Consider the following 70,279-nt stretch of genomic DNA (forward strand, 5'->3'; position numbering starts at 1 on the left):
TAAAGACCAAATCAACCACAGAAATAACCAAATCAATAAAAGTAAAAACCAAGTCAACCACAAAAATTAAGAAAGTAAACAAAAGTAAAGACCAAGTCAACCACAGAAATAATCAAGTAAATAAAAGTAAAGACCAAGTCAACCCCAAAAGTGACCAAGTGAACAAAAGTAAAGACCAAGTCAACAATAGAAGTGAGTAAGTCAATAAAGGTAAAGACCAAATCAACCACAAAAATGAACAAAGTCAACAAAAGTAAAGACCAAGTCAACAATAGAAGTGACCAACTCAATAAAAGTAAAGACCAAATCAACCACAGAAATAACCAAATCAATAAAAGTAAAAACCAAGTCAACCACAAAAATTAAGAAAGTAAACAAAAGTAAAGACCAAGTCAACCACATAAATAATCAAGTAAATAAAAGTAAAGACCAAGTCAACCCCAAAAGTGACCAAGTGAACAAAAGTAAAGACCAAGTCAACAATAGAAGTGAGTAAGTCAATAAAGGTAAAGACCAAATCAACCACAGAAATGACCAAGTCAATAAAAGTAAAGACCAAGTCAATAAAAGTAAAGACCAAGTCAACCACAAAAATGAACAAAGTCAAATAAAGTAAAGACCAAGTGAATAAAAGACAAGACCAAGTCAATAAAAGAAGTGACCAAGTCAACAAAAGTAAAGACCAAGTCACCCACAAAAAATAACAATGTAAAGACCAAGTCAACCACAAACATTAACAAAGTCAATAAAAGTAGTCCACACCAGGTCAGTGGCTCCTGTTTCCATGGAGACTTCTCCTTGTGTGAAAAAAACAGCAGAACAGACGACACGTCTCATCCGTCTTGAATCGTGTGCTCAGAAAATCCTCAAGTTCTAGTCCTCATCAGGAGGTCGTAGGAGCCTCCAGCCCGGGGGAGAAGATGTCGGCTTCAAAGCCGTCAGTCACGCTGCAGCGATCAATGGAAGTGGAGCACGAGTGGAGGAGACTCTGCAGGGAAATGCAGATTCTGGAATCTGCATTCAGTGCAGATAACTGGGAGAAGAGCGAGAAATGTGGGGCAGCAGCTCGGAGGAGGAAACACAGGAGGAGGCTGTGAAAGGGTTGTGTTGGAGAATGAATAGTAAGTAAGTAAGTAAGTAATATTTATTTATATAGCGCTTTTCGAGACCAGGGTCACAAAGCGCTTTAACAATCAAAACAATACTCAAAACAGTACATACTTCAAAGATCAAGACAACACCGAGAACAACACAGGAGTTCGAGAAATTCAAGGAAAAGCCTGAACAAATAGAAACGTCTTAAGATGTTTCTTAAAGGAGTCAGTAGACTCCATCAAGCGCAAAGAGAGAGGAAGATTGTTCCAAAGCTTAGGAGCAACAGCCTGAAAAGATTTCTCTCCTCTGGTCCTGAGCCGTGTGCGTGGAACCATAAGTAGATTCTGATCCACAGACCTCAGAGACCGAGCTGGGGTGTAAGGCTGGATCAGATCAGTGATGTAAGGAGGAGCCTGACCATGAATAGCTCTGAAAGTAAGAACCAGAATTTTAAAGTTGATCCTGAAAGAAACTGGAAGCCAGTGAAGAGTTTTAAGGATCGGAGAAATGTGAGTTCTTCTACTTGAATAACATCCGCTAAGAACGTGAAGACGCTTCACAATTTCAACATTTGTCTTTCTTCTAAACCCAACACCCAAAATAACAGGCTTCAAGATCGCTTCTTCTAAGTTCAAAGGTCATACACTACAGCATCCTGACCGTCACCTTTGACCTAACCTCTACACCAAAAATATCCCGGCTGTCACTTAAGGTTTTTTTTCTTTCTTTCTTGAAGAGTCCGTCCTTCCTTTTAATTTGTTCACCTTTTCCTTTTTGTTTTCATAGGTTTTTTCCTACACATTTTCCTGCGACTTTAATCTCGTAATAAAGTATTTTCCTATGACTTTAATCTTGTAATAAAGTATTTTGCTACGATTTTAATCTCGTAATAAAGTATTTTCCTACGACTTAAATCTTGTGTCAAGTATTTTTGTACTACTTTTTATCTTGTAATTAAGTATTTTCGTGTGACTTTTTATCTTGTAAATAAGTATTTTCCTACGACTTTAATCTCGCAATAAAGCCTTTTGTACGAATTTGAGCATGTTATAAATGATTTACCAAAGACTTTAATCTTGTAGTATGATATATGTTTTTCGAGTGGCCCTAATACTCCAACATAGTTTTTTTAAAGGTTTTTTGAGATTGAGGTTTTGAGATTTTCCAATTTCCCACTAAAGTCTTTGTCAATTTTTTATTTTGTGTCACACTTCCAAAGATGTTTGACGTGTAAACAATGACAAGAAAAATAGTTTTAAATTTTAATAGTTCATAAACAATCACAAGTTTACATATATATAAAACCAGCAAGAGTCACAGTGTCGCACAACAATTTTCGTAATATTTCTTCCACGTGTTTGAGGTGAATCAAGATGTTGTGTACATGCTCCATCATGTTCAACATCAAACACATGTATCGGGCCAATGTGGACTGAAGGTTAACTGGTTTAGTAGCTGCAGGGCTCGTCCTCCGCTGACTTCCAAGTGGATTTTCATCTTTACAGCCGACATTTGATATCTCCTGAATCCAAAAAGACTCGAAGTAGAAGCACAAATATTTGTCTCCGACAACAAATCAAATCTTTTCCATATTGAAAGGCACCAACTGTGAAAATATCCCACAAACACTTGACTCACAAGATTTTTTTTTAAAAACAGGAAATATTTTAGATTTTTTTAGATATACGATATAAACAAAAGTTAACATTCAAAAGTGTGTTTAACGACAAGAATGACAAGTCGTTTCAACGAGAACTGGAGACGTCGCAACAGAAGCCGCGGCGTTACTTGAATACTTTGATAACTTCAAGGAAATGCTAGATGAGTAACTGCGATTCAAGATGTCTGTAGCACAGGAAATGAGTATATATTGTGAATTCGGATTCATGATCTAAGAATTTGCTACGCAACGTAACAAAGATAGCTCTGGGTAAACATGCTAAACCAAGTTAGCATGTAGCTTCGGCTAGCTACGCTCCCAACAATCTTATATGTAAACACACTTTCCTACTTGGTGTCAACCTTCCCTTCGTCAACATTCTTCTTTATTGGTTTAGTCTTGGTTCGCCGACATTCCTTCGCTGTGGTTTGTGACTTTTTACTCGCTTTTACTAAATAAGCGTGAATCCGACTTGTCATGGATGCAGCGAACATTCACACATTTCAACAGACGTTAGCGCGTAGCCCCCGATCGGCTAAGAACACACATGTTTTTGCATTTAATACTTGTTTAAACCTGTGATCGTTTCAGCTTCAGGCGGGTACTTGAACGATACGTGAACACGGGATTTACGCGAAGCTCCTCATTCTACGTCGAATTCTGTCGAGCTAATTAATACAATTCCTGCTTGTTTTCTTTGGTTTGCGCTCGAACCGTCGTATCGTACAGACATAAATGCACGAGCGACAGATCGCTCCGAGTGAAGAAGGTCTGCTGGTTCATGAGAGAAGGAATTGCAGCAGGCGCTGGTAGAAGATGCTACAATCTTGTCAGGAATAGAAACTCAAGACTGATATGACCTGAGCAGCCGTTCTATCTTCAACCATTTTTTTCCTGCTGCGAGACGAACACGACTGGTTTCAGCTCGACGACCGTAGTCTCGATCAAAAGGTTTACATCATGATTGCGTCGAGATCAGGGATGGATGACGTTCGTCCAGGACCCACTTGCTCCTCACATGCAAACTTCTGATTCTGGAGCCGATACATTAGGAAGTAAAAACGGTTATAATGTCGCTAACAAACAAGTCCAGACCGTTTCTCCTCAGCGTCAGGGGGGAAAATAATGGGATGATCCTCCTTGACGAAAACATCCATCGCGCGCGTGTGTGTAAATACCGTTATATTAGACAATAAATAATAAACTTTGTTGATATATTTCAGACAAATTCTGGCTCTGGAGCAGCAGTTTTTAGAAAAAAGGTGTCCGGGATTGTTGAAGAAGCAGAAAAAGTGCCGCGTCAGCTGGTCGTCCCCGGTAACAGGATACCTGGGACCCCCCCCCCCCCCCTCAGATGTTGACGTGGAACGAGTCCCAGCTGTCATCTTTGCTGGCGCCGTTTTTGGACGGGACGCCGCTCAGACCCTCCCCGGCGTCCGGCTGCTCTCCGGTGGGCGTGGCGCCCGGCTCCGGGTAGTACTCGTCGTCCTCGTCGAAGTAGCCGTTGTCCATCATGCTGAGGCTGGAGGCGGCGCTCAGGTCCTGGCAGCTGCCTTTGTACTCCTGGATGGACTCGTGGAGCGACCAGAGTTGACACAGCAGAGACATGTCCTGCTGCCGAAGGCCCACCTGAAGACCAGACCAGGACCAGTTAGTGAGTCCAACCACACTGTCCATACAATTCCACAGTGACCCCCCCACCCCTACTGCCATTACTCATCATTTAAATCAGTGCTCACCATCCTGGATTGGTTTGTGTTGTAATTGGGCCGTACAGGTATTTTATTTCTCTTTTTTTTAAATGAGTGAATTCAACAATTTGTCTATTGAACGGTTTCTTTCTTTTTTTTAATAATTAAGTTGAAATAATGGATTTTCATTGTACACATGGAGTGTGATATTTGTATTCTGGATGTTTTGTATCTGGATGTTCTGTTCTATGTTAGTCTTTGTATCCTTTGTCTTTGTTGTTTTTCTTTGATCTATGTTCTTTGTAAGTAAGTAAGTAAGTAATATATAGTCTTTATCTTTAGACTTAGATTGTGTCATCCTGTTCTTTCTCTTTATGTTCTTGTTCTTATTTTATTTTGATTTATGTTTTATGAAAATTGCTGTATTTTCTGTGGCTATTGGAAAAAAACAATTTCAATAAAGTTTTACCTTACCTTACCTTATTCGGATAATAATTAAATAAATCGAAATTCAATATTTTTGAAAGAATAATGGTTCCACCATGATTGGCTGAGAGTTTGATCAATTAGCTCCGTACTCTCTTTTTTATATTGAATTAAAAATGCTATTAATGATAAATTAATGAATTAAGAACATTCATTTTTGAATTATTGGAATGAAAATATCAAACTCTATGTGTAAAAAAAACCCCAAAAAACTTCCTTTATAAGAAAGATTTCGATTTTTTTTTTTAATTCAATAATTAAAATACAACAATTCAATCTTTAACTATTCAAATTATTGAAGTCAATTTAACAATAAAAATAATGTATTCAAAAAATAATAATTCAGTGCTTGAAAAACATTTCAATTAAAATATTAAAAAATGTTAAAATGTAAATTCAATATTCTGATGCAACGTGTAAATACTTCCATATCGATCGATTGTATTTCTTAGAGGCAAGACATGATGGTGAGTTTTATTTTTCCTGCGCTTACGCAGCTTCTTTTGTTTTTGCTACCTTTATCGGCTACATATGATCACAGGTCGGTCCATTAAAACTAGGCCTAAATAAAGCCTGTGTTGCAACAAAAAAAAAAGAAGGATTTAAATGGCAAAACAAACCAGCAGGAGGCAGAGGAGGAAAAAATGATTCCAGTTTCATACAAACATGATCACAACAGCTAGAACTGGAGATGAGGTCAACAAGAGGTGAAGAGAGATTTCCAAATCAGAATAAAAGTAAATATTCGGGCAGACTCACTGCGACCTCTACTGCGGTTTGACATTTTGATTTGAGATAGGAAAGTAATGTTACTTTTGTCAATGAAAAGAATAAAAAAAAAAAAAGGTTAATTTGAACCGTAATTATTGATCATGAGATATAAATTAAGACTTTACGCAAATTTTGTTGACGTATACAAATGAAACTGAATGTGTTTTATAGAAGGAACTCACACTTCAAAGTTCCAACAATTCAATGTTTTCATCTTGTTTAGTGGCGATGGTTATGTTGCATCAACTTCAGGACACACATGTGGTTCTGATGTAAAAACACCACAAATAAACTTTAACATTAACCTGATATCAGTGAGTGGCTTAATACCTGTTAATATCTGACCATTATTTGGTTATTCTTTCATTACTTTGTCTGGTTTTGTCAGTAATGTGTATTATTCATGTGTTTTTTTTTGACATAGAAAAATGACAATAAATATATATATTTAAAAAAAAAACACATTAACATGCTCAAACACAGCAGCACAGAGCTCAGTGAGGAACTGCAGAAAGAGTAAAATTGAAGATCTGAGTCTAGATTTCATCTGTCGCTGCAGGACTGATCCACACTCAAGCACACGCAGATCCAGACTCGCTGCAGTCAGATCTCAGGGAGATTCGGGCTCTCGAATGTAGGACACGAGAACCTGCGCGTGAGCGACCCGGTTCAAACGTAAACAAAAGATAAACCTCCGGCGGCAGCAGGAAGTGGGATTAGAGTCCAGCCGCCCGGAGGTCCAGCAGTTTCACCAGAGATTATTGGGACTAACTCAGAGACGTTCCCAGCTCTGATAGGAACGTTCGTTTCGTCGCCAAACGAGGAGTAGTTGTCGGAGTCGTGGTTCTGACCGACTGGCCATTGGAGCCGACCATCATTCTGCTCCTCATGGTCGACTCTCATTACTATTGGACGGCATCCATTCTCGACGCCGTACAAATCAACAAATGACTACAAACTGATTGTAAACTCTTTGTTAAAGCCACGTCTTGGAAACATGTTTACTTTAGGTGCTCTCGACCAATGAGAGTGAGCCTTACTGAAGCTAACTAAGGCGTTGACGATAGCTTGTGCTAAGATATTCTCATTTCATTTGTCTACATGAAGAATTTTGCGAGAGAATGTAGACAAACGTCTTTAGTGAAACCACTTAAGCTCAGAGTTCAGCAACAGGCGCATCGTTTTTGTTTTGTTTTGACAACATTAATGTAGAAGTTAGGTTTATAATTGTGTGAATGCTGGGAAGCATTCATTGTGTGAATGCTGGAAAGAATTCATACAATTGAGATCCTGTTTTCTTCTGACCTAATCTTTGTGCAGCTTCTCCTCCCACAAATTGTATCCGATTTTAACCGTTCCAACTTTTCCATTCATCTCCTTTCCAAAATGAGGGCTATATTCTAGCTTTCTTTTATCTCTTCCACTCCCTTTTATTCCTCTTTTTCTACCCCATTCATTTCAATGGGGAAATTCTTCAACTCATGTTTCAACTAATACTTATACTTTTACTACTATAATTCCACTACTACTTCCAATTTTACTACTACTTTTAATGTTCTGCTACTTTAACTACCAATTCCACTTCTTCTACTTTAACTACCAATTCCACTACTAGTTCTAGTTTTAATTTTCTGCTACTTCTACTTTTACTACTAATTCCACTTCTTCTACTTTAACTACTAATTACACTAATACTTCCACTACTACTTCTAATACTACTTCTAATTCTACTACTACTTTTACTTTTCTAATACTTCTATATTTAGTACTAATTCCACTTCTTCTACTTTTACTACTAAATACACTAATACTTCCACTACTACTACTACTTCTAATTCTACTACTACTTTTACTTTTCTACTACTTCTACTTTTAGTACTAATTCCACTAATACTTCTAGTTTTAATTTTCTGCTTCTTCTACTTTAACTACTAATTAAACTAATACTTCCACTACTACTTCTACTACTAATTCTACTACTACTTTTACTTTTCTACTACTTCTATTTTTACTACTAATTCCACTTCTTCTTTTACTACTAATTCCACAGCACAACAGGGTCAGCATTCACACTGCATTTTCTTCTGGAAATGCACTCTTTTTAGTTAGTATTGTGTAGTTGATATCGTCAGAGGTCAATGAAGTCCACTTGTAGTTGTCCAACAAACTTCACAACCTGGACACGGCTCCACAGATGCAGCTTTGTCTTCTCGTGAAATGTAAAGAAACGTGCATCCTCACAGGCTGACACCCTGTAACGACCACCATTTCCTTCCTTTTGGCGTGTTCAGTGACCTCTGCGAGTTATGTTGCGGGACGGGGCGGACGACAGGCGAATCCCACATTTGGAACGCTCGGCTGGCTCGACTCCAAGCGCGAGTGCACGCGTTGGTGTCGCTGGGTTTAATCCAGAGGAAGCCAAATGTTGCCGGGACGAAGGAGATTTAAGTGGTTTGAAGCCCGGCAGGAACCAACGACTGTGCCATCGCCTTTATCCACTTTGAGTTGTTTCCATGAAGAGTTAAGAGTAAACACTGAATAATTCACTTCAGTTAGAAGAAAATAAAATCATCTTAATTGTCATAGATTCACTAAACAGTTGAGACCCAAATACACACAAGACTTCTCATTCAACCAATAAAAAAACAGGGTTTTGATCACATAAATACGGTGTCAAATACATTTAAGACTTCTAGTTATAAGTCACAAAACTCAATTGTGATTTTTAGTTGTAGATGTTGATTTAAAACATTTATTTTTATTCATAAAAAAAAAGATTAATTCAAATAACGACACAATAATAAACGATTTAACAAATTTGGTTTTGTCAATAGAACGATAGTTATTTACAACTTATTTTGTAGTTTTCCTGCGCATGTTTGACGTCATCAACACAGAACTGGGTCGTTCAGGTATTTTTAATTCTAATTTGAAAAAATACATTTTTGTTTATTTATTATTGGTTTAAATGTCACCTAAACTCCAGTGTTGGTTCAAAGTATCATTTTTGAGAAGTTATTCATTCTTTCACATTTCGATTTTTTTTTTCCGAGTCACTTTTATGTATAAGCCGCAAGTTTTCGTCTGGAAGAAAAAAGCTTCACTCACTTCGTGTTTTCTCAACAGACTCTGACATTCGGTGGTTAGTGTTGCTGCCGAACTGACTACAAGAACTCGATTGTGTGCCAGAGGTTTCACGATTTCACGTCGAGCCCGTTTTAAAAGAGAGAGAAAGAAGCGACGCGAAAAGAGAGAGTTTTGCAGATGGGGTCTGGCAGGCAGGTCGAATTACACTTTCTCTAGTGAATAAAACATTACCATCTCTTTCCGCAGCAGAGCCAGAGCCGCGTCCAGGTTGGCCGGTTTGCTGGAAAGCAGGCTGTCGGTGTTGTTCCTGCCTCGGCTCAGGTCGTCCTGGATCATGGTCTTCTTCACGTACATCCGCTCCATCTCCCTCCACGAGCCGCCGCTCGAGTTCAACAAGCCGCTCAGGCTCTTGGGCAGCGGCGGGAGACCCTCGATGCACGCCATGCCTCCCGCCGAGCCGTTCGACGACTTCCCGTTCATGGTCACGGACTACCTGGGCTCGCGGGTTCTGATCTCGGCTCGTGAAGGTTTCAATCCGAAATCATACAAAGACAGGGAGACGAACGGACACAGTTCCTGAGAGGAGGACGCCGCCAGGACAACTAAAACACACTTCTAAATCCGATAGACCCTTCAAAGTAAAACAACCCACTAGTATTATAATAATAATAAAATACAAATAATGAATATATATATACTTTGCCTGAGTGTCTCGTGTTCATATGACCTTAAGCCCCCATATGCGACTTGGTGTCCGTTGAGTGGCAGATGAAACTCTTTTCAAATGCCCAAGCTGGGACTCTTATTTTGAAGGCAAGTGTCCGGCAAAGAAGCGCCTGTTTGCTGTTGGCATGGATTGAGGATCGTGGAGTGGAGTCGGCTTCCTGTCTGCAGGGCGGCTCCCGCAAACATTCCTTCTTCTCCTTCATTCCTAAAAACACAAAAATGAAAACACACCTGATTTTCCATTTGTTACTCATGTTCATTAACAATGTAAATGTCTCTGAAACTGAAGTTTTGCCGCTCGACCCCGTTAATGTGCCTGTTTCAGGGTTGGTTTTTTTAAACACTTTTAAGAGTTGAACACTAAAATGAAAACGCTTGTCGTAATCTTTTAACCTTTGACCTTTGCTACACATCTCTTGACATCTTTAAGATTCTTCAGATTAGAAAGACATGGGGTGATGAAGTACAGTTGTCTTCATAAAACAAGTAAAAGTAACCAATACTACTGAGTACTGTACAAAAGTGGATAAAACGATCAATACATGCAAAAATCAAATACATTAAAATGCGACAACATTTAAAACCACGAGATAATGATGGATAACAATAGCAGGAAGGTCATATGATCATCTGGTTTAAAGTTTCTCATTAATAGGATATTAACTTCACATGTGACATGTTTTTTTAATTAGTGAAAAACACAGCAAAACCTATTATGATCTTTGAAAACTTCTTTAATGTTACACTTTTTAAAATCCTTTTCGGTTTCTCATGTGTTTGATTGACAGGCTGAACCCCTCTTTCCTATGTCATATGTGTTCAGCCCTCTGACTGTTGGTTCAACTCCCTCCAAAGTAAAAATATAAGAACTGGGTGCGCGTCCTCTTTAGTGTTTGCGTGTGTGTTCTACCGTAAAACAAATGTGTGTGTGTGTGTGTGTGTGTGGAACAATGGACAGATGGTGGGCTTCACTGCCCAGCCCGCCTGGAGCCACGTCTCAACAATAACACAACAATAACAATGAGAGCACAAAAGAGTCGCACACACTTCATGACAAGCGATGGGTTGTACCACACACACACACACACACACACACACACACACACACACACACACACACACACTCACACACACTCATCTATCTTTCCCTCAAACATATAAACATTAAGGTTATGATGAAGATGATGATGATGATGAAGATTATAGTAAAAATGATGGTCATGAAAGTTATGATGAAGAGGATGGTGATGAAGGTTATGATGATGAAAGTTATGATGAAGATGATAATGACGACAGTACTGATAAAGGTTATTATGAAGATGATGACGATGAAGGTTACGATGAAGATGATGTTGTGAATGATAATACATTTGATAAATGATGAATGATGATGGTGATAAAGAAGGAGGTCATGATGAAAATGAAGAAGGTTATGATGAAGTCCATGATAAAGATGAGGCGGATGACAGTTATGATGAAGAAAATGAGGGTCATGAAAATTAATTTTATAATGATGATAGGAATGATAACGGTGATGAAGACGATTATGATGATGGTGGTGATGAGGGAGTAGGTGATGAGGAAGATGATAACAATGATGTTGGTGATGATTATGATCACGATGATTGTGGTGATGAAGATAATGAAAATGGTGATGATGATGACAATGATCGTGGTGATGAAGATGAAGGTGATGATGAAGATGAAGATTATAATGAAGATGATGACAATGATGCTGGTGATGATGAAGATGATGACAATGATGCTGGTGATGAAGATAATGATGCTGGTGATGATGAAGATGATGACAATGATGCTGGTGATGAAGATAATTATGGTGGTGATGAAGATAAGGTAAGGAAACGTAAGGTAAAACTTTATTGATCCCTCAGGAGGTCTCCTTCGGGAAATTGTTTTTTTTCCAATAGCCAATACATACAGCATTTTTTTTATAAAAAATAATAAATAAATCAAAATAAAATAAGAACAAGAACATAAAGAGAAAGAACAAGATGACACAATCTAAGTCTAAGATAAAGACAAAGAACATAGATCAAAGAAAAACAACAAAGACAAAGGATACAAAGACTAACATAGAACAGAACATCCAGATACTTTCACTCCACTCCTGCCCCCGAACTCAGAATTGTACAATTTAATAGCCCGAGGAATGAATGAGTCCTTGAGTCTATTTGTTTTGCGGTGGTGAAAATGAAGGTGATGATGAAGATGATCACGATGATGGTGGGGATGAAGATGATCACAATGACGGTGGTGATGAAGATAATGAAAATGGTGATGGTGATGACAATGATTGTGGTGATGAAGATGAAGGTGATGATGAAGGTGATCATGATGATGGTGGTGATGAAGATGAAGGTTTTGATGAAGGTGATGACAATGATGGTGGTGACAAAGATGATCATGATGATGGTGGTGATGAAGTTGAAGGTTATGATGAAGAGGATCAAAATGATTGTGGTGATGAAGGTGATGACAATGATGGTGGTGATGAAGGTGACGGTTATGATGAGGTAAGGTAAGGTAAAACTTTATTAAACTTTATAAAAAATGTTTTTTTCCAATAGCCACAGAAAACATAAACACAAATAAAAAATAAATCAAAATAAAATAAGAACAAGAACATAAAGAGAAAGTACAAGATGATACGATCTAAGTCTAAAGATAAAGACAAAGAACATAGATCAAAGAAAAATAACAAGACAAAGGATACAAAGACTAACATAGAACAGAACATCCAGATACTCTCACTCCACTCCTGCCCCCGAACTCAGAATTGTACAATTTAATAGCCCGAGGAATGAATGAGTCCTTGAGTCTATTTGTTTTGCACCTGGGAAGGAGCATTCGTGCTCCATCTGCTTCTCTGTTCACTGATGACAGTGCTGAGAGGATGACTGTCATCATCCATGATGGACAGTAGTTTGTTCAGTGATGTCCTCTCAGCAACTGTCACCAGTGAGTCCAGCTTCATGCCAACCACAGAGCCAGCCTTTCTTATCAACCTGTCCAACCTGTTGACACTCCTCTTGGACACATTCCCACCCTAACACACCACAGCATAGAACAGAACACTGGCCACCACAGACTGGTAGAACATGCAGAGGAGCTTCTTGCAGATGTTAAATGATCAGAGCCTCCTCAGTAAGTACAGTCTACTTTGAACTTTCTTATATACATGGTCTGTGTTGCAGGACCAGTCCAGTTTACTGTCCCGCCACACGCCGAGGTACTTATAGTTGTCTACTATCTCTACCTTGTCGCCTCTGATGGACACTGGACGTGGCTTTGTCCTGGACCTCTCGAAGTCCAAGACCAGCTCCTTGGTCTTTAGGTGTTCAGCTGCAAGTGGTTCCTCTCACTCCAGTCCACAAAGTCACGTATCAGACTCCTATACTCGTCTTCGCTGTTGTCCCTGATGCATCCAACAATGGCAGTGTCGTCAGCATACTTCTGGACGAGACTCAGCTCTGAGTTGTAGCAGAAGTCTGAAGTGTAGATGGTGAAGAGGAGAGGGGCCAGTACTGTCCCCTGAGGTGCTCCTGTACTGCACACCACAGTGTCAGACGTGATGTCCTTCAGCCTGACATACTGTGGTCGATCAGTAAGATAATCCGTAATCCAGGAGACCAGACCAGGGTCCACGTGCATCTTAGTTAGTTTGTCCTGCAGCAGAGTGGGCTGGATGGTGTTGAAGGCACTAGAAAAGTCCAGGAACAGGATCCTCACTGAACCGCTTCCTTTATCCAGGTGGGAGTAGGTCCGATGCAGGAGGTGAAGGATGTCATCTTCTACACCAACTGCTGGCCAGGAGTCAAACTGCAGGGGTCTTTCGCGTGCTGGACTTGTGGCCTGAGATTTTTGAGGACCTTCCTCTCCAGTGTCTTCTGGTGGTGATGAAGATGAAGGTTATGATGAAGACGATGACAATGATGGTGGTGACGAAGATGAAGGTGATGATGAAGATGAACATGATGGTGGTGGTGATGAAGATGAAGGTGATGATGAAGATAACCATGATGATGGTGGTGATGAAGATGAAGGTGATGATGAAGATGAACATGATGATGGTGGTGATGAAGATGATGAAAATGGTGATGAAGAAGATCACAACAATGATGATGACGCTCTGTCAGCTCACAGTCTGTATAATCAGAAGCAGAAGGCTGTGTGTGTAAGGGGGGGGGGGGTGAATGCCGGCGCCCCCTGCTGAGATGTAGGAGCTCAGCAGGCCGGCGTTAATCTGTTCTGATAGCTGACGGCGCTGCACTTAAACTGGCTAATGATGTCCGACTGATCCGCTCAGGTCTCTGCTCACTGCTGATAATAGCATCGTCGTCTTCATCTCTGGTTTATGTTTCATCCAAGAACTGCGGTCTAGCTGTCCAGGGTGTCCCTACATCTAACACCTGTGACCCCGGTACACTGGGACGAGCAGTATCCTAACAATAAACGTCCCATAAAATATTATACACAATTTCACAGAAAAACCCACATAAACTTGCAGATGAAGACCAGCATAGATTCAACATAAAGTTTTGTTCATAAAAATGTCAATTATGTCTCATTTAAAATTATTTGTTTTCTAAGTTTCTCTGTAAGCCTGGTTCAACTATATTTCAATGACGATTTTAAAAGAGTGTTTTATTGCACACGCACACAAATCTAAGTGTGTCTTTTAGGACACGTGACCGCATTGACAGACTGTGACGAATTTCAGTTGGAACTCGTCTGAAAAAGGGACAATAGAACTCAAGTGTGATCAAGTGGGATCAGAGCAGCTGCTACAAAGACACCAGTTTCCTCTTTCACACACGTTATTTCTACTAAAATAGGCATGACATTTATTTTTATTGTTTGACTTAGTAATTGGAAATGTAAAATTCGTGAAAAATGAGTGTAAACGTCTAAAACATGACATAAAAAATATAAACATTTATTTTCTTTGTCTATTTTTGGTTTCAGAAGATGAAGACTGACCCATCACCTCTCCCTCTGCACCAGAATGTTGACATGATTAAAAACCTGTAATTGCTGGGTTTGGACATCAAAACGATTTAAAAGTATCTTTAGAGGTCATATTTACATCTGATCCATTGAAGAAGAAATCATTCTCACTTTTTCATTAATACCATTTTTATTCAGTCTTAAAACATTAAAACAAACAAACAAACAACGGTTTTGTGACAATAAATAACTTTCCAGTCTGTACTGTGCATCTGTCCATCAGCAGAGGTCAGAGGTCAAGACCTTTTGACTCAAACTCTGAAAATGAGTTGACGATAGAAATAGAACGAGACTTTTCACACAGCGCCAGGACGACAAAATGCTTCTCTCGCCCCCTGGTGGCTGATCTTAGTAAAGGTCTGCTCAAAGAATAAAAAACTTTATTTTGCAACTGTGTAAACGTATGAACGCTTGCACCCGAGTCCATTTAAAACTTTGAATGATCTTAAAACTCGAAACATCAGTGACGTTAAACCCTCAAAAACCCGACTGACCTACTTCCTTTAACACAAGGAAGTTGCTGAGCTCGAGCGAAGAGGCATCGGTGGTCATAATCCAAACGCCATTTGTGGAAACAAGGCTTTAGTGATTTGAACGAGGTAAAACTTAAAGCTAAAACTAGTGAAAAACATTAAGACATCCCAGACAAACAAGAGTCCAGGTGCTGGTTGATGGTAGACTCCAGCATCATACGCTGACACACTGGACACATGACCTTGACTCCAGAGATGGTGTCGGCGACGGAGGAGGAGGAGGAGAAGGAAGAGGTCGGGGAGGGGTCAGCTCGTTGTGTTGAAGATGGAAAGGGTGAGGTGGAGGTAGAAGTCTTCTCCTTGCCCGCCATGGGCTTCTTTGGGTTTCCCGACGCAACAGAGTGACCAGTCATCCTCTTGTGGAAGAGGTCGAAGATCCCGGCTGATTCTCCGACGTCGCGCTGCCTCTTCCTGGACGTTTGATCTCCAGCCGTCGAAGTCCTGTCGCTTGTGGAACCGGTAAAGTACTTGGACTCTTGGGCGGAGCTCGCTGCAGGGTTCGAGGGTCGGGCAGAGGTCACGGGAGGAGCTGGAGCTGCCGCTGGTTTCTTGCCGAAAAGATCTACGATGGACTTCTGTCCGACTCCGTCCCCCGCCCGGCGGCTGCCCGGCTTGTGGATCCGCACCGGTGAGCCGTTGATGTTAACGAAAGCCCGGTGGTTTCCGACCGACCTCTTTTTGGGCGCCTCAGGTCCAATCGAGGTCAGGGGTTTGGAAGAGGTAGGAGGTCTTGGCGGCGATGTCAGCGGTGGGCGTGGCAAGGAGGCAGGAGGCACCTGAGACGTGGAGGACTTTCCCCCCAGAAGGAAACCTTTACCGCTGAAGGGGATGAGGTTTCGTATGTCCTGAGATCCAGAGCCTGAAGTGAAGAACGGAGGTCCATCAGTGACACATCTGAAGTGTCATTTAGCCATCACGCCATCTTACCTTTTGTCTCAGCAGCTGTCGAGCTGGAAGGTTTTTGACTTCCAGGCGTCTTCATCTTCTCCGTCTCTCCATCTTTCTTTGCACCTTTCTTTCCCTTCTTGCCGTAACCTTCTGGCTCTTTTACTTTGGTGTAAGTCCCCCCGCAGGTCCTCTGGTGGTCCCCCCACCATGGGTCCAGACGGGTGGGAGCTCTGTTCATCGCCCTCTTCACGTAGCCAAAATAGGGCTTCCTGGTCTGACAGGGGCCGTCGCACCTCCACCAGTGCTGCCGGTATGCGTCCACCTCGTCGTGGAAGTCGTGGTATACCTGAGGTGGACGAAGAGGAAGACCTGAGTGTCAGGATCAGCGGATCACTGACGAAGACACACGTACACTTATGTTAGTCCCGGTGGCCGAATTGATGCGGTTCATGTGCTTGCAGAACTCTGGGCCATGTCCGTCGCGGTCTCGGTTGTTCTGGGTCACAAACAGAAGCGCGTGGATCATCTCGTGGAGCAGCGTCTGAGAGGAAAACCCGGATCTGGTCAGAGACCCTCATGGATGTCGTCATCAAGACTCACCTCCACCAAGTCTTTTCTCGATCTGAGCTTCAGCAGAGGTTCACTGAGCCTGATGGAACACAGACCACCACGGCCCTCGTATGAACACACCCCGGCACACCTGGAACAGGTAAAGACACGAAGAGCTCGAGGTTTTAATGGCTCTAAAGTATACATTTATATGAACAATGGCATTGAAAACACAGGTCACTCCACACACGAGGACTCACAGTGTCATCCTCGCACTCCACTTCACTTCCACCCCGCACAGTTTGCCCCAGAAGAAGGTGTCGTTGAACTCCAGGAACATGGACCTGACATCAGGACTGGGGTCCAGGGTCTCCCACGACGCGTCCACGATCGACAGCGGCCTCTCGGGCAACGGCTTCCAAGAAGGCACAACATCGCTTCCGACACCGTCTACTTTACGCTTTTTAGGGTCGTTTCCGTGCGTGGAGGGGAAAGAAGTCGTGAACTCGCTGTCGAACTGTTCCTGGAGCTGGATGGCGAGGAGCAGATCGGCGTCCATGTCTGTGGATCACGAGCTCTTTAGGTCAACTGACGCGGACACGTTACTTCCACGATTGCAAATACATAACTTTTGCCTAAAACCTGTTATTAAAAAGCACCATCTATAGCCATAAAAGCTCGGTTCGTTCGAGCATTTTTCAATGGCTGTGTTTACAAAGCCCGGGTTCCTCGTTAACTGTTATACATCATGCATACTTCCGCTTTAATTTCAGAGTAAAACAAAACCAAAGTCTCCCATTTAAAACGGCGAACATAAATAAGTCTAAATTATTATTTTTGTTTTTAAAATATATATAATAACTGAGGACTTCTCTGTTTGAATAATGCGTTTTTTCCCCTCATATGTTTGAATACTAGGTTAATTTTTTTGTGGTTATCAACACGTATTTCCGGCTGTATAGTCCAACCAACAACCGGAAATAGACGAAACGTTACAAAAACTATATGTTAGGAAAAACTAAGAAGACACAAAAAATATATGTTTTTTTTAACTCTGTAGGATATGATATAAATAATTATTATATGACGGAAAAAAACAAAAATAAAAAAAATAAAAAAAGGTTAAGCTGTAGCTCGGCGGTCATGTGACATGCACGGGTGTTGACAACTTCCTGTTTGGGTTAAAAGCGGATGTGAAATGAGCCTGAACTGAGTTTTCTTCCAAAAAAGCGTTTTTTACACCTGGTTAGCTGGTCTCGTTTAGGTTAAAGCATCACAAGATGTCGGAAACCGGTAACAGACTACGCAAACTGCTCGAGTCTCCCAACTTCGACCCCCAGAACTACGTCAAGCAGCTCTCGCAGCAGTCCGATGGCGACAGGGACCTGCAGGAGCATCGGCAGAAGATCCAAAACCTGGCCGACGAAACGGCCCAGAACCTGAAGAAGAACGTCTACAAGAACTACAGGCAGTTCATCGAGACCGCCAAAGAGATTTCCTACCTGGAGAGCGAGATGTACCAGCTGAGCCACATCCTGACCGAGCAGAAGAGCATCATGGAGAGCATCACCCAGTCCCTGTTGTCCACCGACAAGGACGAGACTTCCAAGGAGATGCAGGCAGCGTTCCCCAAAGAGACCGAGGAGGTGAAGCAGAGGACTCTCACTTCATTGCTGGAGAAGGTAGAGGGCGCTAAGAATATTATGGACACTCCAGGGAGACACTTGATCTACAACGGTGACCTGGTGGAGTTTGACGTGGACAACATATCACACATCCGGAAGGTCCACGCCTTCCTCATGAATGACTGCCTGCTCATCGCCACCTGGCTGCCCAACCGCCGGGGCACGGTGAAGTACCAGTACAACGCTCTGTACGACCTGGAGAGCTTCGCTGTGGTCAACGTGAAGGACAACCCTCCCATGAAGGACATGTTCAAGATCCTCATGTTCCCTGACAGCCGTATCTTCCAAGCGGAGAACAGCAAAATCAAGAAAGAGTGGCTGGAGATCCTGGACGAGACCAAGAAGAGCAAGGTCACCAAAGACCGGCACAAGAAGGAAGAAGAAGTCCCCACCTCACCAGCAAGGCCCGAGGTGTCCACCAACCCTTTTGACATGGACGAAGAGGAGCAGCGGGAGGAGGTTGAAGAAGGCGTGGACCTCAGTCTGGACTGGATTCAGGAGTTGCCTGAGGATCTAGACGTGTGCATCGCTCAGAGATACTTTGAAGGAGCCGTGGATCTTCTAGACAAGCTGAATGAGCACCTGAAGGACCAGCCGGTCACACAGAAGGTCAAGGAGCTGCGGGTCAAGGTGGACGAGCGAGTGCGTCAGCTAACTGAAGTCCTGGTGTTTGAGTTGTCTCCTGACCGATCCTTGCGAGGCGGGCCCAAAGCCACTCGGAGAGCCGTGTCCCAGCTCATCAGACTAGGTTTGTTGCTGGTCCTCATGATCATCACACAAGACTCGCTAGTCCAGATTTCTTGTGTAACATTTTTTTTGTCTTTTTTGTGTTGCAGGTCAGTCCACGAAGGCCTGCGAGCTGTTCCTGAAGAACCGGGCCGTGGCGGTGCAGACGGCGATCCGTCAGTTGCGTATCGAGGGGGCAACGCTGCTCTACATCCACAAGCTCTGCAACATCTTCTTCACTAGCCTGCTGGAGACGGCCAAAGAGTTCGAGATGGACTTCGCTGGGAACACAGGCTGCTATTCTGCCTTCGTGGTCTGGTCCCGCTCCGCCATGAGGATGTTTGTGAATGCCTTCAGCAAGCAGGTGGGTCCCCTAGAGGTCTCTCGGGTCAGGGATTGGTTTTGGGGGGTTTGTTCTTTTTCATAACTGCTTTCATTTGTTTTTGAAACCAAAATGTGTCCAAACAGTCTGTCCTAGTTTTTATTAAGAGTGTTTTCGAGATTTTGTGTGTGAAGAGTTTTCGTTAATGTGTTTTTCGCTTTCCCTGCAGGTGTTTGATAGTAATGAGAGTCTGTCGACGGCCGCCGACTGTGTGAAGGTTGCCAAAGAGCACTGCCAGCAGTTGACAGAGATCGGCTTGGACTTGACCTTCACACTGCAGTCGCTGTTGGTCAAGGACGTGAAGGCGGCGCTGTTGAGCTACAAGGACGTCATCATCGAGGCCACCAAGCACCGCAACTCTGAGGAGATGTGGAGACGGATGAACCTGATGACGCCCGAGGCTCTCACTAAGCTTAAGGTCAGTATGTTGCTCTTGAACTGAGAAGAGTTGGTCTCTTGGCTCGATGTTATCAGTGATGAAACACCTGAGGTCTTGAATACGTTGGAAAATCTTCTATTAGCTTTTGTCCAAGGTTCAACTTCATAGCGATGCTTGCTGCTACCACATATGACTGAGACTAACATCGACCAGCAGGAAAACGATGAAATAAAATAACCGTCAATCATGAAAAAATAGTCAGTAGAATGTTCTTGTTCAGGGTTTTATATAAAGAAAGTCAGATCAGTCAAGTTATGCTAAAAATAATTAATTTACATTAATATGAAAAATTTGATGACCGAGAACCATCTGCTATAAAATAAAACCATCAAAAATTGGATTACATTTACTACAAAGTTGTCAAATCTGCTTTAAGTTATTTTCCACGTTCAGATTTTCTTTAGTTAACTTTTTACACATAATTTAAGTAGCATTTTGTAAACTTTCACATAGCAGAACATATTTTTTCCCCTTTTTCCTTGTTTCTTGCTCTTTCTAAATCAATATATATGGACAAAAAACAACAAAAAATAAGACCACAAATGCAGTAATGTTATGTTTTTTAATGTTAAAATAATGTATGTGATGTTAATAGAACCACCTGACCAACGTGTGTTCAGGAGGAGATGCGAAGCTGCGGCGTCAACACCTTTGACCAGTACACGGGCGACGACTGCTGGGTGAACCTGAGCTACACCGTTGTGGCCTTCAGCAAGCAGATGATGAACTTTCTGGAGGAAGGCCTGAAGCTCTACTTCCCCGAGCTGCACATGGTGCTGCTGGAGAGCCTGCGTGAGATCATCCTGGTGGCCGTGCAGCACGTCGACTACAGCCTGCGCTGCGAGCAGGATGCCGAGAAGAAATCCTTCATCCTGCAGAACGCCACCTTCCTGCATGACCTTGTTCTGCCGGTGATGGAGCGCAGGTTCGAGGAGGGCGTGGGGAAGCCCGCCAAGCAGCTGCAGGACTTGAGGAAGACCACCAGGCCGGTCCGGGTCAACCCTGAGAGTACCACGTCTCTGGTCTGACCGTCCAATCACAACAAAGCGAACACTGTTGTCTTTACACTTTTAATTTGAAAGTGAGTTTCACTCCATTGCAAAAATACAGTTAAGATGAAAAACGTCACTAATAAATAGTTAATCAGTTTTTCTTTTTGCAAAAATATATTTTTATGTTTCACTAATCATATGAGCTTTTTAATGTACCTCAGTATTTTTTGTTTTAATTTGTCAATAATACGCTTTCAAAATTGAATTATTTTGTGTCGCAAGAAAAAGTGTCTTTAAAATGAAAATGTTACGTTTCTATGTTCTAAATCATACCTTTTACAATATAACATCTGTCTGGAAGAAACTACTGAAGAGTTCGTTAACAGTTGTGTTATTAATAACCCTTCAATTAAACGTTTGAATCATTTTAAATACTATTTTCTCATGAAATTGACACTTTGACAAAATCGTTTCGAGATGTGGCCGAAGAGTTTTCTCCTGCAGAATTCTCTCTCTCTGATTCTGTCCCTCAAACTCAAGCCCCGCCTCCACGCGGCGCATGCGCACCGCTGCCGCCAGCGCTGTTCCCCCTCAGTCGGTCCTGAACCTTCCTCTCCGCCGCTCCCGTGTCTCGTAGCAGCGATGGAGGAAGAGCTCAAGTGTCCGGTGTGCGGGTCACTGTTCCGGGACCCCGTGCTGCTGCCCTGCTCCCACAACGTGTGCCTGGCCTGCGCACGGAACATCACCGTGCAGACCCCCGACGGGGAGACTCCGGTGCAGACGCGGGCTCCGGCCAGCTCGGACTACGACTACCTGGACATGGACAAGATGAGTCTCTACAGCGAGACGGACAGCGGGTACGGGTCCTACACGCCCTGCCAACTGAAGTCCCCCAACGGGATCCGGGTGTTCCCGCCGGTGGTCGGCCTGCGCCACTGCTCCCTCACCTGCCCGCTCTGCCACCGCAGCGTCTCCCTGGACGAGCGGGGACTGCGGGGCTTTCCGCGGAACCGGCTGCTGGAAGCCATCGTGGCCCGGTACAAACACACCCGCGCCGCGACCCAGAACTCCTCCGCGTCCACGCCAAAGTGCCAGCTGTGCGACCGCAGCCCCGTGGACGCGACGGTGATGTGCGAGCAGTGCGACGTGTTCTACTGCGACGCCTGCCAGCAGCGGTGCCACCCGTCCCGGGGTCCGCTGGCCAAACACCGCCTGGTGCCGCCGCCGAGCCAGGCGAGCGGAGGCGGCGGGCCGCGGCCGCCTGCCACCGCGCGGAAGCCGACGACGTGCGCAGAGCACGAGGCGGAGAACTTGAGCGTCTTCTGTTGCAGCTGCCGAGCTCCGGTGTGTGTGCGCTGTCTGGAGGAAGGGAAGCACGCCAAGCATGACGTCAGGCCGCTGCCCGTCATGTGGAAGCAGCACAAGGTGAGTGCACGCGCGCCCACGCGCTCTAATTTCCGAACTCTAATTGGCCTATTAAGTGTTATATTGAATAACGACAATAACGACACACAATCATTACACACACAATCCTATGAACAAACACCTTCACTTGATGATACACATGATCACAAACACACTCACTAAACATGCAACAACAATCTAACACTCAACTCCATTGTAAATATTACCCACATACTAACAATTATACACAGTTGTGTAGCTGTGTGATACACAAGTAGCTGCAGGATGAATTGAAGTTGAAAAAAAAAACAAGACACAATGTTCGTCCACTGCAGCAATATTTCATGTTTGTGTAGCAAAATCACTGCTAGTTTCATCATGTGTGCGCATGCAGAGTCCTCCAGGGGTTACACAAGCTGTGTGTGTGTGTGTGTGTGTGTTTCATCTGTGTGCGTCGTCTTGTTAGTCATCATCTGAATATGTCACTGTGCAGCTGCTGTTGTCACTGACCCACAATTGTGTTACTCCAGTACATCCATTATTTCATCTAACTGACAGATGGTCATAATGTTTTTTTTCTCTCTTAACTTCTGTGTTATCCTGTGCTTGTGTAGATGTTTTTGTATGAGTGTGTGCTTGTGTGTTTCGTTGCGTAAGCTTCCAAGTTGTTTTTTGTCGTACGTTGACGTTGGTCGTCTTCCTCTTCTTCCATCTCTGACATTCTTTCCTCAGCACTACATAGCAGAACCACAACGTCTATCCCAGTTTCTTCGGGGGAGAGGCGGGGGACACCCTGGACAGGACACCAGTCTGTCACAGGACACCCCCCCCCCCCCCCCACACACACACAACGATTGCCAAAAACAGTCGTTTTAACGACTACTTGTCCGGATATTATGCTCATATCAATCACTAAAGATATGTTTCAAGCATCTCGGATCTATGATCGTTATGCTCTTTTCAACAATAGAGAGTCGATGGAGGATTATAACCGCGACCGTTACCAACGTCCGGTGAATGTGTTTCCGGCTCCGCTTCTCATCGACTCGGACTCTGTGGAATATCGTTTGATCTCTCGGGTACCGGGCGATTTCCACAAGCGATCTAGTCGGTCTGGAGTTCAGGTCAGGATGAGACGCGCAGTCGCGATCGCTCGGAACAACTCTGACGTCATTGGACGTCATCAATGTTTGATCGACGTTCCTCTCGCTGAAGAGCTTGACGACACATCAGCGCTGCCGTCTGTCCAGACCTCAACGAAAGGTGGTAAGATTTTTTCATTTCCTCTCTTTAATTCGGCTTTTACTACGGAGTTGAACGTCAGTGACAGCTGGTACCCACGTGACCGCTGTTCGCTTCAGAGGATCCCGCTCTGCGCGCCTGTCAGTGACGCGGCGTCGTCAGTCATCGGTGCTGAATGTGGGACTTCTTAACGTTCGCTCCATTACTAATAAATCCTTTATTCTTAATGATCTTTTCACAAGAGTTAATTTGGATTTATTATGTCTTTCTGAGACTTGGCAGAGAGAGGAAGAGTTTATTCATCTGAACGAACTCTGTCCAGTTGGGAGCGCTGTCCTGGGGAAGCCTCGCCTCTCAAGGCGTGGAGGAGGTCTTGCTACTGTTTTTAGGGAGAGTTGTTCTTGCAAAGTGATTCAGACACAGGAATTCACTTCTTTTGAATCTCAGATGATCTTGGTTGGTTCTACAAGACCTTTCTATTGTGTGTCAATCTACCGTCCGCCTGGTCCTGCGGCGGTGTTCTTGAAAGACTTTAGTGACTTCTTATCTTCCATTATTCAAATGGAATCTGTTCTTATTCTTGGAGACTTAAATCTTCATGTTGATGACGTCACATCTTGTTCTGCTAAAGAACTTTTAACTTTAACAGAAGCCTTTAATTTTGAGCAACATGTTTCTGAACCCACTCATCAAAAAGGCCACATTTTAGACTTAGTTTTTACTCTTGGCCTGGACATTTCTAATGTATCTGTACATGATGTCCATCTGAGTGATCATTCTCTTGTCTTGTTTAACCTGGACTTCATCCCTGAACCTAAGCCTTTGAAAGTTAGGTCTCAGAGACGTGTCATCTCAGCCGATACTGCAGACAGTTTTTCTGCTATGTTTGACCGTCTTTCCTTTGATGACTGCCCAGACGTGGACAGTTTGATTCACTGTTTCACTGGTCATTGTGTTGAAATACTGGATCAAGTGGCACCTGTTAAATCGAACTTGAAAATTCAGAAAAAACGGTGCCCTTGGACAAATGAAGATCTCCTGAGTCTGAAGAGACTTTGTCGAAAGACTGAGCGTCTCTGGAAGTCCACTAAACTTGAGGTGCATAGACTTCACCTCAGGGATCTGATGACTTCTTACAATGAGATGGTAGAAACTGATAGATTTGATTACATCAGAAAACTGGTAGCAGCAAATAGGAAAAACCCCAAAGTTTTGTTTGACATGATTAATTCTCTCATGTCTCCTGCTCCTCAAATCACACCTGTCTTCTGTGAAGCTGACAGCAATGCATTGTTGAGATTTTTCATTGACAAAATTAAATTGATCAAAGAGAAAATCTCTCCCCCTTTGTTTGGAAACCCTACTGTCTCTGAGCCCCTCTCCTCCTCTTGGTCCTCCTTCACTGCTGTATCTTTGGGTGATATTTCGGCACTAGTGAACAAGATGAAACCCTCCTCTTGCTCAGATGACGTCCTTCCTTGTAGGCTTTTTATCAAAGTATTTGATGTAATTGGCCCCTGGGTTACCAATATGGTGAACCTCTCCCTTTCCACAGGGGTTTTTCCCAATGCATTTAAACATGCCATTGTGGAGCCTCTGCTCAAAAAACCAGGCTTAGACCCAACTGACCTCAGTAATTTCAGGCCTATTTCTAAGCTCCCTTTCTTGTCCAAGATCTTGGAGTAGGTGGTGTCTGAGCAGCTGTCTTTGTTCCTGGATCAGAGCGACATCCATGAGAAGTTTCAGTCTGGCTTCCGTAAACATCACTCTACGGAAACAGCTTTATTGAAAGTGTCCAGTGACATCATGATGTCGGCTGACTCTGGTAAATTCACTGTTCTGGTTCTCTTGGATCTGTCCTCAGCCTTTGACACAGTTGATCACCAGATCCTGCTGAGAAGACTGAGGAATGAAGTGGGACTGTCTGGGTCTGTGTTAGAATGGTTCTCATCTTACCTTTCTGTGCACAGTTTTAGTGTATCTGCCAATCAAATGAGGTCTGAATCGGCAGATCTGTTGTGTGGAGTCCCTCAAGGTTCTGTTCTGGGTCCTTTATTGTTTTTGCTGTACTTGATTCCCCTCGGTAAAATCATTCAGAGATTTCCAGATGTTTCTTATCACATTTTTGCTGATGACATCCAGCTCTACTGCTCTTTTGATCCAACTGAGCCCCAGAGGCTGAACAGCTTAGTCAATTGTTTGCTAGAAATCAAACAATGGCTGAGTGAAAACACTCTCCAGCTAAATGTGGACAAAACTGAAACACTGGTGATTGCTCCTGATGATAAGATTCCAGGGTTGAGTCAGTACTTGGGTGACTTAGGTCAGTCTGTCAAACTGAGCCTGAGAAACCTGGGTGTTGTATTTGATAAAGAAATGTCTCTTGTTCGACATTGCAGAAAACTGACCAGAAACTGTTTCCTTCAACTGAGAAAAATCTCTAAACTTAGGAAATGTTGTCGGAACATGATCTGGAGCTTGTAATCCATGCGTTTGTTTCTTCTCGTCTGGACTATTGTAACAGTTTGTTTTCATGTCTTAACAAGAAGGATCTGTCTCGTCTGCAGTTGATTCAGAACTCTGCAGCGAGAATTCTGACCGGCTCAAGTAGAAGAACTCACATTTCTCCGGTCCTTAAAACTCTTCACTGGCTTCCAGTTTCTTTCAGGATCAACTTTAAAATTCTGGTTCTTACTTTCAGAGCTATTCATGGTCAGGCTCCTCCTTACATCACTGATCTGATCCAGCCTTACACCCCAGCTCGGGCTCTGAGGTCTGTGGATCAGAATCTACTTATGGTTCCACGCACACGGCTCAGGACCAGAGGAGAGAAATCTTTTCAGGCTGTTGCTCCTAAGCTTTGGAACAATCTTCCTCTCTCTTTGCGCTTGATGGAGTCTACTGACTCCTTTAAGAAACATCTTAAGACGTTTCTATTTGTTCAGGCTTTTCCTTGAATTACTCGAACTCCTGTGTTGTTCTCAGTATTATCTTGATCTTTAAAGTATGTACTTTTTTGAGTATTGTTTTGATTGTTTAAGCGCTTTGTGACCCTGGTCTCGAAAAGCGCTATATGAATAAATATTACTTACTTACACACACACACACACACACACACACACACACACACACACACACACACACACACTCCTAACTATAGGATAATTTCCCCCAAGTTTCCAATCAACCTCTGTATGTCTTTGGACTGTGGGAGGAAACCAGAGTAAACCCACGCAACATGGGGAGAAACTACACACTGTGTGAAGTTGCGTTGAAGGAAAATTGATGCGACACGACCCATGGAGATGCTTCATGCCAACATTAGCATCAAACAGACTTTCTGGTAAAGTTATGTTAAGGTGTTGTTTCCTGTGATGTTTGAACGGGTCACATGACCCAGGAAAACGGCAGACGTGTACCGTGACTAGTGTAACCAGGACTGGATCGGATGTGTTCGCCCGCCCTCGTCCCGTCAGAACCTCCAGAACTCTGCAAGTGGGTCAGTGGGCGGCTGAGAGTTCCTCCGGTCGCACATTCATCCCGTGTTGTTCCGCTGCAGCGGCTTATCTCTTCGCCTTGTCTCACCTCCTTATCGCCCTCTCTCCCCTCCCTCTCTCCCCTCCCTCTCTCCCCTCCCCCTCTTCTGCTACCCCTTCAAATGAAGTGTGGTACGAGGTGGACACTGAGTCAGTGTGTGTGTGAGCAGTGTTTCAGGTGTCAATCCCAGAGGTCGATAACATGGACTCATTTTCCCTTCAAAACCACACAACACGGTCTGTTGTGAGTCTCTGTTCACAACACCGGGACGATGTCGGGTCACGAGCGACGTTGGCGCATTGTGTGCGACAGGAAGTGACCTCATCTGTGTTGTTTAGTGTTGGACAAGTGTCAGTCACCTGATGTTGAGGGGGCAGGAAAATCAAGCTGAGACATCAGAAAAAAAACACTCTCGCACACTCAAACACTCACACACTTGCACACTCGCATATCTATAAATAGATCCGGTCTCCACTGGTCAGAGGAAGCTGGATCCCTGTGTTTTCTCTCTCTTCGTCTTCATCTCTCACTGATGTGTGTGTGTGTGTGTTTGTGTAAACCTGTGGTAAAATCCAGTTCTGTTCTGCAGACCTGAGATCAGATGAATCTGTGAGCGCGATGATTCGAGCTGGAGACGGTTGCCTGGCAACAGTCCCGTCAGAACCTTCAGAACCAGCGTTTGTGTGGACTGAAGCGGCTCAGACCTTTTCGACGTGGATCGGAGAAACTTTTTATGAATCTTTTAGTTAAACTCGACACTCTGATTTCCTCCCAGAAACAGAAACTGGTCTGGAGTCTGGAGAGAGGTCCTCTCTCCTTTTTCCACCCGTGACCCAGAATCTGCTTACGTTCTGGTCTGGTCCGACACTGACTCACTTCAACAACCCGAGGACTAGCCTTCGGACTGGAGCGCTGGAATTAGGTTAATGCACCTTTTGTCTCCAGTGGTGTGTGAAATCTCCTCCGAAAACACCCAAATATAGCAAAGTGTGTGTATCTGTGTCATTGTGTGTGTTTGTGGTTCTGTGTGTGTCGTTGTGTCCGTATAGGAGTGTGTTCAGCACCACAGACGGTGAGTTATCGGTGGCTCCATTGGTTGAAATTAATGTGGTGGAAATGTTTGTCCTGTATTTTAAAATATATATATACTTATAAAAATGGAAAAACAAGTGAGGAATCAACCCGTCTACGGTTGCTAGACTCCCGCACGCGCGTCCTCACCAGAGACGGTTCACGCCTGAAGGTCGTGACCGGAGAAACCAAACCTCCCTCCTGACCCGATTAATGAGACGCGGCGTCGCTCCGGGAGGAACGTGCTGACGGGAGTGCGACGGTGACCGTGAACGACCGAAAAGGTCAGGAAGGATGAGGCGGCGTCGGAATCTCGGTCAGCGTTCCGAGATCCAAGACGTCCTGTGATTCTGGTCACATGACCGCAGATGAAGAGGAAGACAGGTGTTCAGATGTTTGACCAGATGAGGAGACCAGTTGGTTGAATGGAAGCAAATGACAGACCAGAGGAGTTAGAGCAGTCAGCCCCCTTGTTAGCATCTAGACGAACGCGCACACGCACACGCACACGCACACGCACACGCACACGCTCTCACACTCTCACACTCTCAGTGTCCAGATGGTCTTGTGAGAGTTCAGGCTGGATCTGTGAACCATGAACTCATCTTGCCTCTTGATTACGGACAGCAATGGTGGGACAGACGGATGACAACATTACGTGCGTGCGTGTGCGTGTGTGTGCGCGTGTGTGTGTGCGCGTGTGTGCGTGTGTGCGTGTGCGTGTGCGTGTGCGTGTGTGTGTGTGTGTTTGTGTGTGTGCATGAGGGGTTGCTGACCAGTCAGTGATGCTGTGTGAGACTGTCTAGTTAAAGAGGTGATTCTGGTCATAGGTCGGTGGTGTGAGGACCAGAGCTGGAGTATGTTGGTTGCGTGTTGTCGGTTTTTATCCGTGTGTGTGTGTGTGTGTGTGTGTGTGTGTGTGTGTGTGTGTGTGTGTGTGTGTGTGTGTGTGTGTGTGTGTGTGTGTGTGTGTGTGTGTGTGTGTGTGTGTGTGTGTGTGTGTGTGTGTGTGTGTGTGTGTGTGTGTGTGTGTGTGTGTGTGTGTGTGTGTGTGTGTGTGTGTGTGTGTGTGTGTGTGTGTGTGTGTGTGTGTGTGTGTGTGATTATTCATGTGTACCCATCAATCACTGGTAAATGGGGAAAGGTAGGAAAAAGAAGACACACACGCCAGACCGTTTTTCCTAAGCTTTGGAACAATCTTCCTCTCTCTTTGCGCTTGATGGAGTCTACTGACTCCTTTAAGAAACATCTTAAGACGTTTCTATTTGTGCAGGCTTTTCCTTGAATTTCTCGAACTCCTGTGTTGTTCTCGGTGTTGTCTTGATCTTTGAAGTATGTACTGTTTTGAGTATTGTTTTGATTGTTAAAGCGCTTTGTGACCCTGGTCTCGAAAAGCGCTATATAAATATATATTACTTACTTACTTACTTACTTACCGTGATGGATTTGACTCGCTCCGCCCCACACACATTAAACACCTGCTTCCTCTACCTACACACACTCACTCTCACACACACACTCACTCTCACACACATCACACACATGCAAACATGCAACATACATTCATACCGTCCCAAAAAAGATGGTAAAACCAACTTGTTAACCCAGATTTGTAAAGAAACACACATGCTTCTACACACACAGGCAAACTAACACACACGCACATGCACACGCACACTCACATGCACACAAAGATGTGAAGAAGTCCAAACATTGTGTTTCATTTTCAATGGTTCTGTACATGTTTCTTTTTTTCATGGTAATCGATGCTAATGCTAGCGCTGAATGTAAAATCACATTACAAGAATTGACACACTATCCATACACTCTTGGACACACACTGGTTTACACCCACTCACAGGCCTCGGGCCACCAAACTGGACCTTCCGACTTCAAGATTGAAGGATAGTTGGGAGCGTGGCTCAGGCCGTAATAACTAACACTTAACAAAGCTTAAGAAATGACAGTAATAGAAGATGCAACTCCACCACTAAAGCAATCCTTGCTCATCACAACTGACCTATATTTGTTCAAGATTTAAAAAACTTGTCTCCTCTCGACGATAATCCCCCACAAAAAAAAAAGTGGCCCCGGTGGCGACCGTCTCCGAGTTGAACTTCAGAGAAGTGAAGAAAGTCGCGTCGATTCGTTCCACGGACAAACGATCTGGAGCTCAAGCTCTTGATCTTCGTGTTAACGTCCGGAGACGATTTGACGCAGACGAGCTGGAGACGTTGGTTTAATTTAACGAGTGAAGGTGTCTGAGCGTATTCTAATCCAGATTATACGTTCAATCTGCTATTATCCCAACAATCTGGAGATTAAGCTGTGGAGAGTTCCCCTGATTGAATAACAGATTATTACTGAGCGTTGTGAATGAAAGAGGTGGAACGAGTTGTGAACATGTTTTATTTGGATTCAATAAAGAGTTTGTGTTGACTTTTTATTTTTTATTTTTTTTAAACTACTTCTGTGACCTTCAGGTGCAGCTCTCGCAGGCTCTCAACGGCGTCTCTGATAAAGCCAAAGACGCTAAAGAGTTCCTGGTCCAGCTCAAGAACATGCTGCAGCAGATCCAGGTACCAACACACACACACACACACACAGACACACACACATACATACACACACACACACGGTTGAATGTGCTTGGTGTGTGTGTGGCAGGAGAACGGCGTGGAGTTCGAAGCTTGTCTCGTGGCTCAGTGCGACTCCCTGATCGAAGCGCTGACCAGACAAAAGGCCAAGCTGATGACCAAGGTCACCAAGGAGAAGGAGTACAAGCTCAAGGTCAGACACACAACCGTAGAAATGTGTTGTTTTTTTTCTCCGGGAATCGGGGACGAGTTAGTCCCAGTGTGGACCTGAGCCAGGACTCCACCTGACCGACTCGGCGTCTAGTGGAGGATGATGAAAAGCGAGAGGTGGAGGAGGAGGAGGAGGGGGGACGCCAGATGTGCATCATCCTCAGATACTGTCAGAGGTCAAGAGAAGAGCTAATGAGGAAGACATGGAATCAAACTCACTTTGTTTCTGCGACTTGATTGTATCGCTTTTAAAATGTGGTTTGGTTTCTTTTTCATTATTTAATAGTTTATAATGTAGTTATTTAATAGTTTATAAAGTATTTTAAAGCACTGGTTTCCTACTTTTGCCACGTTAGACGTCGATGTTGCTCGATCAGAATCAATAATTTTTTTGCAAAAAACGCAACACAGGATTTATCTTGTGGCAAAATTGAAGAATTAAATAATACAAGTGAAATAAAATACAATAAATCAAAAATAATATAAGACACATTAACATGAGCTCCTCTCTGGGATGTGACTCGCAATGGAACCACCGAGGTAGCCATCTTGAATTCCATCTGATCGACTTGTTCCTAAATGTTATTGATATGGTTAGAATTTATTTGCTATCAGCACTTTATTTAATTTCCAAACGTTTTATAAAAAATATAATTTTCCTTTTTCCAATGTATATATTAAAAAAATTAAATTGTATTAATAGGTTTAAATCAGAGAGGTGCGGTCAGGGGAGGCAGGTGAAGCAGTGCCTCACCTCTCAATGAGCAATCCATTACAAACTGTGTTGATACATGCACATGACACTCGCTGGTTGCCTTATCTCTGAATGTCGACAATATAATGCTCACAAATACTTTATTTGCATTGATTTTCAACAGTCTCGCTGGTGTCTTTAACCATTACATTTTAATGTTTTTAAGGGTCTTATTTAGTTTCGCTGATCGGAAATACATCTCCATTGAGGCGGAGAGACTTTTAAATCTAAATGAAATAACGTGGACTTTTACAACAAAGTAAGGTTTGTGTGGCGAAGGAAAGACTCATGGACTTTATTTACAGATACAATTAAGACCAGAAACGGTTTTAATTTCAATCGTATAAAAAAAGAGATAAGACTAAAATAAATACAATATAATATTTAAGAAAAACTACATTTTGGCCTTAAATAAAATATTTTTTGTTTTTCTCACGCTTATATTTTCCCATTTAATATTCAATAATTATCTTTTCACCATAATACACATTGTTCCAGTTTTGCATAAATCTAGCCAATCACAGAAGGCCTGATGCAATATTAACCAATCAGAAGCAACAAAAGGCGGGTCTATCTGTCATCACGGCACAACTTGTCTGACGCCTTCGTTTGGGATTCTTCACACTTTTTTTTTTTTTGGAACCCTTATTAGTCCCATGAGGGGAAATTCGGTAGTGCTTTTGACAGCCATTCACACATACTGATGGGAGTAGGCTGCACACCTGCGCCAAGTCTACCATCAGGAGCAATCAGGGTAAAGTGTCTTGCTCAGGGACACGACACAAGCTTGTCTGGAGCTGGGATTGAACGTGCAACCTTTTGGACTGCAGGCAACCACTCTACCATCTGAGCTATACTTTAAAGTAAATTCCCCCCAAAAAAGGAGTCAGTGCCTCACCAACCGTGAGCCGCACCTAACTGGTTCAAATCACACACTTTGAAAACATTAATTAAGTTTATCGATTCGAGCGTTAGGTAACTCAGGAAGTTCCATGAATCCTCCTCAGGACACTCTGGTTTCCTCCCACATCGTCTGCAGGAGTGAGTTGGTTGCGCCCACTAACGGCCAGGAAGGCCTCAGACCCCGACCCCCCATCTCCAGCGCACACACAGTTCACCCTCGCACAAGCTGAAGAGAAACACAGCAGTTGTTGGAGTGAGTCAGAGATGCCAAAAATATTGCTGTGCAAATGTCGGTCGTGTAATCCTCCGACCTTTGTGCCCTCAAATCCTTTCAGAATATTGCTCTGCACTTAATCCCGCTGTGGAAGCTGGAAACACTCACCCACACACGAGTCAAGATCATCTTTGTTCAAACGCTGTCCACTGTAATCAAAAAATGACAGTCAGAGTTAGGAGGTCACGGCTCTCGTGACATCAAGCTTGGCCTCGTGGATATTTTCCAGAAGTTCTGCTCAATGTGGACTCACTTTCCAGTGAGATCTTTAAAACTCAACAAGTGTTGCAGATCAGTTTGTTAGTCAACACGAGTTCACACGAGCGTGTTCTTGTTCACCTCAGGTGGTGCGCGACCAGATCACCCACTGCACCATGAAGCTGCGTCAGACCACCGGAATGATGGAGTATTGTCTGGAGGTTCTGAAGGAGAACGACCCCACCGGTTTCCTCCAGGTACACGAGTGACGATATAAACACTAGAATTACAGTCAGATTTAGTTTCATCATTAAAGTTCACCTAAAGTGTGTATTTGTGTGTCTGTGTTAAAGTGATGTTGGACTCACTGGTGTGTCTGTTTGTACAAAGCTCTCTTTTCATCGAAATATTTGAAAATTAGAAAACTATCTTAAGACCCGCCAACTGAAAACACTTTCTGGAGATGAAATCTTGTTTACCGTAACCACACCCACTCTGCTGTGATTAGTCAAATGTCAAAGTTTGTCACCAAGCGTCATCAATCCCTGAAGTCTCCACCTCAAAGGGACTCATTATGTAAACAAAATGAGGCGTGATTACAGCTGCCTGGAGGAGTGAAGCCATTATTACATCATAATGGACTCCGCTCTCGTAACTTCTCGTTCGCCCAGATTTCAGGGCAACTTTATAAAATAATAAGTTCAAAACATGGTCATGATGAGAGACTTACTGCAGGAGAGGAAGACGTCAACAATTGCAACATGAGACTGAGTCAGAAGAATTGGGGGTTTTATTAGTTGCCCTTTAAAAATAATGTTATTTCACATTCATTAGTGCGTTTGGTTCTGTTCTGAGGTAGTTTCATTTCATGCTTAAAAAGCTAATACTATGTCTTTAATATGTAAGAATAAGATTTGGTAGAATATTTCAAGCAGCTGCAGGAGTTTTTCAGTTTTTGTTCCAAAACAATATTGTATTTTTATTTTATGACAAAATGATAATAACAATAATCATTAAAAGAAAATACATTAGCTTAACTTAAGGTTTGTCTATATTGTTTTGTGTTCTGATTGTAAGTTAGGGTTAAAATAACTATTTTTTGTACATTTTCTTTTATTAGTAAGTAAGTAAAAGCAGTGGAAGGAAATAAATACTGTATAGATTTAAAAAAAGAACATTTCAATAACTGTAATATTTCAAAATAAAAGTATATTCTGGTCTGTTATAAGTTAGTATTTGTAGAATAAATACACAGTATATTATAAAAACTAATTATTCATGTGAAGATGACATGAAGATAAAATACTAGATAAAAGACAACATTATAAATATCACCGTAAAATCAATTTTGAGGAACCATTTTATGAAATTGTTTCATTGATTGATTTAACTTTCTGCTGATAACAGACTCAGTTTGTCTGTGAGTGGTTTCAAGTCGACCTCGGGCGGTGACCTCTGGGCCCGGATTAGAGATGTCAAATGTGACTGACGGATGATGGACACACCTGACCTGCTTCACTAATGACGCTGCTAATCGTTTCTTAATTGATCGGTCGTGCTCAGGTCTCCACGTCTGATCTGTAAACATTGATCCGTCACTCAAAGAAGTCAAATTCTTCTGAAGTCTCCAGCTATGAAGGACTTTGTCTAAGAAAACGTTAAATATTATTTTCATACGGAACATACTGTATTTTGCTTTCATATCATATTTAATTTTTTTTGTCATTTTATGGTTTTTTAAACCTCCAACCGCTAGATGGCAGAAGTCTTCCCGCCCTCCGAAGAAACAATAACATCTTGCGAGATCCCAGCGATGACTGGGGACGAGAGGATACAGAGTGACTCCATCGGCCTTCAAAGCTTGTGTTTGGACATACTTTGGTTTTAAAAACAAATGAAAGCAGTCACGACTTCGTCAAGAGTCATGTGGTCTGTAGATTCTACGCTACATCGATCAGTGTGATGTGTTTAGCAAGCGGCTCAACAAGTCCAGCGATTACATATTCCGACTGTGACTGAGGAAATGAGCATCGGAGAGGAAGAGACCGGTTGAAATGAAAGTTACCCCCGAGGGTTCCTCCTCATCTGATCATCACTTCATCCAATATTCATCCAAGGAATCCTTCCTGCCTTCAGGTCTAAATGATGGAGTGCAGTCATGCACTAAAACACACTTCGTGTGATGAATGTGAGAGGATGTTTTATCGCAACTGTGTGAGTATGAGACTCAACATCAACTCCCAACCCTGTCCTTTAAGGTTTGGAATGAATGAGCCATAACATTATGACCACTAGCTGCAGCAGACACTACATATCTCAGGAAGGCTTTGTTTTGAAGAGAAGAAAACCATGGCTGTAGCAAACCTTTTTTAAAATTGTCCAAACTTTTCTTAGATCTCAGACGCTCTCATCAAGCGCGTGGCGTCGTCTCAGGACCAGTGGGTTAAAGGTGCCTTGGAGCCAAAGGTCGGTCCGGATTTCGACTTGACCCTGAACACGGACTCGCTCCTTCAGACCATCCTGATGCTGGACTTCAGTCAGGGCAAAGGTCAGTTCAAGCGCTCGCACGAGCGGCTCCGCGCGACGACACATTTCCTCCCAACGGCGCTCGCAGGGATTGAACCTCATCCATGAACTGGGTCGAGAGCTATTAATAAAACATCCCGACAAACACACAGGAATCCTTAATGCCGTGAGTCCCTGGAGGATGGAGTCGACAATGTTGTTGTCAGGAGACGAGCGCGTGTAAACATCTAATCAACTCATCACTAGCTCATGCTTCATATTAAATACACAAGTCCATGTACAAATGTACCGTCGCTGCACAGGAAATAAATAATCACATCAGATTAGATTAATTTTTCCATTGACTTGCCGACGTGGGGGTGGAAGTAACTGTGTGTGGATGAGATGCGTCTTATTTCAACTCTCTGTAAAAAGAAAAGAAAACAACATTTCTTTGCGTGTGTTTTTCAGACTGGTGCAAACTCTATCCACAAAATAAAAATTTAAACTTTTCCACATAATAAATTGATGAAATAACACGGAGAAAATGGAATTGAACTCACTTAAAATGTTAATTTTTTTATTCCACATTAGATATAGGTACATGCATGTTTCTCTGATGCATTTTGGTGTACATTTGTGACAGCTTCTCACATTTTATCTCATATCTCATCAGTTTATAAATCCAGCGGTAAAATATTCTTCCTTTATTTACATTTTTGTTTCTGAGATTAAGTGATTTTTTTGTGTTAATTATGTTATTTATTTGCCTTAAAGCAGAAATATGTAACATTTTAACGTCTTATTAAAAGAAACATTTATAATGACTTTTTTTTATCATGACTCTAGAACTCTAGAGGCCATATTTTCAGAGTTAGAAAAGTTCTTTACTTTTGACCCAGGCATAACTTGCCTGGGCGAGTGTCACATGACAACCGAACTGCATTATGGGTGTGGGTCAGAGACGGTGTTTTCATATAAGAAAGTCTTACAATTAAAAACTTTCGTACTATTGCTTTAATATTTCCCCCAACATATTGATTAATACTGACAATCATTTAATAATTAAAAACATATATTTTATGCTATATTATACAAGTCATTATTTTTAACGATATATGTTATCTTTTAATATTAACTAGTTATTAACCCTAAGTTATTCATTTTTAAATGCTACAATATATAGAGGAAAAACCTACTGGAAAAAGTTTCGATACCTCGTCCTATAACACGCATTCTTGTATGAAACGTATCTCCCCCTGGTGGTCTGACGCTGCGTTCATTCATCATCCTTCCGTCACTCATGCCTCGACACCTCCAGACGTGCAGGAGACGCCCGTAGTGAATCTAACGCTGGCAGCAGACAATAATGAGGCCAATGGGAAGCCCGAGAGTCTGGAAGGTATTTCAGTCCAACCCCTCTTTTCGTCACTTCCTGACATATCCCCGTCTCCTGGTCCCTGGGGTGTTCCCCTGCATGTCCACCAGTTGGTGCAACACTAACTGCTCAAAGTAGTTGTGTGTCACTTCATCAAGTGAGGGCACACACATCTTCTTTGACTATGAATAGTAAACCTTCTAAGTCCAGACCCGTGTATGTCTTGACCTGCTGTGTTGTTTGCTGCCCTCCCCTGAACAAAGAGGGTTTCAGACCCTGCAACACTACCTGGACACTCTCACCTGTATCATGACGTTTGTGTGTTTTTGTTTACTTTACACTGGTGTCTTGTTTATCTTTATATTTCTGCTCTTGTTGACATTTTTAATTTTTAGTTTTATTTTATGTAGAAATGTTCTGCTGTAGCCAAGTTTTTTTTATCCCCTTTTCATAGATAGGGTTAGGTTAGGGTTAAAGGCCAACTACTGTGAAAACCCAACTCTCCTCATCACGTCCATGTTTTGAAGTTATTACTTAAGGTTCGTCTGAAATCTGGGCGAACGAGAGGTTACGAGAGCAGAGTCCATTATGACGTAACAATGGCTTCACTCCTCTTCAAGTCAGCTGTTATCACGCCCGCTTTGTTTATGCAACGAGTTCCTTTGAGGTGGAGCCTTCCAGGATTGATGACGTGCCGTGACCAACCTCGATGCTCGACCAATCACAGCAGAACACGACACTTTTATTATTCAGTTTATTTGTGAGTTGAAAGCCGTCAAATGAAACTGTCGGCCAGAAGCAGAGTTGGTTTTTCTGTGACGGTTCGATCGGAATCTCAGCATCTCAACTCCCTCCGCAGTCGAGTCCGGACCCCTTGTACCAGCGGCTCCGCTGCTGCAGCTGGAGAAATGCTGCACCAGGGATAACAGTGCCACCCTGGCCTGGAGAGTGACGTCGTCGCCCGCCAGCGCCATAGAGGGCTACATCCTGGAGCTCGATGACGGCAACGGAGGACAGTACCGGGTCAGTGCGTCGCTTTCTTTACGACCGGAGTGGGTTAAGCGTAAATATTTGATTACCATCTGCTTGTGTTACTTTATGTCGTTGTTTTCTCTACGGGGTTGTTGCTACTCAGATCCAGGGGGGCTCACGTTCTTACATTGGTGTGTCTTCAGGAGGTCTATGTTGGGAAGGAGACGGTCTGCACGGTGGATGGACTCCACTTCAACAGCTCCTACAACGCCAGAGTGAAGGCCTACAATGCCATAGGGGTGGGTCCCTACAGCAAGACGGTGGTGCTCAAGACCTCGGATGGTAAGACTTGTGTCACACACACACACCCCTACATGCACACGCACTTTCACACATTCAGATTTAAACACATTTTGGATGAAGACATTTGTGCCTGTTCTCACACTGATAACTCTCCATCCCTGCTCTCTTTATGTCACTTCTCTTCTTCCCTAATCTCTTTATTCTTGTCTCCATCACTAAACCCGTCCTCCTCCTCCTCTACAAGAGGATCAGGTTGGGCTCACGCAGAGAAGAACGTGTGTGTGAAGTGAAGAAAGTGTAGTTGGATAGTGAAGAAAAACCCACACGAGGAACAGACTCTGAAATATTGAAGTGTGTGTGTGTGTGTGTGTGTGTGTGTGTGTGTGTGTGTGTGTGTGTGTGTGTGTGTGTGTGTGTGTGTGTGTGTGTGTGTGTGTGTGTGTGTGTGTGTGTGTGTGTGTGTGTGTGTGTGTGTGTGTGTGTGTGTGAGTGTGTCACCATGTTCGCACAGACACACTGTGGTTCTGTCTTTGGGCCCCCGGCGGCAAATGTTGTCCATTTGTTAGTGCCGGGAGTGTGAGTTTGTGCGACGCCCTAAAGCTCAACACTCAACAGACGAAAGCCGCGTCTCAGAGTTTTGCTGCACCTAAGACATCTTTATGAAGAGAATACGTGAAAATCAATATTTAATTAAATTAATTACTTCTAGTTTAAAACGAAATAGACAGTCATGGAAATATGTTTGTTCAAAAAAATGAAGAAAACAACAAGATTTTTGACAAATGTAAAATACAAAGAGAATTAGATGGTTCTGAATATCAAAAGCGTGGAGACAAATCAGCGCACATTGCATTTAAATAAAAAGAGCAGAAATAAATGTATGTTAGAGCCTCAGTGGAGACATTAAAGTTGCAGTTATACAGTATATAACATCAAATCAAAGAAAGAGCACCTTCCATCAAAAAGTACTTTTTTCTTGTGTGTATATCGCATTATGGAGAACCTAACGATGACAAAACTAAACGAAAACAATCAAAAATAAAATAATTGAAGGTCAATACAGATATTAGTTGAGATATTTTTTAACAATAATAGAAAGATATTAGTCAATTTTGTAATATAAAATGTAGTTGTATCAGAAAAAAACACACACAAAATCTATTTAATGTCATCTAATTAAAAAAAAATCTCACAATAATATTTGGAAAACATTTCAGTAGAGGAGATTCCAGTGGGTTCCTCTGCTCTCCTCAGATATTGGCTCTACTACGAATCTCTGATGGATGAAGCAACTTGTGTAACACCAGCACAGTAAAGCTGATAACTCTGTCCTCTAGTGGCCTGGTTCACCTTCGACCCCACCTCAGCTCACCGGGACATCGTCCTGACCAACGACAACCAGACGGTCTCTTGCAACAGCTACGACGACCGCGTGGTTCTGGGGACGGCGGCGTTCTCCAAGGTAGGACCGCAGTCCACGCGTCACGAGAGCGCTCTGACGGCGTCTGCTCTCAGGGCGTCCACTACTGGGAGGTCTGCATCGAGCGCTACGACAACCACCCGGACCCGGCCTTCGGCGTCGCCCGGATCAACGCGGTGAAGGACATGATGCTGGGGAAGGACGACAAGGCCTGGGCCATGTACGTGGACAACAACCGCTCCTGGTTCATGCACAACAACTCGCACACCAACAGGTACGGACACAGAAAAACTGTTCTGAGCTCCAGGGTGTCTAAGTTCCTCAAACGTGCAGGGCGGAGGGCGGCATCACGAGGGGCTCGACCGTCGGCGTCCTGCTGGATCTCACCAAGCACACGCTGACCTTCTTCATCAACAAGGTCCAGCATGGACCCATGGCTTTCGAGAACCTGGACGGGGTCTTCCTGCCTGCGGTCAGCATCAACAGAAACGTGCAGGTGAGTCACACGATGTCCTCGAGACTGTGGTGGGCAACCAGTTGACCTCTCTTCCTGTTGTCCTCCAGGTCACGCTGGTCACGGGTCTAGAGCTGCCCAAGAACCTCAAGCAGTAGACAACATGATTGTGAGCATCCACACCGAGTCTCAGACGGACCCCCTCAGCTGGAATCCAGGTGCCATCTTGCCCGAAGTCACCCGAGCACTAGTCCGTGTCCTGACTAAACATCGCATACACACACACTCGTCTACACACATCGTCGTTAATTTCTAACATGAGATTCATTCAGGTGACCTTTAACCCCCTGAGAGAGACTGGGAGGGAACAGATAATTTGACAGGAACATTTGACATGTCATTTTTTTGAGCTGTTGTTGTGATGGTCAACTTTTGAGTTGTTTTTAAATTTAAATCTTAATAGTTACAGAGGAGGGTGAGTGACAGCAAGTTTCTATAACTGACACGTAGGGTTCATATTTGAATTTCTCTAAACTCTTATTTTGAAAAAGTCGAGTTGATGGCTTGCAGCAGCAAAGTGTTTACAACAAAATTCAGAGTTGATTTTTATTCATGCATTGCGATGAAAATATTTCAAAGATATATCATTTATGTGTGTGTGTGTGTGTGCGCGCTTGAAAACTGTAAATATGATGGTGAAGTACACAACTTGAGTGCGGCATGGTTTGCTTACAAGTTTACAAGATGACGACAAACTGTGTTGTAAATAATATCGTGCTACTGAAACTGCGACAAGACTCATTATGCTTTGTGTTGTTTGTTCAAAATGTATTTATTGATGATTATCAGGAGAACAACAAAAGTAGAGACGAGAACAAACACACCTTATATATTTACGTGTTGAAAGGGAGATATTTCTATTTTTGAACTGCGTTATAAGTGATGTTATTTATTTAAAGTGGACTATTTAACCGTGACATATTTATTTACCAAGACTTTATATCAGCTCTTTATGAATAAACATGAGTTCAGTTTGACGCTGCATTCAAGTGACGTGGGAAATCTTGTGGGAAATAGGTTTCTTATATAATTGAAAATATACACGACTGCAGTTAGCATTGTTAGCTAGCATAGCATTCAGTTAAAAACTTTATTTTAACAGTTTCTGTCAATGAAATGCGGATGATTTAACAAGTATTACTTTCAAAAAAGTAAATAAATCATGTTTACTTGTCTCGTCTCTTCCCTGCTTGAGACCTTGACTCCTGCAGGACAGACATAAACCATGATTCACTTTTAAGAAATTATTCTCGGCTAGCTCAATAGCTAACCGTCTTTGACTCTCCCACCTGACTGGAGTGCGGTATCAAGTCTGAACTGACTCGTCGGTCAAGGGCTACGTTTACATCTCAAAGCTCCACCTCAACAACAGCGAGATGAAGAACCAGAACATCTTTCTTCTGGCACATGAATCCATGAATGTGACAAATGCTCCTGGAGAAACGCATGTATATACGCTTTGTTACTAATGTGAAAAAAATGATCAACTCTACATTATGACTTTATTTTGTAAATTTGTCCTCGTCATACGTACGTCCTTCATGTCGGCCTCATCCATCTCAACTGAAAACTATGTTTTGAGGATCTACGATGAGCCTCGAACTTTCATCATCTGTTGGACATGTTCAGAGAAATGAGTGTATTTGTTCGGAACCATCACTGCTACACAATCATTACATTGTGTCAAACATCACGTTTCTGGCGTGTGTTTGCCATTCTTTCCATTAACACTTTCAGGAGGAAATGCTGTCGTAGTGTTTCACCTAAACTACTTGTTTAACCTGAAAATATGTGTTGAACTGGTTTCCTAGCAGACTTTTGGACCCAATGTTTCCATACATCAACGCAGTTTTTGAGTTAAGAACATTTTAAAAACAGGTGTAAACAAGAGATCAAATCATCTTGGTTATTCTTAAAGCAAAACTGGCCCCAATTAAAAAGTGGATAACGGAAGATGGCGCTGAACAGTCGTTCATTTGTAATCAATGGTTGACATTGATGACTAATGTAATATATTGGAATATAACGGTCGACTTTCTTCACGTCGTATCATGATGCGTCGACGCCGCCTTGCTCAGTCGTTCACTGCCAGACTCTTGATCTGATATCAGTTGTACGTACAAGGTTCCTCTTCTTGAACCTGACATGAAAGTTATAGTCAGGTCTTTTCTCATCGCCATCCTGCCTGCTGCCATTTTGTTTTGTACGGCGCAACTGTTTGTAAATGAATGAAACTGAAAATGCACAACTGTCTTTGTATCGTTTGTTAAAGAAAAAATAAATTTCCTGCGACCAAACTAAACTGTTGTGGAAACTGTATTTATTGTTGTTCCCTCAAAACCTTCTAGCCACCTTCACACAGGACCGCATCCTTGGATAGTCTCTGTCCGTGGTCATAAATCTTCAGACCCACTTCTGCTGATCCTGGTCCTCCATGTTTATCATCCAGAATCACCTGCAAACACACAGAGTCAAAGATCTAGAGGAGAGTGTAGCAGCTGAGACGTGTCAAAGCAGACCACGAACCGTGGTGGAGTCACAGCGCCCCCGGGTGGTTATCATTCAAACTGCAGTTTTAATCCTAACCGTAACGGACAAACCTGCTTTGATGCTTGCCCTTCATCTTCTGGATATCCTGCGCGCTCAGGATCAACATGCCGTTCTTGAAGCGACCCATATGACCCGTGGGAGCGGATCCAGAACCAGACGACACCTTCCTGTCTCTGTTGACGGATAGACACTGGTCAAGGAGCTGCTGGTTTAAATCCAGCCTCTGCTCGTGACTGAACCTCACCTCGGGATCTTCTTCTTCTTCCGCTTCTTCCTCAGGTCCTGCAGAGAATTAAATTGTTACAGAGAGTTGATAAAATAAATCAGATTTTGAGCTGCAGTCGTACTGTGTCGACTTCTTCTCTGGACTTTTGCTTCTTCTCTTTGATCTGCTCCTGAAGAACCTTGTAGTTGGTGAACTGTTTCTTTGGAGGCTGAAAAATAAAGTCAGAAGGTGAATGGACAGTTAACTATAGTTTAAATGAAGCGAAAATCTTGTGAGAACAACAATAGACAATAATAAGAGAAGAAAAGTGTTTAGAAAAGATTTTCAGTTTTTCTTTAAAATTGTTGATGGTGTTTAGGTTCAATATTTTACATTTGTAATTGTGTTGTATTTTCTTTAACTTCACTATCTCTGCCTTCTATATTGATGTTTTTCTACTTGATAAAACACATTCTGTTAAAGTTAATAACATTTACCTACAGTTTTCCTTCTTCCAAAAATGTATTTTTCGAATTTTATTTTTTATGATTTTTTTGTTCATGCGTTCACACAAAATTAACATGCTTGAATATTGTGAACTAGCCTCTCTAACCATCTGAATTGTGAACTTTAAGAGAAATGTATATTCATTATGATTGTGAGATAGTTGTCATTGTTATCCTGGATCTGCAGGGTAACAATGCATTTACAGCACATGTATACTTATTATAACCACAACTCAACTGGCTAACTTTAAAAAACAGTATTACTCGAGCTCCGAGCATGATCGCCCGGTCCTGTTCGAACACTCGCTGCTGCTCCTTCTTGTAGCCTGTGATACCGAACCGATGGACCTCCAGTCGAGCCTGAACACACACATACACACGTTCAAAGACAGTTTTCTTGTCCCTTTCATATCGTTTCATATGTATAAGTCTTACCGTCTCTAAGGTGAGATCTTCATGCTGATCGCTCGTCGCTGCTGTAGCTTCTGTCGTCTGTATCTGCTGACAAGATGCCGACAAATTGCCGTCAACTCTAGCTGGTGTTGCTGAAGCTATCTAGACTAAAGGACTATCTTGAATCATCGGTGGAATAAAGTGCACTTTTAAGCGTCTAACTCAAGGGAGAACTCACCGGTGTTTGATCCGTTTCCTGCTGCTGTTTGGTCCTCTGTCTCTTAGTGGGGTCCTGGAAGGTTACAACCTCCACTTGGCGCTGCTGGACCGATGGAGCTGAACAAGACAAAGAACAGGAGGTTATGTACGATATTCACCGTCAGTTCTAAACTTTTACCTGTCGGTGCAGTTGTGTGTGTCTGTGTGGGTGTCTGTTCTCCATCAGTGACACCTTTGCTGAAGATGTCGTCAGCTGCAGGTAGAGCTTCATCCCTCTCTTCATCACATTGTTTACGTTTTCTTTTCTTTTGCTTCTTTTGAGATCCGTTTCCTGCCAAAACCGAATATAACAATATATATATATATATATATATACACAAAACAATATAATAATAATAGCAACATATAATATATTCACACATTTATATATTTACCAAATTAACACGCAATGCGTTTTTCTGCTTTGATTTCTAATCTGAATAGAAATCATTTTTGTTCTTATTAATGTGAACTCTCCTTGGAATACAATAGTCTTGGAAAATAAGATCTTAAATGATCGGTTCACTGGTTAACACTATGTTTGAACAGGACTGTTGGCATTAAAACACATTTGATATTAAATCAACACTTAAATTGCTGTGAAGATACGTTAAGAGAAACAAAACGAAAACAAACGCCAATACATGGTGCTAGCTCAGAAGCTAACTAGCATACAAGCAGCCAAACTCACCAAAGTCGTATAATTGATCCAGAACTCGCTCCAGAAACAGTCCATCTTCATCGACGCCTCCTACATTGTTCCCGTCCATCTTTTCTTGTTTGGGTCTTAAAGGATCGGCAAATATGAAATGGGGCTTCACGATGTCAACAAACACATGTGGAACCGGGACCGAGGCGCCGTTGAGCCTCTCGGCTGCCGTAGTTCCACCGGGTCAGCCGGTGAACACGGAAGTTGATAGCTCACGCCCATGTGAAAACTCCACGACCGCTGCTACTTGTTTGACAAGTGGAACACATTGAAACGTTTTATTGGATGCAGCGACAGTGAGTTTTTGTTTTAAAATGTCGTCGACATCTGTTTACTCGGTGAGTCCTCATCCTGGTCAGTAGCTTAGCAGCCGAGCTAACTGTGCAGATGTTGCTAATAAATGGATCAATAATAGTTAATTTATTCTTAATTGAAGCAAATGCATCGTCGAGTAGCAACATACGTGATAGTTCTTTGCTTGTAAACTTTGTTATTAAAACTTAAAATACAAATCAAGTTCCAGTAGTTCGAATGTTCAAACGTATTATATTGCTTTTACTATTATTTTTTATACCATTAACCTTGTCAACTATTCAACACTTTAGTTTCTTCTCTATACTCTGAGTCTGTGGACTGTTTACACGTTTTTTCCCCATAATTTGTCAGGAAAACTCATGGATTGTGTGCAAATACAACGAGTTCACAGGCGAAATGAGAAATTGCTCGTGTTGAATTTTGGTTGGCTCGTAGCTAAAACAGTTGAGGGTTCCAATCCCTGCTCAGGTTATGTTTGTTTCGTTGTGTTTCTGAGCAAGATACTGAAACCATTATTGCTCCTAATGGTGAGCCTGCACGCTGCGTCTCAGCCTACTCCCACCAGTGTGAGATGGTGTGCTTAAATGGATGATTTAGTGTACAGCACCTCGCGTGCTGAAAAAGCAGAGATAACCTTGTATAAGTAAGAACCATTATATATTTATTAGGGCTGTGTATGGGAAAGAATCTGGCGATGCAATACGATGTATTGCGACACAGAATTATTAAAGGTATATTTGAGTTTTGTCTGAGTATTTGACTCTGGTGTTGGAGAATTTACAGACCACATGACTCTTGACGAAGTCGTAACTGCTTTCCTTTGTTTTGAAACCAAAATATGTCCAAACATCAGCTTTTAAAGCTGCTGGAGTCACTGTATCTTCTCAGTCATCAGATCTTATGGGATTTCAATGTTCACTTAGCTGCGTAGGACCTAATGGGTGCTGCCACCTAGAGGCTGTACGTTTAATTTCAACAGAAAAACGAAAAAAGCAAAACTATGGTAATGGGTTAGAATATGATTTGCAAAAGAATACAAACATGTCTCTGTCGAATATCGATACAGTATCGGGGAAAAAAACATTGTGATATTTCGCAATATAATTTTTCTAACGCACGTACCGTTTATTAAGTCTTGGTAAAACCTGATAACCTGGTTCAGGTTCACATTGTACGTGTTGCTAGCGAGTTCACACCTTGACTCAACTTCGAATTTCTCTGCACGTCCAAACAGCATCCAGATCCCATGTTGAAGAAAAGAGACGACTTCGAGGACATGTTGGAGGAGCGGAGGAACTCCAGCGACCTTCGTTACGCCCTCAGGTGCTACACGCCAGTGCTTTATAAAGACGTGACTCCCTGCAGCGCAGACCAGCTGAAAGAGGTGGTGCTTCAGTCCGATCAGGTCCGCTTCATCATCCACCAGGTACCAGGTCGTCACACACCAAACTGACCATGTCAAAGGGTGCTTTAGAAAGATGTGTGTGCTTGATTCAGGTTTACACAGAGACGGGCAGCTCAATGGATGAGGTCAAGGCCGAAGCCTCCGCCATCCTGGAGGAGATGGCTCACCGACAGCAGCTCAGCACCGTCCGCTTCTTTGCCTTCGCTCTCAGTAAAGTCTTCAAGACGTTGTTCAGGAGCATCTGTATCAACGAGGAGGGCATCCAGAGAGTGAGTGCCGACCTCATCGCACTCCAGACAGCCTCTGACCTGTGATCTCTCCAGCTTCAGCAGGCCGTCCAGGATCACCCCGTGGTCCTGCTGCCCAGCCACCGCAGCTACATGGACTTCCTGCTGATGTCGTACATCCTCTACACCTACGATCTCCCTCTGCCAGTCATAGCCGCCGGCATGGGTGAGTCCTTTAATCAGGTGATACTGGCAAAATAAATAATCTTCAAATCTGGATTTGGATCTAAAATCTCAACAATAATAGTTGTGGATTTAAACGTGTCACTCATGGTTTATGAATATTTCCTCTTCCAATTTACTAGCACTGTCTCAAGATGTATGCTGTATAAATGAAAGTATTGATCTCAGTCTGGAACCCTCAACCAACTGTAGTCATGTCAGGATGTTCCAGTTCTCTCAGAGGTAATAGCAGCACAACCTCCTGTTCTTGTCGCCAGACTTCATGGGGATGAAGATCCTAGGCGAGATGCTTCGGATGTCCGGAGCGTTCTTCATCCGACGCTCCTTCGGCGGAGACAAACTGTACTGGGCTGTCTTCTCCGAGTACGTCCGGACCATGTTGAAGGTCTGCACCACACGCCTGGTATCAGTTTTGTCGACACACTCGCCCTTGTTTGTGAAGGACAACAACATGAACAAAGTGAACAGGATCGTGTTTTTATTGCTTGGACTCTTTTACACTTTTAGATCTGCTGTTTTGGCCTTTAATTGGACCTCTTAGTTTAGTGAGCAATGACTCAAGTAAAAGTCCATTGCAAATGAAATACTGGAGTCCTGTCCAGGGTGTCCCCTGCCTCCCGCCCTATGATACTGGGATAGGCTCCAGTCTCCCAGCGACCCCAGTAAGGGATTAAGCGGTAGACAATGAATGAATTAATGATATTGTGGCCAAGTCTGGACAAGATCCACTGTGGTAGTGATGTGAAGACCCTTGTATCAAACTAGTCCACTAGGACCTCGCCTCCTATACCTGATTTCATATTTCTGTCCTGCCAGAATGGATCTGCACCCATTGAATTCTTCCTCGAGGGGACGAGGAGTCGAACAGCCAAGTCGTTGACGCCCAAATTAGGTATTTTAAGTCTCTAAAGATTTGTGTGTGTTTGTCTCTATGTTGAGTTTTAAAAGTATGTATTTTTAACTGCGTGTTGTTTTAATTGTTTAAGCGCTTTGTGACCCTGGTCTAGAAAGGCGTTTTACAAATGATTATTACGTACTTCTGAGAACACATTTTGAAAACTTCTTCATGCCAAGAACTAGTAAACACTCTTGAGAGTGCAGACCTCCACCGATCCACCCGTTAATAAGCAGATTGGAAACTCTTTTACCCAATGTTTTTGCCTCACATTTATTGGATTTTAAAAGTGTTATTTATGTGGTACTCAAATGCACAACATATCTGATACTGCACCACAGACAGTGACCGATCTTGAAGTATTTACGGATACGGCTCAGTGAAGGACATTTAAATTCGTTACAGGGCACATTTCATACACTGGCTGTCAAGTGATCAAGTAATAAAATAAAGCTAAATATGTAAAAATATTTATTTTAAACAACTTTTACTATTTCAAAATGTCATATAAAATCACATATTTTCCAATTTCAAATCTTCACTTAAATCTTTTTGAGAGACAATAAATACTCACAACAACAAAAGCAAAGGAGAAAACTCCAAAACTGGACTCACTGTAGTAACACTCCCCAACACTAGAGGGCAGTGGCAGAGCTAAAACTTGGATAAAACTTTCTTCGTTTTTTTCGGAATCACCAAACTCTGAAATAAAAACCATGTAATCATATTCAGAGACAAAGATAAATTGCAAACATTCAAACAGACTTATATGAGGAGTCATCTGTATCTTGGTCAGGACTGCTGAACATCGTCGTGGATCCGTTCCTCAAGGGGGAAGTCTATGACGTCAGCCTAGTTCCGGTCAGCATCACGTACGAGCGAACCCTGGAGGAGGCGCTGTACGCCAGAGAGCTCCTGGGGGTCCCCAAACCGAAGGAGTCCACCTCTGTGAGCATCATCATCACAGTCACCAGAGCCCGGGTGTTCTATACAATCTGTTCCTCCATCTGTCCTGCAGGGTCTGTTCAAAGCCCGGACCATTCTCGGGGAAGACTATGGCAGCATCCACGTGTACTTTGGTCAGCCCGTGTCGGTCCGGGATTTGGCAGAAGGTCGAGTGGACCGGAGTCAGTTCAACCTGCTGCCGAGGTACTGCCCCGAGTCCTGTGGTTTAGACCCGTTGTCTGTGAGCACCAAACTCATTCTGCTTCCAGACACATTCCAAGGAAGCCCAGCGAGGGGACCCAAGGCTTTGTCAACGACGTGGCCTACAGGCTGGTCAGGGCACAGGAGGAGAACATGGTTCTGAAGCCCTGGGTCCTCATGGCCTCGCTGCTGCTGCAGAACCAGGAGCAGGACATCAGTCTGGACCAGCTGACGACAGACGCCGTGTGGCTCAGAGATCTGTCCCGGCAGTACGGAGCGTTCCTGCACTGGCCCGGTACAGAATCAGATCAGAACCTCGACTGATGGATACACACAAACACACAGAGAAGAGCGTGCGCACTAAGAGAGACTCATTTTGTCGTGACAATCACCTTCAGATCACACGTCTCCAGCCGAGGTGGTCTCGTCCAGTCTGACCCTGCACAGAAGTCTCCTGAGTGTCTCCGACAGGAGAGTGAGGCTGGCTCTGGATCAAGGTTCGTAATTGTCTTCAGGTCCGGATATTCTGACTCCAGAACTTGGAGTCTACTCAGGTCATTCTTGTCTGCTCTCCATCAGGTCCAGGAGCAGCTCAATCCCCTGGGACACCAGAAGAGGCGCTGCTGAGCCGAGCGTTGGTGGTGCTCTCCTGCGCCTCCTACAGGAACCAAGTGCTGCACATCTTTCTCAGACCCGCTCTGCTCGCCATGGCTGTCCAGAGCGCTGCCTCCTCGCTGAAACGTAAGCCCGCCCCCCCTGCTGACTCTGACATCCAATCACGTTTTGTTCTTCTCCAGAGGACGTCTTCAATAGCTTCAACTTCCTGAGGAACATCTTCTCTAATGAGTTCGTCCTGTGTCCCGGAGCTGCTGTGCAGGTCAGGACCTGCTGCTTGAGGTCCTTGCTCCCTCACCACCTGGTCTCTCTCTGTGCAGGACTTCGAGGAGGCCTGCTACCTTCTCATGAAGACCGGAGCGCTGCACGAGTCCAAGCACAACCTCCTCGCAGCAGAGGGAGGAGAGAAGACACTGAGCTTCTTGTGCAGCATGTTGGAGCCCTTTGTGCGGGGATACCAGGTGACACACACACACACACACACACACACACACACACACACACACACACACACACACACACACACACACACACACACACACACACACACACACACACACACACACACACACACACACACACACACACACACACACACACACACACGCACACAAATAAAGTGAGTGATTAAAACTCACACAGAGTGACAAATAAAAACATGCACGCACACATATAAAGTGACAAATCTAAATATACATGTATATACACACACATATAAAGTGACAAATCAGAATACAAACATACAAATACACGCACACACACGTATAAAGTAACAATTAAAAAATACACACACGCACACACATATATAAAGTGACAAATCAAAACACACACACACACGCATATAAAGTGATGTGTGACAAATCACAAACGCACTCACACAAACACACACAAATTAAGTGACGAATAAACATGCATAAACACACACACACACACACACATGCGCACACATACACATATACAGGTACATTTCAAAAAATTAGAATATCATGAAAAAGTTCAATATCTTTTGTTACTCATTTCTGATTATGAAACTAATATATTATATAGATTACACATAGAGTAAAACATTTGAAACATTTATTTCTTGAAATTTGATGATTGTGGCTTATATGTAATGATGTATGTAATCGAAATTCAGTGTCTCAGAAAATAAGAAAATTTCACATAAGATCAATAAAAACATGATATTTTAAACAGAAATGTCAGGCTTCTGAAAAGTATGGTCATTTCCATGCACTCAATACTGGGTTAAGCCTCCTTTTGCATGAATTACTGCATCAATGCAGCGTGGCATGGAAGCCATCAGTATGTTGCACTGCTCAGGTGTAATGAAGATGAGAGACACCAGGCCCTACAATGCAGATGGACCTGAAGGCTGCTATCAAAGCAACCTGGGCTTCATTACACCTGAGCAGTGCCACATACTGATGGCTTACATAATGCATATGTAAAGTGACACATTACACAAACACACATTCACACATATGTAAGTGACAAATGAGAACACACAGAGTGACGAATAAAAACACTTACACACATGTATAAAGTGACCAATAAAAACAAAAACTGACACACGGAAATACACACGCATGTATAAAGTGACATATAAACACAAACAAATACAGATTGAGAAACATAAACACACGCACAATCACAAATAGAAACGCCAACACAACTGCACACATACAGAGGTCAGTCGCGTGTTCTCTTCAACTTTACATGACGACTCACTCTGTACGGTCTATGTGTGTGTGTGTGTGTGTGGAGGTGGTGTGCAGGTTCCTCTGTGAGGAGGCCTCAGACTCTCTGACCGAGAAGCTCTTCGTCCCGTCTGTCCGACAGTCCATCATCACACTCCTCCTGTCAGGTAAGTCTCGTGTCGACTGTCGAACTGTCGAGTGTCGAGGTCTTCACATGTTTCCCGCAGGTGGTCTCAGACACGTGGAGGTTCTGTCGTCGGACCTGCAGAAGAACTGTCTCGCGGCTCTGCTCAGACTCGGCGCCGTGAGCAAACTAAAGGGGTAACTACTGTCTGCCGGAGCCAGGAGAGGGACGTGAAGCTTGACCTCTATTTGTTTCTTACAGAAGCGGAGGGTCCAGGTTAAAGGTCGACAAGGTCAAGGTTAACTCACTGGAGGACACTCTGGGTAAGAACCTGCTGCTCGTGTTCAAACCTCGCTCTTGAGGAGCAGATGTTATTGTCCACTGCTGATGATGTCACTGGTCGTATCTGTTCAGGAGGAAAACTGCCCACTCAGAAATCTGCTCTCTCTCACCTTTGACGCCCCCTCCTGGTGGAGCTGAGAAGTGTTTCTACTGTGACCCGAGCTATGCAAGTGTCCCCTGGGGAGACCAGACGCTGTCTTGGTCTTCCAGTGAGCGTCTGACCTCAGCGAGTGTGTTTGTGTGTGTCTCTTTATTCAAGCTTGAACTTTGCAACACTCTTAACATTATTTAAAATCTTTTTTTTACTATTTAAAAAAGGAGTTTCAGTCCAGTTGTCTAGAGTCTAGACTATCTTGAACTTTATAAAGTGACGAGCAGGATGGAGTTTGTCGAGGCTGTCGCACGTCAACGCAGTCGCACTTTTGCTGCATTTAGAACGACTCAAAGAAGGTTGTGAATCCACCGATGATGTCATCAGTATCTTAAAACCAAAATGATCAACTCCTTGTTGATAAAATATTTCATCGTCCACCTGTTTGTTAACATTTTCATTGACTTAACATTTAAATATTTACAGATGCCATTTATAGTGAAGTTTATATTCAAGAGAAAAAATCCCAACTTGTGCACTTGATAAAAAAATCTATTTTTATATGTTTTCTCTTAGAATACACAACTTCTGCACAAGAGAAACTTGATTTATTAAATTTGCCAAATGATCAGGTTTCAGTTTCTTCCGTTGCCCCGTCGGCTCGTCTGATGTCCCCGTGTCAAAGATGTCAAATGACAGTGGCCAATAATCTGCAGTGTTTTGTTGTTGTTTGTTACTCGTTAATAAAACATTGACAACTAAACATGTTAGTGCCTCCTTTTGACCGCTAGATGTCCTCCTCGCATCACTCTTTCATAAATGAGCACAAACAACGACGTCCTCGCGCACACATACACACAGACACACGCACACACATCGTACATAAACACATCCATGTTTTACTTTTATTCACGCAAACACGCATGGATTGAAACATATTTTTTAAATTGTAATTTTGTCCAAAGACACTAAACGCACTTTTAACCTTGAGTCTATCTTTGCTGTTAAAATGACTTCGAAATGACATATTTTAGCTCCTGTGACGTCACTTTTAAGAACTCTGTTGATAGAAAGCGAGTTCCATACACTACTCACACAACTCTACACACACAATCCCCGGAGTGTCAGTCGACTGTCAGCCCAGTCCCTGGTGCTCCACACTGACGGCAACATCAGCACTTTATCGGTGACAAACGGCACTGTCTCACACACACACACGCACACACACACTGCAGTAACCAACTCAAATCGATGGGAACGTTTTAAAGTGAAAAGTGTAGGATGTTATTTTTGAGTTTCTGCAGCATATGTGTAACAGAATTGGACTCACTGCAGTAACACTCCCAAACACTGGAGGGCAGTGGCAGAGCTAAAACTCTGATAAAAACTTTATTCGTTTTTTCGGCATGAGCAGGTTCAGCGACCGTTACATCCGCTTCAAACGTTGGATGTGTGAACGCTATAATGGTCAGGAGAGAAGAAGAAGACCACAGCCATGACAACCAACAATCAAGCGTTTGATGACTTCAATCAAGCACAACCTGGAGTTAGCGGCGATTGCTTGCTAGCTAGGATATTGTATCAGCCAACGAAACCACGATATCATGCTGGAGAATCCTATTTTGTTGAACGAACGCTAACATTAACATTGTCCAGTAATACCCTTTGTCTTCAACTTCCCGACCTCCTTGTACACTTTTTTTTATTCATTTCAAGTTATTCCATCAAACACCCACTGGATGCGTTCATCGGCCACTAGACTCAATGAGGTCTGGATCTCGTAACAACTTATCTCACAGTAGAGCTGTGTCTTAAATGGCATACTTGCGTACTTAAACTTAGTATTTTTAGTGCATAAGTGCCTCTCAATTCTTAGTATGTGAAATGTAGTGCTCCATGCACACTAAATTGTCACTAAAACATCCGGAAAACCGAGTATGGATTGATGGACACTTTCTACACTAAACGGCTCCATCTTAATGACGTTGACGTTGTAAACGGAAGTTACGTCAAATATATATATATATATCTATAAAGGGTCACAGCGTATTATTTTATATATATATATATATATATATATATATATATACTTACAGGTGCATTTTCAGCAGCAGTAGAAGGATGACACGTCTCGGTGCTGATACCGGCGTAAATATCTCGCAAATATTTAGTTTCTCATATTTCTTGATCTAAACAAAACGTGCTGCCAGCAGGTGTCGATAGTGTTCCTACAGCTGGTCGAAATTGTCATTAAATAGTAGTAGAAGAAGAAGCTGTCGCGTCATTTCCGGTTAGTGCGTAGCAGCAGTGTTTGATTTGAGACACACTATCTGACGAGAATTTGTTACTAGTTAGTACGTACACTATCTTGATGCATACTAACCGCCAGTGCGGTGAGTAGAGAAGTATGCCATTTGAGACACAGCACAGTACTCCTACGTTTGTTAAAAATGGTTTGTTTCTTTTCAACTAACTCTTTGACCAATCAGTGGATCGGTCGATGTCAGATCTTCAGTACCAACTCGTAGAGCAGGTACCAAAGAAAGTACCTGCTTCGTGGTACCATGCTGTTGACCATGCAACACAAGTTGAGTCGAGCTAAAGGGAACTAGTGGAAGATATGATCATAATCTCAGGTTCTACAAATTGGTGCAAAGCCCTCTAACTGCTTCGCCTTGGGTTTAAATCAATAGCGAAGTGGGTAGAGGGCGAGCACCAAATGAAGTAGAACGGATGTTAGACCCGCCAAGTGTACGTCACCCTTGTGACCCTTTATCAACACGTATATTTGTGTTTATATATTTCACTAAGATTAGTTTCCGACGCGAAACACAGATTAACTTCCAAGTCGGATTTTGTATAATCTTCTCCAATATGTCCCTCAAGACGTCTTCGCAGCTGGTGGAGTTGGGGGGACGAGCAGCGGCGCGGGACGTTGAAGGATGTGAGCGCGAGGCGGACCGGACCTGAGCGAACACTCGAAAATGCTGCGAGTGTTCAGCAGCCGCGGCTCAGATGGATGAAGTTTGCCTCGCGATAAATCAAACTCTTATTAACCCGCAGCAGAGAGAGGGCAAGGGGGGGAGACAGAAGGAGAGAGAGAGAGAGAGAGGGGGAGGAAGGAAGGAAGGAAGGAGGGCAGTTTAATAAAAGAGAAAACAGTAACAACACGTTTTTGATTTGTTTGTCCATTAGGAGAGAAATTAGTCTCGGCAGGAGACGGAAATAAAGCTAACGTGAGTCATCGACCTTCGTCTTCCTGGAGACGTTGAAATAAGTCTGTGATTGTCTGATGTCACTTTATCAACAACAACACCCTCACATTACAACATGGACGCCCAAAACATACATGATCGGAAAACTTGTATAAACACCACATTAATATTATAAAGCAATCTCTGTATTTATGTTGTTTACTTACAAATGTTGACTTTTTTTTTAACTTTTCACCTAATGTATTAACACACAAACACGGACAATTCAAGCTCCTGTGATGACGTCACAACAGGGAGAATTAAATTGGTCACACCTTTTTTTTTCCCAAAAGGACCCAACAAGAGGGCGGGTGGGGGCTCTTGCCCGGAGAGTCTGAGACGCTGCAGCCGGCTCTGCTGGAGACACAGTCCTCGAACACAGGAGGAAGTTTGACTCGCAGTGTCTCGAACCTGGACTACAAAGATGGAGTCTAGATGAGGAGCAGCTGTGAACCGAACCTCGGGTTCTGAAGCTGTTCGACGCGGACCCTCCTCGTTTCCGTGGGCACTTCTCCTGGGCCGTCACCGTGGAAGAGCCCACGGGTGGATCCGGAGCAAAGTTGGGATCGTTCCGTCACAGCTGGGATGTGCTTCTCGGGATCGCTCGTGGACGGCTCGTGGATCTCCCGTGGAATCTTGGCGTGATCGCTCCCGGACGAACACCGACTTTGAGGGTCCATCTCCGGGAAAGTTTGCAGCGGAGGGATGCGACCCGTGGACCAGTCGAACCCCGGTCAAGTGGTCTCGAGTGCGGCGGCGGATGTGTCCGTGTCCAGCTGGAGGATGAGGAGCTCCAGCTGCCGCCCGGACACAGGTGTTCCCCGTAAACAGGTGCGATCATGAAACAAGCTCTTGTGTTGTCAGATGTTTTAGTTCAGTTCAGGTTCAGTTTTTTAATAAGAAACCGATTCACAGCTACTTATTTAAAGCCAACTAAAAACATTTAAACACAGTTTATTTTAAATCACTTAACCTGACTTACTCGGTCCAACTTTCTCATTCGTTCCCGACGTAACCTGCTATTTTATTAAAACAATGTTTAAATCATATTAGCAGACAATTATTATAACTACTCAATTATTTATTTAAAATTAAATTAAAAATTAAAATTAAAATCTACTCTTTAAGAATTTTGCAAAAAACGTTATCGTTCCAGATCGTTTTCTTCAAAGTCGCGTAAATAATGTTTCAGTGTTGTTGTCGTCAACACTATAATTCAAAATGTAAAGTAAAAAAAAAAATCAAAAATGCATCAATGTTATTAGCAAAATAATAACCTCGATAGATTTTTTAGATTTTTCCTTGTATTTGTCCCACAAGGGGACATTTCTGTTTGCTTCCCTGCTTGTTTCTTTAAGTGACACGAAAAAAAAGCATACAGGTTCCACAAATTTTGATGTGATTTATTTGCTCTCATTGAAATGTTTATATTGACTATTAAGCTTTACTTTACCCCCCAGTAACACATATTACTTGCTAGCTAAGCTAGTGCTAGCTCTGTACTGAAGTCTATCTTCTGCTCTATGACAAATACATGTTTTTAAAGTTTTATGCTGAAGTGGGAAAATTCTTTGGCAATGCATAATGTAATTTTAAAGAAAAATGACTTGAAGAAATGAAAATTGGATATAGCTTTGTGTAATAATAAATAAATAAATTTTATTTCACAGCACTTTAGCATCCACCGCATGAACTACATTGTAATGTATGTTATGTCTGCATATTTGTGTGTGCTTTTATAGTTTAAACTTAAATATTTTAAAAATCATTTAGACAATAATATTTAAATCAAAGTTTCAAACTAATTATTCATCTTGTTAAAACTATTTCCCAAATTCATTTATCATGAACTCCGCAGGTCTTTTTGATTTTATTCATCCGTTTTTCTCTTTTTGTTGTTTGATCTGTGAAAATTTGCTGATAAATTGCTCTTTCATGTAAACATGACACTGTTAATCTTTTATTATAATGTTATACAATGTTACTGATTGAGCTACTTGTCTTCCAACTTTTCAGTGACTGAATCCCAAAATGCTGAGTTGTGGGTAGAGCGGATTCTTCGAGGGTGGAGTTAACCTGCCTCCTCTGCCACTTCCTCTTTCCCTTTTGAATTTCTCCTCTCCTGTCAATTCTTTCGGAGGTCCGTCGTCAGGAAAGATCCCCCGCCCTCCCCTAACCCCACTCCACGTCTTTCCCCCTCCCCCCACAGCACACATGCAGGCCAAGAAGCGGTACCTGCTCGTGTCTGTGGGGGCCGGTCTGATCTTCCTCATCTACCTGTGGGGTCTGAAAATAGCGGAGTTCCAGCAACAGACGTACCCGCAGCTCCCCTACCAGTACCCTGAGTATCAGCAGCGCGACAACCAGGTGTACCGTCCCAGCCAGGAAGTATACCACCTCAGGCCTCAGCCTCCCGTTGAAAGAAGCCCGTCCAGAACCCCCCGGCACTGGCCAGAGCCCACACAACCACTGGAGCCGTACCTGGAGTGGGGTGAGCAGGAGGTACGTACTTGTTTATATATTGGGACTGTAGAAGAAATGTGTACGATTCATTTACCAAGATAAGTTACATGTTCTTTTGGCTTCCCTTCTGCCGCCGTGCTTGGTTGCAGGAGGATAGTCCTCAGGTCCACCACCAACACAGCTCCCCAAGTGAACGACGGGCAATCCGCGACAACATCTACCGGAACAAGCGCTGCCGCATGGAAACTTGTTTTGACTTTTCCCGCTGCCAGGCCGGATTTCGCATCTACATATATCCTGCACAGAGGGGCGACCAGATCTCCACCACCTACCAGAAGATCCTGACGGCTATTGAGGACTCCCGCTTCCACACGACGGACCCTACGAAAGCATGCGTGTTTGTCCTGGCCGTGGACACCTTGGACAGAGACCAGCTGTCCGGCCAGTACGTCCAGAACGTTAAATCCAGGATCCAAAGCCTACCGACATGGAACGATGGCAGGAACCACCTCATCTTCAACCTCTACTCTGGAACCTGGCCTGACTACTCAGAGGACTTGGGCTTCGAGGTGGGCCAGGCCATGCTGGCCAAGGCTAGTGCCTACGTGGTCAACTTCAGGCCAAACTTTGACATTTCCATACCTCTCTTCTCCAAGGATCACCCGCTAAAAGCAGGGGGCGCGTTCACCACCCTGAACCGTTCAACACGCTCCAGGAAGTACCGGCTGGTTTTCAAAGGGAAGCGCTACCTGACTGGAATTGGGTCTGAGACCAGGAACGCTCTTTATCACATTCATAACGGGGAGGATATTATTCTGCTGACCACGTGCAAACATGGCAAGGATTGGCAGAAGCACAAGGACTCTCGATGCGACAGAGATAACGACGAATACTCAAAGTAAGACCTGTTTTACTTCTCTGTGATTGTGTGGATTCCATCGTTGTCTTCGAAGGGTCATGGTAACAGGAATCTGTAGTGGCAGGTTACAGATTTCTGCAGAAGTAATGAAGCTACAACCACCACCACGTGATGGTCATTCAGATGTTGATAACTTTATACAGCACGCAATGGATTATTAGATTTCCTTTAGTCTGATTATGGCTCTAAATCAGGGGTACTCGATATGTCCATCGACAGTATTGTGTAGATGAGATACATAAATAGACATCAGCCGATCATCCAGCCTGTACTTGTACGTAAGGGTTAGGGTTTTTCTGTCCAGATAATGGTGCACACGTCATCTATGAACCCAGGTATTCTTGTAGAACCTGGCATTTTTTTGTCTGTTTGGCTTTGACTTTGGACTTGTGTTGAAGTTCCAGCTGATTAGACCAGCCCTCAACCTGGGCTTCTTTATTTACCCATTGAGTCCCTGCACTTAAATATCTCATTGGATCACTCAGTTGTCAATCAAAATAGCTGATTTACCCTTTTGAAGATGAATGAAATGTTCTGATTGCATCAACCTAAATAAGCCAAAACACTCTTCTTAATTAAAGTTCTGATTAAAAGTGTAGTCAGTTGGGTTGTGCTGGGCAATATTGGCTCATGTGGTTATTCAAGGTACATTCAATATATTATGTCCATGTACAGAATTCTCTCAATACATTTATAAATACATATTTGTTTGGGATAGTTTTAACCTGATGAGTTGCTTGGATGCTGAACCATCTGTTAGTTTGTCCTCCCTTCACCCCCTTTATCCCACCGTTCTTTTCCTTTTGTCTCTTAATATGTTCTTTTAACGCAATAGAACCTTTATAGTTCAGTAGTTAGAGCGTAATTTTCATCGGGTCATCACTAGTTGACAGTACACTGTGCCACATACCGGACCACATGCTAGATAATGATAATCAATGACAGGACCGAAAGCCTGCTTCCTGAGACGATTGTTGACAAACACACTTTGATACTAACTGGATCGGACTCTTGGTCACTTATCGCTTACTGGACTGGACAACCCGGCATGGAACAAGTCTGAGATGTAGCTGTACCTCGAGTGTACAATGATGTCGTCGCATGGGTGACCTAAGTGAGGAACGTTGAACAGGTCAAGCCCTCGCTTCTTATTAGCCGCATCCCTGCGGGGGGTCTTTGACTGGCAGCCTGTTCGCCGGCGATCCCTCTGGTGCCGGACAGTCAATACAGACGTCTTCGGCAAACACACAGCAGAACCCAACGGACTCCGTTGACGGAACACAAACCGATGAAGATCCCCAGTCCGCCGAGCTCCGGGTAATTGCCCTCCGATTGAATCAAGCTGTGAGTGATGGGGATAGATAGCGATCCGGGCCCCCTGCTGAGCACAGCGGGGTACACCCTTCATGTTACTGTACACAAATAAGAGCGTCTGAGAGAATTAGAGTTCACAGGTTTTTTTTTCGCGCAGAGGGTTTGATATCAGCTGTGAACAAGTTCTGGTCTGCGTCAGATGAAAGCTCGATCGAGGTCATTGACACGTCTTTCATGACGGTTTCAGTCAGAAGTGAAGAAGACGTGTCACATAAACCTTCTCTCCTCCTCACCTCGTCACATTGATGACACCTTTAATTTTCATTTGTTCTAACACCATTCTGTCCAAACATTATGACCAGCACAGGGCGGTCCAGGTTATGAATCACTCCTGGTTCTAAGGTTTCAGCTGGTAAGGTGTCTTGACATTGCAAATGTTTTGAACTGCAGATTATACTTTAGATTTTCCCGCAGTACTTTAGGCATACTGACTTTATTTTCCTCTCCCTTTAATCGCGGCAATTTCACGGGATGTGATCAAAATTCACAGATTCAAGCCATCTGCCTCGCCGCCATGTTATTCTGCATATCAAATCTCCCAAAATTGCGCTTAAATGGCATCTGCCAAATCATCAGACTCCACAGATCCGGAGTCGATGATGCGGCGTGGAAAGGGTTCTGCTATTTGACGGAATATTTTTTGTTGGTATTTTGGTGTTTCATGCAAAGTTCTTTACAAAACGAGGAGCATCATCTCCATGAGACTTTGACAAGAGCTTTGCTGAGTCAAGAAGACATCAGGGCCAGATGGTCAAAAAATATAACCCTTGTCATTTTGATCACATTATTTGCTCCCCAGGATCTGGACACTGGATTGAACAACATGATCCAGATACACCGTATTTACAATGACAATTTCAACCAGTCTTTGGACAAAACACAAAAAAAACATCAAGAACTTTTTCTACCCGTCTGCTGACTGGATCATAAATATTATTTAATTTAATTAATTATTTTTTATTTTTTATTAATTATTTATAATTAATTTATATTCCATTTTATGATAATGTATTTTACTTCATTAATCGTTTTTTATTATTTTAATATTAATTTTAATTCTGATTTTTATTATTTTCCATTTTTACAAATTATGATAATGTATTTTATTTCATTAATCTGTTTTTATTTGATTGTATCTTTTAGTATTAATTATTCATTATTTATATGCCATTTTATGGTTATGTATTTTATTTTATGAATCTGTTGTTTTTATTTTAATTCTGATTTTAATGTATTTCCATTTTTCTAAATTAATTATTCATTATTTATATGCTATTTTATAGTAATTAATTTTATTTTGTAAATCGTTTTTTATTCAATTGTATTATTTCATTTTTATATTCTGTACTGCCACCAAAACAACTTCCTGTGTTGTGTTCAATAGGCTGGCAATACAAGATTTAATTCTGATAAATATCTATTCATGATTAATTTTCACTCATATGAGCCACGACAAATTACATTTTGAATCAGTCCTATAGTCAACAAAATTATTATGGTTAGAATTTTTCATCAGTGATGGATGAAATGGTGAATTTATAATTTTTCGTTATTCAACCCTGGGGGTTTATTTCATGGGGACACTTTTATTTTTTTAATATAAAATACTTGATTGTTAGTTTATGTATAACTTTGTAAAATGATACAAATTGATTCTTTGACCAATTGAAATATTTCTTCCTGAAACCCTCTTGTTAGGTTTTTTTTTTTTTAAATATAATGTATCCACATCCTATAGCAAAGTTTCCAACAAGAAAAACTTCCAACTTTGGGTTCTCTCTGGTCTCTGGAGATTTCTGAACCCTTCATTCCTTTCTGAACAAACCCATTTTCAAGATTTAATCCAGTCCAATAACCAGAATGGCATCAGATGATCTTGTGCCAGAGGACGAAGCTTGAGTTTTGTGAGATGATGCTTTTATTGTGCGGCTCAAGGTGAACGATTACATCCCAACTCTGGCCTGAGAACGCCTCAAGTTTGTCGGACGACTGTCCCCGATGGGATGTAGACTTGGGTTCAAGCCTGACAGATCCTCAAACGTTCCTCATAAGACATTAATTGCAGCGTGCTAAGTGGATAAAGAAGGAGGCTGAGCCAGTTATTATTAATGCTGCACGTCTGTGCTCGGAGTGAGATCAGCTGGAGACGCAGCTGCTGCCACATCTGGCAGCTGCACAATTCAATATGGATGACGGGAGCGAAGGCTCTGGATGTTTTAATTTAAATGTCAGCCGTGGTCATGTGGGTGGCGGCTGTCGTCGCTTCGGAGGCTCCTAAGTGTGTTTGTTGTGATTTCTGCACCGAGACGTTCCATTAAAGCACATCAACGTCCTCTTATCTGTCCTCCTCTTCACCTTCATCATCGCTCTCTTACTCTTCCCCTCGTACTCTCCCATGTATTCCCTCACTTCCGTTATCTGTCCCCATGCCTTCTTGTCTTCCTCGTCCCCGCTGCCGGGAGGAACCAAAGCGTGGAAAAGGTTTTACTGCTGTCTAAGTGCATCTTTGATGCGCGTCATGATGAAGAGCAGCATGAGGGATAATAGCAGCCTGTCACTTCCGAAGAGACTCGCTGAGAGACTGAGGGAGAGAACTTTTGAAGAACTTTGTCATGTGGCCCAATTTAAAAACCCTCTTTTCCGAAACAGTTTGTTAAACAAAACTGCGTTTTTAAATCTGCATTTAACCGCAGCTCGCTCATCACTTTGATGACATGACTCGCCGTTCAGAGGCAGAGTCGTGCAGAGTTCAAAGTCGACGTTTCCCAACTTTTCCTAACTGACGAGACGGTTGCTGGCTTCGGATTGCCTCATCGTGATACTGTAGTAACATGGATATACGTGTAGTATTGTCGAGTACTTGCAGAATTTACCGACCAAATGACTCTTGACGAAGTCGTAACTGATTTCATTTGTTTTGAAACCAAAATATGTCCAAACATCAGTTTTAAAAGCAGCTGGAGTCGACTGCAGCCTCTCGTCCTCAGTCATCACTGGGATCTTGCGCACCAAAATATGTCCAAACATCAGCTTTAAAAGCTGCTGGAGTCGACTGCATCCTCTCAACCTCATTCATCACTGGGATCTTGCGCAATTTCATTGTTTTCCTTTAGCTGTGGAAGACGTAATAACTGCTGCCATTTAGTGGCCAGATGTTTAATTGCCAAACAAAAATCGACAAATCCTCTGAATATTTGCATGTTAATTGTAAGTTATTATATATATATATATATATACGTTAAGCACACTTTATTGAAATTCAAACCATAAACTAAATATATTATAACCTTGAGCATAATGTATGTCGATTGTATTGTTCTAATCCGAGGCTAGCAGCCTTTAGCTCGTTATTGTGACTCGTCAAATCTCTGTCATCTCAATTTTGATGTTTATTTTTTGCATGCTCAATAATTGGATAATAAAAAATAAGTTGCACAAAGTAAGAAATATTTTCCCTCGGTTTTCTTCCGTTTTCCCATTCATTTGTCATTGTATTTGATCAATTGATTAATCATGGGTTAAGAATGTTTTACAATATATCTGCGGATATAAAGCTTGTTTTTAGCTAATGCTGCTAGGCTAGCTGCTATAGGCTAGCTGTTAGGCTAAGGAACCGTTTCAGTCCAGAGTGAGATCCAGAACCATTTCCTTCACGTGTGTGCAGCAGGTTTCACGACTGGACCTCCGGGATCTATATCTTCCTCTGGCTCCGAAGGTTACTGTTGTGAGGACCAAAAAAACACGGCTGTATCGATCAGGTTCGTAGCGCGCCGCGGTCAGCGGCAGATGAATAGAGGTTAATGGTCCGTCTGGCTGAGTGAAAGCCAAACATAGATTGACATTTATTTTTCGCCGACCTTCTGTCAGTCTTGACGGGGAGATGGAACAAATGTATCTGCGGCTGGGAGATGTCCTCAGAGATGACATTTTAGGTTATTAGCAGAAGATTTCTTCATTTAATCTGGTGCTGACGTCGACTCAACATTCTGCTTCACGTACATTTCATCATCGCTGAGGTTCTTACTATTCAACTCTCACTTCATTTTTGAACTACACTTTTAACCTTTTCATTTTAATCATGAATCTGATTTCCTGCTTCAATATTTTAATTTAATCTTTGACAAACGATGACCATTTTTTCCCCCACTTTTAATGAAGATATTTTACTATCTTTCTTATAGTCTATCACAATGTTTTTTATAATTTGTCTCTTTTTTTGTTTTAATTCAAACATGTAACTTTTACCATTACATTTAGTTTATACATTAAAAATGTATTTAAATGTACATCTATATATGTTTTATTATCTATATTATTATAGCTTTTTAATATGGAAGTAAATCAAAATATCAAAATGTTGAATATTTGGATTTGACATTAAAATGTTTGAACTTTTTTTTAAAATTTATATAGATTTATATACTTTATTAAAAAAGAAATTGGGTTTCCAGTTCACAGCAGATGATAGTTTCATAAAAAATATTAAAAACAAGAACAAAGTGCAAATAAAGAGAACAAAGTGCATATATTGTAAATCTTCCTATAATTGGAGCTATAATATAGAATTCAACGTGTAAAAATGTGAAATTATATTAAATACAAATTTAAAACCTTACCAAAAAAAAAAGGATATTAAAAAAATTGTACACATAGAATTTTGATCATTATTGAACAAAACGTTTTCTAAATTCAATATATACATTTTTAATTTGCTGCCTTTTATAGATGATTATATTGAACATAAGGCAGTATCTAAGGCAGAGCATATTCTTGTTTTTTCGAAATATTAATTTCTAAATTGTCAAAAACTTTCTTTGGAATTCTTATCACTTTAGGATTTTTTATAAATCCTTGTTTATTTACTTTTCTAGTTATTTATCATCCACATTTGCATTTTAGGTTCAATTTTATTGCCACCATAAATCATTTATTTTTTAATCCTCTATTGAATAAATGGTTGTTGTTTTTTTTTGTCAAATTAGTTTTAGTTCTTTTGGATCAACCACTATTGGTCGAAAGTGTTCGGCTCCAGCGCTCATGTGATGTCATTCGATGTCACGTATGGATTGTGGTGCAGAACAAGATTATTTTTCCCGAGTGTCATGGCATCTCAGTCATTCCGATCGCTCTTGTTTCTCCAGCTCTGTCTGAGCGGGAACATAAACACAACTCCACTCAATCACGCCGTCTTCCCCCTCGTCTCATTTCCGCCGCTCGGCTCACCTCACTCTTATTTCTCTGTTGTCGTTTGCTGCCTTTCATTTGTTCTTCCCACCATTCATCATCCGCCGGTGACAACCTGCCGAGTCTAAGTAATAGTGCTCGGGCCGCTCGTCATCCATCCTTGGCGCGAGGAGAGCTGGTCGAAGAGCGGAAACACGGCGAGATGGATTGGACAGGGAGTCACTGGCCTGAGCATTATGACCGGCTGACCGGTCCACGGGTGTCAGACCCTCTAATGCCTCATGGTTTCATGTGCAGCTCTGGTATGAACTGGGGTAAAGACTTCCTACACTGCATTAATGACAAAGAGGATATATTGGTCAGTGGGTCAAACCGACCCGTCGATCAGGTCCTACTTATGCTGGTCCTGAACCTTCAAGTTCATATTTGAAGTTCAACCCTGAAAATGGACATTTGTTTTCTGTCTGTTGATTTCTGGATTCACGTTTCACATCAGACAGAAAATATCACTTTCACAGGATGTATCGGTTTACGTCAATTTCAACGACCTCCATGGCTTCCATAAATACATATGCCGTGGTGGAGGTCGTTCACCTTGACCCTGAGATAACACAAGGGATACCACAACACATTGTCTTCGAACCTACAGGTCACTTTGATCGAGAGACCACACAAGGGATACCACAAACACATTTGTTTTCAGGTCTGGGTCACCTTGACCCAGGGGCAATACAGGGGATACTACAAACATATTTGTTTTCAGGCGTCCGGGTCACTTCGACCCAGAGACAACACAAGGGATACCACAAACACATTTGTTTTCAGGCGTCCGGGTCACTTCGACCCAAAGACGACACAAGGGATACCACAAACACATTGTTTTCAGGCGTCCTGGGTCACTTTGATCCAGAGACAACACAAGGGATACTATAAACACATTTGTTTTCAGGTCTGGGTCACCTTGACCCAGAGACAACAAAAGGGATACTACAAACGCATTTATTTTCAAGCGTCCGGGTCACTTCGACCCAGAGACAACACAAGGGATACCACAAACACATTTGTTTTCAGGCGTCCGGGTCACTTCGACCCAAAGACGACACAAGGGATACCACAAACACATTGTTTTCAGGCGTCCTGGGTCACTTTGATCCAGAGACAACACAAGGGATACTATAAACACATTTGTTTTCAGGTCTGGGTCACCTTGACCCAGAGATAACAAAAGGGATACTACAAACGCATTTATTTTCAAGCGTCCGGGTCACTTCGACCCAGAGACAACACAGGAAAACCACAAACACATTTGTTTGCAGGCCTCCGGCTCACTTCGACCCAGAGACAACACAAGTGATACCACAAACACATTTGTTTTCAGGCGTCCGGGTCACTTCGACCCAGGGACAACACAAGGGATACTACAAACACATTTGTTTTAAGGCGTCCGGGTCACTTCGACCCAGAGACCACACAAGGGATACCACAAACACATTTGTTTTCAGGCCTCCGGGTCACCTTGACCCAGAGACAACACAAGGGATACCACAAACACATTTGTTTTTAGGCGTATGGGTCACTTCGACCCAGAGACAACACAAGATATACCACAAACACATTTGTTTTCAGGCGTCCAGGTCACTTCGACCCAGATACAACACAAGGGATACCACAAACACATTTATTTTCAGGCATATGGGTCACTTCGACCCAAGGACAACACAAGGGATACTACGTGATGAATTTCCAGGCGTCTCTTCTCAAGTTGACAGCGCCACCTATTGTCACGGAGGCGCCATCACTCGCCAGCTTAAGTCGCACTGTTGCCGTAGATACATGTACTCTGTCGTGCTGCTCTCAGCGCCGCATCATCGTGTCTCATCACGAGGAGTCGGTTCTGAAGATGTTCTGCGTCACGTAGAGTTTGTCCAAGCGGAGGGCTCGCTGCTGCGATGAAAGAGCTGCGGTTTTATGGGATGTGATGAAGGAGATCTGCAGGGACACCAGTTCACGCGGCGACTAGATGATGTTTCTCAGTTTGTGTTTGCCTCGCTTCGATCACATGTGCGCGAGCAATTCTGGATCTGCTGTGAAGCCGAGGATCAAAGTACACAATGATGTTGTGGCTCTGGTTTCACTCCAGTTTGTTTTAGTGTTTAGAGGAGAAATACTGACTGACTTGACCTCATGAGCTGGATTCTTGGGTCAAACTGGTACATTTTAAATGATCCTAAGGTTTTAAAAAAAAAAATAGAAGTGACATTTCTTATAAATAAAACAAACAAAAATAAATAGTTTCCTTCTGTCAGTATAATTTCAGGGTAAATTGTGTTCAGAATAATTTATTTGACTATGTTTGTAAATATATTTTGAATGTATTCGACACAAGAACACACACACCACCTCAACACAGACACACACACCACCTAAACACAGACACACACACACCACCTCAACACAGACACACACACACAACCTCAACACAGACACACACACACACACCACCTAAACACAGACACACACACACCACCTCAACACAGACACACACACACCACCTCAACACAGACACACACACCACCTCAACACAGACACACACACACAACCTCAACACAGACACACACACACACACACACCACCTCAACACAGACACACACACACCACCTAAACACAGACACACACACACCACCTCAACACAGACACACACAAACCACCTCAACACAGACACACAAACACACAATACCTCAACACAGACACACACACACAACACCTCAAGGCAGAAACACACACAATACCTCAACACACACACACCACCTCAACACAGACACACACACACACTACACCTCAAGGCAGAAACACACACAATACCTCAACACACACACACCACCTCAACACAGACACACACACACAACACCTCAAGGCAGAAACACACACAATACCTCAAGGCAGAAACACACACCACCTCAACACAGACACACACACATACTACACCTCAAGGCAGAAACTCACACAATACCTCAACACAGACACACACCACCTCAACACAGACACACCACCCCAACCAAGATAAAAACACCACCTTAACTCAGAAACACACACACACAACCCCAACACAGAAACACAAACACACTATAATTGTAAAGACATTTTTTCAACATAAGAATGTCTTCAGGCAATAAAAAAAACAAAGTTATGGTTAAAAGTAAACATGATGCCTCAGCTGTCAATCACTTTGACGATGCTTTGCCATCATGAGACCGTGAGAGACAACAGACTAAGGAAGGACTCTAAACTATTGAAGCACATACTAACCATACAAACCTTCTGGGTCAAGGGTCAAAGGTCACCTAGTTTAAGAGGAAAAAACCTCACTGTTTGTGTACTTCCTGGTCCTGGGACCGCAGATTAGATGAAGCTGAAAACAAATTAATTGCACAGAGACTCCCCGCGCTCACTTGTGTGTGTGTGTGTGTGTGTGTGTGTGCGTGCGCGCTCCAGGCCAACACAACCACAGACAGTAGCTGAGGCGCAGTGTGGCGGGTGATTAATATGATATTTTGTGAACAGTATTGATTCCTAAGTCACGCTGGGTTCAGGCGTCACAAGCAATTACGGTTCCAAATGTCCTCTGATGACACCGGAGCCAGAATCGAAGGCGGACGGCCAATTTACGCCTGCAACACTTGATAATGGAATACAGCAGGAGGATGCTAAACAAGCCGTGACGCTAACGCCGCAACATAACGAAGACCGAGCTCATTCCGGGCCTGGGTTAGTGGTCTTTAATCCCAATTACAGTTTCAAGAAGGTCCGAGTGCAGATGATGCAGGACCCTCAAGAACAGCTCCGATAAAAAGTGTTTAACTGTTGACATTTATGTGCAGCCTCTTCTTCAATGGTTGTCTCCACACTAGGGGTGTAAGAAAATATCAATACACTTAAATATTGACATGTTTCTTCTTCAAGATAGTTACTCAACTGCACTGTTTAAATATCAAGTGTTTTTTTATTTTGATCTTTTATGGTTTATATTTCAATAAATGGTGTGTAGAATTAATTAATTTAACACACAACATGCAAATATTTATGCTTGGTTATTTATGCTAGATGGCAGTAGTCATTACTTACTGAGGACGAGAGGATATAGTGACTCCATCAGCTTTTAAAGCTGATGTTTGGGCAGATTTTGGTTTGAAATCAAATGAAAGAAGTTACAACTTGGTCAAGAGTCATGTGGTCTGTAAATTCTACAACACCAGAGTAAATTAGTACTGTTGCTAATTAGCATGATACATGCTAAATGTTAGCATTTGGTGGCAAATACAATAGGCCATGTACAAAACCAGTTTGTGTTTATCTGCTCTCATACATCATGGAAACACATACATCACAGAAACACACACACAATACATCAACACAGAAACACACACACCACCTTAACAGAGAAACACACAAACTACCTCAACACAGATACACACAAACTACATCAACACAGAAACACACACACCACCTTAACAGAGAAACACACAAACTACCTCAACACAGATACACACACACTACATCAACACAGAAACACACACACTACATTAACACAGAAACACACACACCACCTTAACAGAGAAACACACACACCACCTTAACCGAGAAACACACACAATACCTCAACAGAGAGACACACACGCTACCTCAACACAGATACACACTACACACTCACTACATCAACACAGAAACACACACACACACACACACACACCACCTTAACAGAGAAACACACACAATACATTAGCACAGAAACAATCACACCACCTCAACACAGAAACACACACACTACATCAACACAGAAACACACACACTAAATCACACAGAAACACACAGTACATCAACACAGAAACACACAATACCTCAACTCAGAAACAAACACACTACATCAACACAAAAACACACAATAAATCAACACAGAAACACCACCCTAACAAAGAAACACACACACACAACCCCAACATAGAAACATACAAAAAAACACACACCAGCCCAACATAGAAATGAACACACAATCCCAATACACATACACCTTGCCAACACAGAAACACACATACCACCTCAACATAAAAACCCACACACCACCTCAACATAGAAACACACACAACACGCCAACAATGAATCAAACACACACCTACATCTACACACACACACAGCACAAACAGAGAAAACCACCACATGCTTTGGTGACTTCCTGATCAGTGTAAGCTACAAAAATATCTGCTGCAGTTTTTATCAAACTATCTAACACTCACTTTGTCTCCAGTATTTACGGGCGCGTCCGACATCGCCACGACTCTTTAATAGT

The 70,279-nt window shown here is 42.7% G+C and overlaps 7 protein-coding genes across 9 annotated transcripts in view; 4 read left to right on the forward strand and 3 right to left on the reverse strand.

Moving 5' to 3' along the window:
• Positions 1 to 2,343: 2,343 nt before the first annotated feature.
• fam89a (family with sequence similarity 89 member A) lies at positions 2,344 to 9,373 on the reverse strand. The gene is made up of 2 exons (XM_087806081.1): positions 9,022 to 9,373; positions 2,344 to 4,384 (listed from the first exon to the last, which is right to left on the reverse strand). The coding sequence occupies exons 1-2, from the start codon at positions 9,268 to 9,270 to the stop codon at positions 4,106 to 4,108; spliced, it is 528 nt and encodes a 175-aa protein (XP_087662207.1). The 5' UTR covers positions 9,271 to 9,373; the 3' UTR covers positions 2,344 to 4,105.
• A 5,282-nt stretch (positions 9,374 to 14,655) lies between these two features.
• Positions 14,656 to 17,216, reverse strand: sprtn (SprT-like N-terminal domain). The gene is made up of 5 exons (XM_087806479.1): positions 16,775 to 17,216; positions 16,566 to 16,665; positions 16,378 to 16,506; positions 16,005 to 16,311; positions 14,656 to 15,936 (listed from the first exon to the last, which is right to left on the reverse strand). The coding sequence occupies exons 1-5, from the start codon at positions 17,071 to 17,073 to the stop codon at positions 15,176 to 15,178; spliced, it is 1,596 nt and encodes a 531-aa protein (XP_087662605.1). The 5' UTR covers positions 17,074 to 17,216; the 3' UTR covers positions 14,656 to 15,175.
• A 484-nt stretch (positions 17,217 to 17,700) lies between these two features.
• exoc8 (exocyst complex component 8) lies at positions 17,701 to 21,164 on the forward strand. Its single transcript, XM_087806477.1, has 4 exons — positions 17,701 to 18,947; positions 19,036 to 19,289; positions 19,477 to 19,725; positions 20,367 to 21,164. Exons 1-4 carry the CDS (start codon positions 17,795 to 17,797, stop codon positions 20,772 to 20,774), a joined length of 2,064 nt encoding a protein of 687 aa, XP_087662603.1. The 5' UTR covers positions 17,701 to 17,794; the 3' UTR covers positions 20,775 to 21,164.
• Positions 21,164 to 40,219, forward strand: trim67 (tripartite motif containing 67). The gene is made up of 11 exons (XM_087806476.1): positions 21,164 to 22,163; positions 30,476 to 30,571; positions 30,660 to 30,782; positions 33,075 to 33,185; positions 35,323 to 35,476; positions 37,671 to 37,834; positions 37,987 to 38,125; positions 39,424 to 39,548; positions 39,602 to 39,780; positions 39,840 to 40,002; positions 40,071 to 40,219. Exons 1-11 carry the CDS (start codon positions 21,216 to 21,218, stop codon positions 40,116 to 40,118), a joined length of 2,250 nt encoding a protein of 749 aa, XP_087662602.1. The 5' UTR covers positions 21,164 to 21,215; the 3' UTR covers positions 40,119 to 40,219.
• A 2,104-nt stretch (positions 40,220 to 42,323) lies between these two features.
• fsaf1 (40S small subunit processome assembly factor 1) lies at positions 42,324 to 44,799 on the reverse strand. Of its 2 annotated transcripts, none has more exons than XM_087806481.1 (9): positions 44,624 to 44,799; positions 44,072 to 44,224; positions 43,913 to 44,010; positions 43,717 to 43,779; positions 43,546 to 43,641; positions 42,918 to 43,004; positions 42,815 to 42,852; positions 42,621 to 42,743; positions 42,324 to 42,475 (listed from the first exon to the last, which is right to left on the reverse strand). In XM_087806481.1, exons 1-9 carry the CDS (start codon positions 44,700 to 44,702, stop codon positions 42,472 to 42,474), a joined length of 741 nt encoding a protein of 246 aa, XP_087662607.1. In that variant the 5' UTR covers positions 44,703 to 44,799; the 3' UTR covers positions 42,324 to 42,471. The 2 variants fall into 2 exon arrangements, with proteins under 2 accessions (XP_087662607.1, XP_087662606.1); XM_087806480.1 differs by having other exon boundaries at positions 43,717 to 43,782.
• A 30-nt stretch (positions 44,800 to 44,829) lies between these two features.
• On the forward strand, positions 44,830 to 52,497 carry gnpat (glyceronephosphate O-acyltransferase). Its single transcript, XM_087806478.1, has 17 exons — positions 44,830 to 44,979; positions 46,191 to 46,382; positions 46,454 to 46,630; positions 46,685 to 46,814; positions 47,089 to 47,216; positions 47,648 to 47,723; positions 48,523 to 48,674; positions 48,745 to 48,875; positions 48,941 to 49,167; positions 49,271 to 49,369; positions 49,452 to 49,613; positions 49,670 to 49,749; positions 49,808 to 49,948; positions 51,255 to 51,354; positions 51,415 to 51,508; positions 51,573 to 51,634; positions 51,726 to 52,497. Exons 1-17 carry the CDS (start codon positions 44,956 to 44,958, stop codon positions 51,767 to 51,769), a joined length of 2,019 nt encoding a protein of 672 aa, XP_087662604.1. The 5' UTR covers positions 44,830 to 44,955; the 3' UTR covers positions 51,770 to 52,497.
• Positions 52,498 to 55,429: 2,932 nt separating this feature from the next.
• LOC148067888 (exostosin-1) overlaps positions 55,430 to 70,279 on the forward strand; it is a 97,349-nt gene continuing 82,499 nt past the window's right edge. The window contains exons 1-3 of one of the 2 annotated variants that reach the window (XM_087805008.1): positions 55,430 to 55,829; positions 57,015 to 57,500; positions 57,611 to 58,359. In XM_087805008.1, coding sequence (XP_087661134.1) covers positions 57,213 to 57,500; positions 57,611 to 58,359 — 1,037 coding nt within the window. In that variant the 5' untranslated portion in view covers positions 55,430 to 55,829; positions 57,015 to 57,212. The remainder of the gene's footprint in view (positions 55,830 to 57,014; positions 57,501 to 57,610; positions 58,360 to 70,279) is intronic. The other variant, XM_087805007.1, reaches the window with a different exon arrangement.

The sequence above is a fragment of the Callionymus lyra genome, chromosome 13 (genome assembly GCF_982586985.1).
Source record: "Callionymus lyra chromosome 13, fCalLyr1.hap1.1, whole genome shotgun sequence".
NCBI lineage: Eukaryota > Metazoa > Chordata > Actinopteri > Syngnathiformes > Callionymidae > Callionymus > Callionymus lyra.

Bases quoted from the DNA above. Each gene is read 5' to 3' on its own strand.
- fam89a (XM_087806081.1), bottom strand. From the start codon at position 9,270: ATGAACGGGAAGTCGTCGAACGGCTCGGCGGGAGGCATGGCGTGCATC. The intron at 4,385-9,021 runs GTAATGTTTTAT...TCTGGTCTTCAG, and splicing joins CTCTGCTGCGGAAAGAGATG to GTGGGCCTTCGGCAGCAGGA.
- gnpat (XM_087806478.1), top strand. From the start codon at position 44,956: ATGTCGTCGACATCTGTTTACTCG. The intron at 46,815-47,088 runs GTGAGTCCTTTA...TCTTGTCGCCAG, and splicing joins AGTCATAGCCGCCGGCATGG to ACTTCATGGGGATGAAGATC. The intron at 49,168-49,270 runs GTACAGAATCAG...AATCACCTTCAG, and splicing joins AGCGTTCCTGCACTGGCCCG to ATCACACGTCTCCAGCCGAG.
- trim67 (XM_087806476.1), top strand. From the start codon at position 21,216: ATGTGGCCGAAGAGTTTTCTCCTGCAGAATTCTCTCTCTCTGATTCTG. The intron at 22,164-30,475 runs GTGAGTGCACGC...TGTGACCTTCAG, and splicing joins TCATGTGGAAGCAGCACAAG to GTGCAGCTCTCGCAGGCTCT. The intron at 30,783-33,074 runs GTCAGACACACA...TGTTCACCTCAG, and splicing joins AGAAGGAGTACAAGCTCAAG to GTGGTGCGCGACCAGATCAC.
- fsaf1 (XM_087806480.1), bottom strand. From the start codon at position 44,702: ATGGACGGGAACAATGTAGGAGGCGTCGATGAAGATGGACTGTTTCTG. The intron at 44,225-44,623 runs GTGAGTTTGGCT...CGGTTTTGGCAG, and splicing joins GGATCAATTATACGACTTTG to GAAACGGATCTCAAAAGAAG. The intron at 42,853-42,917 runs GTACGACTGCAG...AATTCTCTGCAG, and splicing joins CCAGAGAAGAAGTCGACACA to GACCTGAGGAAGAAGCGGAA.
- exoc8 (XM_087806477.1), top strand. From the start codon at position 17,795: ATGTCGGAAACCGGTAACAGACTACGCAAACTGCTCGAGTCTCCCAAC. The intron at 18,948-19,035 runs GTTTGTTGCTGG...TTTGTGTTGCAG, and splicing joins GTCCCAGCTCATCAGACTAG to GTCAGTCCACGAAGGCCTGC. The intron at 19,290-19,476 runs GTGGGTCCCCTA...CTTTCCCTGCAG, and splicing joins TGAATGCCTTCAGCAAGCAG to GTGTTTGATAGTAATGAGAG.
- sprtn (XM_087806479.1), bottom strand. From the start codon at position 17,073: ATGGACGCCGATCTGCTCCTCGCCATCCAGCTCCAGGAACAGTTCGAC. The intron at 16,666-16,774 runs GTGAGTCCTCGT...TACCTGTTCCAG, and splicing joins TGGAGTGCGAGGATGACACT to GTGTGCCGGGGTGTGTTCAT. The intron at 15,937-16,004 runs GTAAGATGGCGT...TCTTCACTTCAG, and splicing joins GACAGCTGCTGAGACAAAAG to GCTCTGGATCTCAGGACATA.